At 38.0% G+C, this 60,948-nt stretch overlaps 2 protein-coding genes across 4 annotated transcripts; one reads left to right on the forward strand and one right to left on the reverse strand.

The window, feature by feature from the left end:
• The first annotated feature begins 23,190 nt into the window (after positions 1 to 23,190).
• On the forward strand, positions 23,191 to 47,583 carry LOC125231211 (protein gooseberry-neuro). Of its 3 annotated transcripts, none has more exons than XM_048136588.1 (6): positions 23,191 to 24,009; positions 26,393 to 26,565; positions 33,677 to 33,814; positions 36,406 to 36,514; positions 45,078 to 45,274; positions 46,411 to 47,583. In XM_048136588.1, the coding sequence occupies exons 1-6, from the start codon at positions 23,973 to 23,975 to the stop codon at positions 47,119 to 47,121; spliced, it is 1,365 nt and encodes a 454-aa protein (XP_047992545.1). In that variant the 5' UTR covers positions 23,191 to 23,972; the 3' UTR covers positions 47,122 to 47,583. The 3 variants fall into 3 exon arrangements, with proteins under 3 accessions (XP_047992545.1, XP_047992544.1, XP_047992546.1); XM_048136587.1 differs by having other exon boundaries at positions 23,193 to 24,009; positions 33,674 to 33,814; XM_048136589.1 differs by having other exon boundaries at positions 23,194 to 24,005; positions 33,674 to 33,814.
• A 3,296-nt stretch (positions 47,584 to 50,879) lies between these two features.
• LOC125231016 (ice-structuring glycoprotein-like) lies at positions 50,880 to 55,228 on the reverse strand. Its single transcript, XM_048136353.1, has 2 exons — positions 55,087 to 55,228; positions 50,880 to 54,660 (listed from the first exon to the last, which is right to left on the reverse strand). Exons 1-2 carry the CDS (start codon positions 55,111 to 55,113, stop codon positions 51,016 to 51,018), a joined length of 3,672 nt encoding a protein of 1,223 aa, XP_047992310.1. The 5' UTR covers positions 55,114 to 55,228; the 3' UTR covers positions 50,880 to 51,015.
• Positions 55,229 to 60,948: the final 5,720 nt, after the last annotated feature.

The following is a 60,948-nucleotide window of genomic DNA, read 5'->3' on the forward strand; positions in this document are numbered from 1 at the left end:
TAGCTGAACCGAATGTTTGGCCGAATATTCGTATTCGGCCCATCTGTAATAAATTTATAAGGTTGGTAACTGTCAGGTTTGTATAGGTACTTATATTGAATAGCTGACTGATTCTCAACAATTGGACCATCCGCGGCCCGCCCTGAAGACATGTGTGACGACGGATTAAGGTCCATTATAGCGCCTACTCGTAAGGAAAATGCCGTTCGCTGTGAATTGAATAACTTAATGGGCGGCACACGGAAACAGAACGCGCCAAACTTCGAGAAGAGACACTTGATAATTCGTTTTAAGATGATGATGAAGTTTCTCTAACGTTTTGCAGGCGTCCATAGACGGTGATCAGGCGGACCGTATACTTGTTTGCCACCGACGTAGTATAAAAAAAAATATAAGAGGATTTTGCGAACCACGCTTTTCGGGCATTTTTTTAATGATATAGGCAGCAAGCGAGCAGACGATCTGCCTGATGAGAAGCATTCATCGTCGCCTATAGACATAAGCAATGTCAGGATAGCCACTTATGCGTTTCCGACCTTTGTCATAGTGCAAGGGAAACATTGCATTTATCCTAATATTTGCGTATTACCTAAGTTTTAAGTAAGTATCAAACTAAACTATTACATTCAACATCATAAGTAAGTAAACTGATCTATAAACAAAGACTGAGATGACTCAGGTACTTAAGCTAACCTACTTATTTCTCTATGGAGAAACTGGACACGAAACTTGATTAAACTCATCTAATATCTTTAGGAGAATTCATTAAACCAAAGCACACTCGGAATCTGTAATGAAACCCCGGATATTTGTATTGACCCCTCGACATCGGGACTGCAGGCCTTTCTCTTAGACTGGGTCATATTTACAGATTGCGTCCTCTCACGTAGTACAACAGAATAGTTATTTAGTGAAACGTTCAGTAAATCAAGCTCGAAATATATCAAATTTCGGATTCCAATTCTAGTAAAACTAGGTATTAATTTAAGACTTTCTTTCACTCTTGACACAACCGGTCTAGTCAAGTGGGTAGTGATAGTTACCCTGCCTCCAAATTCTATGATTCTGGGTTCGAATCTCATGTAAGTATTTGTAATATAAACAAAAAGATGATACTTTTTCCTGAGCCATGATTGTTTTCTATTAATATAAGAAAGTATGTATCTATTTTTCATGTTTAATTTGGGGCTAGATCGATCTGCGATATTGATATCTATTATCACGGGTTAATGTAAACTCAATAGGTACCCGTTTGTTCAGTAGGTATTTATCTAATCACATTCATCATCACGTGCATTTTCATCTGCTGCATTATGCCAGTCATTTGTAATCTAATAAACTAGCAGTCTCTTCTAGTCACCGTACCATTCAGTGACGCTCCATATTTAATTTTATCACATTTGACTTGTTTCCACAAACACGCGGTTGAGTTGCGGCGGGGGCGTGTGTCGGCGCGATCACACACTTTTTTACCACTTTTTTCTGTCGGCATCTTCTCGACTCGACTCTTGAACTAATGACTTTAATTAGCGCTCTCGTCTGTTATTAATTTCTTCGGCTGACGTTTAGTCAACGGATTGAGAAAGGTCGCGGACGGTGTTTTGACACCTGTAAATTGTTTGGTACAGTTATGCGTGGCGCGAGAAACGACCTACTTACCTTATTGGACTTTATTATTCGTATTAACCTAGGTGTATCTACAGTATATAAACTAATTTAATTTTAACTTCAGAGCAATTACCTAAACGCCTGGTTGTTCTTATACTTATTTAACTTAGCACAATAGCCAATTTATAGAACTGTAGATTCTTATAGAATTCTTTATATTAATGACTACCTACAGTTTTTTTATTATTATTCGTAGGTACGAGTTGCATTAATCATACGTAGGTACATTATGTACTTTTTCTAAAACATCTTTGATTTTGGCCTTTGAAATCCTTCCGACGTCCGATATCGGATCGGATAATGTGAAAACGCACTGAGAGTTGTTACTCTTTTTACTCTTATTCAGTTAATTAAGACACGTGTATATACATAAGAGTAAAGAGTTTCTAAAGATTTCATAAGAAGACTGGTACAGACTAATGCAACTAGAGTGCACAGTGCACATGTAAGCCGATTTGTGCAAGCCTGTGAAAGTGGTCACTTTCGAGCGGCTCCGTGCGAGGAACAATGGCCGCGCTCGTCGAGATACCTAACTGAAGCACCGTCGACCAGCTCATAAATACTAAGTATGAAGAGAAGAAAATAATACTTTTTAAACTTAGTTTCATTGTGTATCTTTATTATATGTTGATGGATCAGAACTTTTTTGCTGAAAATTTTGCATAGTCTTGGTTTAAAATCAGTTTATCTTTTGAATATTTAGTCCATACTAAAAGTTATACCTAATAAGTACTGCGTAAGCAATTCATGTACCTATACACGTAAATCTACAAAAACAATTATGACAAAAATATACAGGTACCTAACAAATATGTATCACAAGCGGTCCAAGCGGGACAATCTAACTTATGCAAGTGCACCACAAAAATAATTAATTATGGGAATTCAGAATTGCGACCAAAAATACCAACATATGGTCATATTTATCAGATCGAAGTCAGCCAAAAAAATCGGTATTGACTTTTTAAGTCTAAGCGACAACATGATGCGGAATGCGGTACATATAACATTGAAACATTGAAACATTTATTTAAATAACACAGTGAGTTACATTTTAGTCTGGTCCCCACACTAGGCATAGCCTGTCCTGTGGTGGACATAGGACATAACCAGTGTTTACAAGTTAAAAAAAAATGTTACATGAGCTCAATCAGCACACATTCCAAAAATTATCAAACACAATACGCCTCCAAATCTGTCAAATATCACAAAACATCTATCAAATGCCACTTCACCTCAAGTGTTATTCTTGTTCAAGCCCAGTAGGAGCCTTTCCAGCTATAGCCCACGGCACAAGTCCCAAGGTACCACTCGATTTTGTTTTGACACACGCTAAACTATCCGTGCCTTGTATTACTGCCACTGGACATGAACATCCCTTTAACAAAAACTCAATCGAAGAGGGTTGAATGAGTTTTTTGTCGATACATGAATGAAAGTCACAATAACTAAACATGAGTCAGGATTTCACGAATGAATTCTGATGGGATGTAGTGAGCGTAAAAAGGTTACGTTTTTAAGTTTTTAGTTCTTCGAACTTCTTCACAAGGTTCCATTTAAGGTTCTTTACTTACTTGTATCTATTTATAATGGTTTTTTTGTAAAAAAAACGCTAGATTATAAACAACATTTTTAAACTCTTAGATGTCTTCACAAACGCCTTCCCTACATACTCAACAGCCTGCCCACTGACACCAGACAGGAAGCCAACAAAGTTAAATTTGGTAAAAAGCTGCGTAGTTACCTCATAAATTGTGTATAAAAATAGTTTATCATAAGTATTTAATGATATATATTGTTTTATAAGAGAGTAGAGACTGCACGATCCCACAGTCAAACCGTGGAAACTGTTTTGTGGGACACTGTACTTGTATAAGCTGTATACACTTAAGTTAATAAATAAATAATAATAAAAAAAAAAACTAACTTAATTACGTATTCTTGATATAAAGAAACAAGTTGACTGGAATGCTGCACCTCTCAATATTATTAAGATATTAATCACAAGTACTACCTCTTAACTATCCTAATCCCACGAGTGGCAACAGGCTAATTCAAATGCCAGGGGAAAGTTGGACTATTGACGCCTACAGCCTACATTTTGATCAGACAGTTTAGAGCTAAACATTCATTGAAACAAAACTTCAATATTGATAGGGAAACAAAGTTCATAATTTAATATGAAGTTTACAATTTTCCTAATAATAATTCAAGTTCAGATATTAAGTATCAAGGTCTGTGATTGAAAATCCTGTGTAAGTATGTATTTTTCTGGAAGATGTCGGAGGAATATCACACAACATAGCCTTAGATTTGTCATCTTATTTTTTTTCATATTGGGAAACAAACAGGTTACAAAAAATTACAATATTATGAGTTACAAGACTGATGTATGATCCAATAGTGTTGTTAGATATTCTGACATATAAAAAAATCGTATAAGTATCTAAATAGTACCCACTTACGAAAGTTTTTTCGATCTAACCCTTTTCATGAATAAATCTTTCAAGTGAACTTATGAGTATCAAACCCTCGAGAGTCGAGAGCTTGTATGTCCTTAATACAGAAATGATATTTCGGGGGCATTATTCCTTCTTTGAAATCCTTACAATCGAGGACAACAAAGCTCTTTCCGAATATAGACTAGGTAAACTAAGCAAATATTATTAAATGACCTTTAGAGATTTGTTCGGGAAATGTGTCATATGTAAATCTACTCAAAGAGTTGTATTTACATCGCTTACTTCACGTTTTAGCTCTTGTGGATATTTAACCTTAACCTATAGGTGCCAAAGTTTTTTTATGTTTTATTAGTACATTGTGCAACAAGGGGAGGAAGTTGAATATTACTAAAGAGAGTAAAGACTCGAGTTATTAATATTCATACTCCCCGAGTTACACACAATGTTTTTCATCATACTCGCAATGTAAAAAATATGTAAATAGATGTAAAAAAGCGGTACAAGAAATCTCATTATTCCCTTGGGAGAACGATTTTTCTATAACTCACGCTCCGCCTGCGTGCAATAGCACATTTAAAGTGCGGGTGTGATGAAAAATATGTTACTCGAAAGTGTAAACGTCATCGTAACGTAACGTAACATTCATCGTATGGAGAAAGCAAACAGCGCTCCCAGGCGGATACTCACTCGAACCAAAAAAATATATTTCTCCGTGACATTTACGTTATCGGAAAACCTATCCTAAAACTTCAAAAACTCAGGGCTCTAAAGGCTCTTAGAATAATGTTTGCAGTATTGCACATGTCTAGAAAAAAACCGGCCAAGAGCGTGTCGGACCACGCTCAGTGTAGGGTTCCATATTTTCCCGTATTTTTCTCAAAAACTATTCAACCTATCAAGTTCAAAACAATTTTCCTAGAAAGTCTTTATAAAGTTCTACTTTTGTGATTTTTTCATATTTTTTAAACTTTTGGTTCAAAAGTTAGAGGGGGACACACACATTTTTTTAAACTTTTGGAGCGATTATTTCCGAAAATATTGACAATATCAAAATAGTACATTACGATACAAGTGCGAAAAAAGGAACTCGAAACGAGTGGCGATAAATTAAAACACGACCGAAGGGAGTGTTTTAAATCGACACGAGTACGACATGAAAAACGTCGTACGATACACGTGGAAAAAGAAATTCGTAACTTGTGTCGATTTAAAACACTCCCTTCGGTCGTGTTTTAATTTATCGCCACTCGTTTCGAACTTCCTTTTTTACGCACTTGTATCGTAATGTACTAATTTCGGAAACGTGTATTCATTTTTAAATACGTTAAGATTGGAAGGAAAAAAAATCACTCCCCACTTTACGTGTGAGATTATCGGACGGACGGACGGACAGACATAGCGAAACTATAAGGGTTCCTAGTTGACTACGGTACCCTAAAAAGTAGTAATTAAAAGTGGCAGCATCGTCGCGTCGTCTCGTTTATTCACACATATTGATAAGAAAGGGATGACACAACGATGTTGCCACTTTTTAATTCCTACTCTTTTTTGCCAAGATGTACGTGAAGTGACCCTTCGCGCCAATCACTTTCTAGCAAATAACGGTACGAAAAGTAATAAAACCAAGGGCTGTTTAATGTTTATACAACCCAGGGAGTTCTCGGCACCAAACTTAAAAGCCGTGCCACATAAAATGGATCTTTAATGTACAAGCTTTTAAGGAAATTAAATGGAGGACCATTATTGAATTTATATGTTGCAAATACTCCGCCGCCGCACTGTGGTTAGAACTGTTTTAGGAAATGGGGTAATTGGTTATAGGCAAAAGGGTAACAAATATAATAATTATGCGTTAACCATAGATTTCAGAACATCGCTTTTAGTTATTTTACATTGAAAGTTCTGTTATTTAGTTATTGGCTAACCTTCGAAAACAGAATAGTATTTTCAGTATGACCGGACTTCGAAGTTTATTTTTCTCCTGTAGCAATTTAACTTGAAGATATTTTGTTAAATGGTGTTCTTAGTACTGTACAAAAAGCGCTGGTAGCCTATCGGTAAGAGCGTGCAATTTTCGATCCAGAAGTCGCGGGTTCGAACCCCGGCTCATACCAATGAGTTTTTCGGAACTTATGTGCGAAATATCATTTTATATTTGCCAGTCGCTTTTCGGTAAAGGAAAACATCGTGAGGAAACCGGACTAATTCCAATAAGGCCTAGTTACTCTTCGGGTTAGAAGGTCAGATTGCAGTCGATTTCTTAAATCTAGTCCCTATGACAAATCTTGCGATTGGTTGTGAAAGTGGACCCCAGGCTCCCATGAGCCGTGGCAAATGCCGGGCTAACGCAAGGAATCATGATGGATGGTGTTCTTAGTACTTAGTATTTTTCTTTTGAGCTGAATTTTATTTCTCCTCCTTCTCATTCAATTTAATATTATTAGGTAAGTTACCTAGCAAATTTATAGTGAAAAATAATATATTTTGTAAAAAATTGATAATCGTATATCGCGTATCGCTTTGAGTGTTAGACATTATCTTCCTTATAGCTTTTGTACATATAGCTTTTTCATTCAAAAATAAATTAGAATATTTCACAAACAGCTGACTGTCGGAGACTACAATCCCCAAAAGTTGGACGCGAAGCGAATCGAGGCACCGGGATGCGTATAGGTACGTATGAACGCAATACATCGATACAATAGTCTATAATTTGCATGACGGTTTTTTGACGCCATCGTCAGCAGCTGCAGAACCGGCGGGGGACGAAAGTGACAGAGCTGATGAGTTGATATAAAAGTTGACTATACGTGAGTCAGATGAACCACCTAGAGACCAAAATGTTTTTTATGAGAGAACAAGACAGGTCGATCTATTAAATTTTATAAGAATATTCGTACAAGCAGTAATATCAAGTTTTCGGTACCTGAGAGAGATTTGGACACGTCTCCGAGATAAAAATTGGTAGGCTGGTCGATCAACTAGGTTTCCCAAAATGTCCTAGGTTGATTTATGAAACTTTCCTTTTTTGTTAGAAAATGTATAGAAATCTGGTAACAAAAAAGAAGGTTTAGTAATATCAAGTCAGTTGCAATTTTTATCAAAATCGGAGACGTGATCCAAATGTACAAACTTAACGGGAATTGCACATCTACACAATTATTAATATCATTTTATAGCTGATATGAAACACTCGTATTTGAAATGATTAATTCAGGTTGATGAGAATGGAGATAAGTTTATTTGTTACGTTCCAAAATCAAAACTTCGAACATTTGGCAAACTTTGTTTGTCGCTTGTTGGTATTATTATTAAATTATCTCAGAGGTAGCATAGGTAATTTACAAAGGATTATGACAAAGCGTAACTAAATGGCTTTCCTTAATAAATTACTAAACTTTCCTGAGTTCTATCAGGGACTTGTATTATTGCTAATATATCTACTAAACCTTTGTTCTAGTTAAGATAATAATTTACATGTTTGATTGTTTTGATTGTTGTGATTGATTTAAATGACGACCGGTCTGGCGCAATCGGTAGTGACCCTGCCTACTACGCCGCGGTCCCGGGTTCGAATCCCGGTAAGGGCATTTATTTGTGTGATGAGCACAGATATTTGTTCCCGAGTGATGGATGTTTTCTATGTATATAAGTATTTATATATTATATATATCGTTGTCTTAGTACCCACAACACAAGCCTTCTTGAGCTTACCGTGGGCCTCAGTCAATCTGTGTAAGAATGTCCTAAAATATTTATTTATTATATTTATTTATTTATTATTGTTACTTATATATTAAAATGCTGGTATTAGATAGGTACCAGTGGCAGCTGGTGAAAACTTCTGCAAGGCAACACTGAGCAAAAAGAAACCTACCTTAACATTAGGTACTTTACTAGTAATCAATTTTAGGCAAGCCGGTGGGAATCGGCTTGTATGGACGAGCCGCTGCTGATAGGTACTTGTCTAAGTCGATTTTTCCTGATATCAACAATAAGTCGTGTCTTAGCTGCGATTTCATACTTTCGCTTTATATCCCTTCTGGCACCCCTCCCTGTAACTTTTTCACATACGTAAACGTTGGTGATTTAGTATTATTAGCAGTAAATAAAAAGTGGTAGGGGAGCAAAAGAGGTGGAGCGAATAGTATTGTAATACGGGATATGAGTAGGGTATTATCGCCGGCCCTAGTTGCCCCAGCGATGCAGTAATTGATGCCACTTTATATCGTGGACATTCGTTTGGAGACATTTTTGGTGTATAAACTAAAAGCTTTCTATGAACGCTTAAAATTATTATGGTCGGTAAACGTAACACACTTATGTTAATATAAGTAACATAGGGAAAAATGCACGCTGTCGATGGTGGTGAAACTGGTGAATCATTGTTCAAGTGAATATTGTGAAGTGAAGGATCATTAGAACCTATTCAAATCATGGATTACACAACAGGAACTACGTCATCAATGAATAGTATGAGACCAATTTTCGGCGCATACGCCTTTCAAGGTGAGTCGAGTTATTATAGACCATAGACACGAAAGGATCCAGAAAGATGAGAAAAAAGGTTCGATATGGTTAATTACTATGTTCCCAGGTACCAATAAAACAAGCAATAATATGATGGAATCAAAGACCCGAAATCAATATCGGCTATAGCCTCAACAATAAAAAATTGGGCACAGCACACATTTAGTACATTACGTTTATATTCTGTGCGCGGTTCCGTGGGCTTTAGTAGGTTTATGGATAAAGTTATACGGCCGTATTGTGTGGGAAAATCAATGGCTGAATTTGTACGATACTAATAGATACCATTACCAACTTTAATAGTATATAGAGCTAAGAGCGTAGCACACATTTGGTTTTATTTAAAATTTGCAGTCACGGAAGTGTGATGAAGCCCTTATAAAACTAGGGGGATTTATTCATGTATTAAAGAAACCATGGATATATTGGGTATACAGCAGTTTTAGAACTAAATACTATAATTATCTATTAATTCCTCAAATAAATCTTAACACTTTCGCTACCAAGAACCCGACTAGCGTAGCCGATTACATGGGTTTTATAGAGCCCGGTTTCGAAAGTGTTAAGTATCGAGATTACAGGAATTGAGGTTAATAAAGCTTTTATAATTAAACATACCCAAACGAATTATGAATACGCAATAAAGAAATATAATTTGAGATAATGATTATAATATAAGATTGTTCATTTAAAAATTATTAGACCGCGTGTCCAATAAACAAAGCGCGCAATTATGCACGACGTAACCCTAATAAAATCACAATACCCGAGACATCAATACCTAATAGTTTCCTACGACTAACGCCGAACTCTAAAAAACGAAGATACCTCTCAAACGTGCCGCTTATTAACCTCTCATCGGCTCCGACCGTAAAATGTAAACTCGATAAAGCCACCAATTAAAACTAAATATGAGAATCTCGACAGTCAAAGCTCGCGCCGCTACATCTGACACCAGGGAACATTTCACCAAAAAATAAATCGCGTTTTTTGTAAAGAAACCAAGGTCGCATACGCACGATGATTTTCGCCTTTCGTCAAACGCGATTACCTCCTCGCTTTGAAGCTAACTTTAAATCGAACCTTGCGGGTTTGTGATACGGACTGTCCGCTTCGTTTTTTAAGAAAATCATTGCCGAATTGTTAGACGGGGTAGGTGATGATAATAACAATGTTGGATGAAAAGGTTTAGCCAACTAATTTGTTTTTTCTCGGCTACTGTCGATCTCGGTAGCGATGCAAGATTTTTTGTTGGAGATCAATCAGTCAAAATAACAGTGTGATACCGCCTTTGAAGCGATCCGCCGGCCTGTTTTAATCTCGGCTGATACATGATTAGAACAGCCATGATGCAGCAAGCCGGTAACTGATCCGGATTGTACTCGCCTACTACTGATTAACTGGTCCCATCACGAATATTGCAACATTACTATTTAAAAACATTTAACTTGTTTTTTTACTGTTTCGATATTACCAAGAAGCCAATTCTTTTTTGTTGTGTTTGTATACATCCGAGTCGGCAAAGATATTATTAAACTTATTTTGTAACAATCATGCTGGCTTGGCCCCACAATTGCTAAGTCCGTAGATATATTTTAATTTTAATCAACAGTGCAGATTTTATTAAACACGTACCTATCGTTTAAAATTAATAAAACATGCACAGGAGCCGACCGCAGTACAGTCAACGCTGTTTGCTCTGCGGTCGCGGCACACGATTCGAAGACGGACAAAATGATGTCAACGACATTGTAATGACCGTCATTTCGTACCGCTGTCAAAACTGTTTCGACGCAAGTATATCCGCAAGACTAGCCCCGCCTTTATGCATCGACGTTTTTGTGCAATCTCGTTTTCGCACTGATGAATTGAGAACAGGATATTTTTGGAACCTGTAAAATATCACTAATGACTGCATCCGCGAATTAAAAACAAACAACATACATATATTCCCTACTTTTCTTCGAAATACTACCTGATATTAAATATGAAGGTAGCTAAAGTTTGTTTGACATTTATTATAAAACCCAATCAAGTTGACAAAATTGATGCTATTAAAAATTTAATTAATAAATGTTTTCTCGTAATATTTTCCTGTTAAATCAGATGAGAAGTGAATTATCAATTCGGAGAATGACGATTAATGAAGTCATATAAAGATATGATATGATGATTATAATATATGACATAAAAGGAGCCCATAATTAGTTTAAAAATATACATTAAATGAACAAGATCTTTGCTTTACTTTGATTTCGAATCTATATTAAATTGTAATACGTATGTATAAAAAGATCGATAGCATAAGTAGCTCTCGAGATATTTAGAAAAATGACAGACAGACGGAGTAGCGCCATAACGGTTCCTTTGTACCTTTTTGGTACGGAAACCTAACAAATAGAATACTTAGTTTTAAATTGAATCAGATACAAAACTCATCTCATGCCTTCATTAGCTGGAACAATGGTCATCAGAACAGTAGCAGGTGTGATTAATCACCCCGTGTGTGCGCACGCCCACGGACTTCTACTTACGGCCTAAGGAAATTACGCTTGGCTTAGGCATTATGTTTAATTATACATTCTCATATGGTTTAAAATATGCATGTATTGTCGACTTCGTAATTGTAATATTAAATAAGCAAAGTATTCGAAATTACGATCCAAGTATCCTTAGTTTTGTTGCCACAAATAAAATTATTTTGTCAAATATTACACCCTGTACTAGTGAATTCCATCACAACCTTTCCTCACATGGATTTCATAGAAGTAGACTGTGGAATATAGGTTAAATTGAGATGTGGGCGTTGGGCTAGCGTGATATGACAGGTTGTCACTGAAATACCACATTCCCGTTTACTTTCAACCCCTTAATTGCTAAATCAGTGTGGCCCTGAAACTAGAGTAGTTTCATGTTCTCTTCAGAGCTGGTTTATTACTGTAAGATGTCAAACATTCCCTCTTCTGGGAATACAGGCGTGGAGTATGTATAATTTATATTTTTTGGTTTCCCGGCATGGCCGGTGGACTTGGTTGCGTTATCTTTGTCAATCTACAAAGTATCCGAAGCCTGATATCCTGATGGAGAACGATTTTTCTCCTCCGTAACAATTAAGTTTATTTTAAAGGAGCACTACCGTTTATTGTCAAACCACAAGTCATTAGGTATTTATTTATTTATTTATTTAAACTTTATTGCACAAATTTACAAAAAAAGAGTACAAATGGCGGACTTAACGCCTTGAGGCATTCTCTACCAGTCAACCATTGGGCTAAACAGAAAGCTTAGTTTGCTTAGTTATTTATCACATTATAGTTTACGAATATAAGTACTTATAATATAATATCACATAAAAATCACGTGAAAAATATGTGTTAGCAATGCTCAAGAAACCCTCAAATATCAAGTCCAAATCGCCGTAAGCTTTTAAAATTCCTAGCATTTTTATTCGCAAATAAAATGACGTACACTTGAGATTGCCTTCTTTTACTGACAATAATAGTTCAGAAATGTGAGGAATTTTTCATCAGTTTCGTTGCTAGTTAATGGCTGTATTGCTTGCGGGTGATATGTTCGTGGCAAGAAAAAGTGTAAAATTCCTGTCGTGCCGCGGCCGGCGTCTGATTGAGTTATAAGCTATAATGGCGACTGCCTTCGGTTTTTGCACTGTTTTTCACCTGCATGCCGTCTTGGTGAGCTTATTTAATACTTAGCTATGTGATGTTGCTGCGAAAGTGTTGAATCTATGCAGTATGGTTAGCTCCGCTATTTTTGTTTGAGTAGAAACTTTTTATAAACTTAAGTCGATACTGTAGTCAACATATTTTAGTACCTATGTTAATCACACACTTTCCGTGGAAAATCTGTAAAGTTGTTGCCAACAAAGAGTTTCGTTGTTAATAAACTATTTAAGCAAGACTATTGAGATCTTACCAAATACTTAGGTCTATTTCCGGGATAGGAAACCCCCGTTGTGGCCGCTTTTCGCCGGTTTGACAAAGTTTGCAACAGACAGTCCAGATTTATCATTACACATTTAGCCTAGGCAGTACACATTCAGCCAGATGTCATGACTTTATTCACAACACGCATCCCTTTAGGTCATATAAAACAAACTCGTTCCTACCGAGATATCGCATTAGTCTACGAGTGCGAGCTTCGCCTTGATTTTCTTTCTTGCACCTTTACCACGAGTTTCACATTTTAGAACAATCTACATTACTTGATAGCGTCACCGAAAATGTATGGAATTTTGGTTTTATTAACTGTTTTGTCTTCGGTTACCGCGATAGTTACTCATGAAATAAAACTATGGAAACAGATTAAATCGCGTATAATGAATTTAAAATACATCCCGACGTTTCGAACTCTTTACATCGTTCGTGGTCAACGGGTGACTGAGGAAAAATTACAACGTGCAAAAGCTACCCACATACAAGAAATATTAACGAACCATCATGACCACAAATAATATAGATTTCTAAGGCAGGTTCACACACTATTAATAAAGCTAGTTATACAATATTCAAAAAATTTACCATTACTATGTTAAAAAATAATTAACCAATTAATCTACACAAAATTGACAAAGAACAAACTGCAAATGTCCAACACCATACAACACGCTGCAAAGAGTTCGAAACGTCGGGATGTATTTTAAATTCATTATACGCGATTTAATCCGTTTCCATAGTTTTTTTTTATTAATATTATAAATGGGCTTACTTTTGGAGACAGACTAACCAAAGGCCTACGATGGAGTGAGCTCGCCTAGAAGATGCCGGTTCACTCTTGATTTGAAGGTTGCCGGGTTATATGAGCTCAGATATATATAGCCACCGACAAGGAATTCCACTCCTTGTCAGTGCGCATAAGAAAAGAAGAAGCAAATCGCTTCGTGAGAATTCGCGTAATATCTACCAAGTAAGGATGGAAACCGGCCGTGCGTCTAAGAGTCCGATGGTAGAATGGGGACGGTGGAATAAGCTCGTGTAGCTCTTGAACACGCTCCCCGAAATATTTGAAGCATTTAGGGACTTTTCACTTTTTCCTTACAATAAATGTCAATTTTTTCCGTGACGTTACGCTGTCGAGTCTAAAACGTGAACAACTCGTGTTAATGGCTTCATTCAAGAGAATGCGTCTTGTTTATTTTGATTTGTCGCTTGATGTACGATCTGAATGTTATTACATGTGGAGTACATTATTATTGATGGTTGACTTGATTACATTCGAGACATCAATTGTAATAGGTTTCGTTTCTTGCTGTAAAATATGAAATAAACCATCAAGATGACAACTTAATTTGTTAATATTTAAACTCAACGCTATTATTTTTATTCATGAATGTTTATTTTAACATAATTTTATTTACGTAGAGTACTTTTATTTACTTACCTAAAAAAATACTTTCCTTACCTAAGCAAATAAGGTAACGTTAACTTCATACATAGGTATTTAACTGCACGAAAAAATATAACCGGAATTACTCGAGGTAAAAATCCCAGTTTGGTTGTGTCTAAAACTAAAACGTGACAATCTTCATTTACAAAGACTAAACTTAGTTACCAAAAAACAGTTAAAAATAATTTTGATAAAATATTTTATAACTAAATTTTATGAGATAAGTATATCAAACATCAATAACATCATTCAACATTCGGGCTCATTTGCTTTCCGTCAAATCAACCTCATTCAATAATAACCCAGCCAAAGTTCTTAATCAAAGACGCAATTCTGATATAGGTCGGGCGGGAACTCAACTGGAGGGCATTTTCAGGCCAATTCAAACCTTCACCGATATCAGAACGATATCGATATCCGAAAGATGTCAGTCATCGTGCGTCTCGCCCACGTCAATACTGCTACGGGAAAGCACTAACGAAATACACGACATCCGAATGAACTCTTTCAGATGTAATAATGATATATGTAAAAGTTAGAATTAGCCTGTTTGACTAGAGTTTAATTAAAGTATTTGAAAATATTTTAGGATATGTCAGCGAGTATGTTGTAATTATAGAGGATATTCGTCTGCAATATCTAGTATCACCACCCAGACTATCTCGCGCCAATCATGTGCTAATCCTGCTGATTATATAATTTTATGAACAACACGTGTAAATTAACAATGAACTATACATACTCGTATAGGTACATTTTTACATAATTTAAAATAGCACGATATTCACTCACGCACTTTGCACAGGTGTTGCCTTGTCATTTGCGTCAACAAAATGCATACCAAAATTGTAATAATCTTCATACCTACCTCGTTAAAGTATGAATATTTGTAAAAACCAGGGTTCTCTCAAATTCGAACTCATTACGAGCACGTACATAAAAACATACAAAGTCGAGACAGCCGGTCGCCTGCAATCCCCGCTTCCCAATTCTTAAGATCTTAAGGTTACTTTTAGTCGCTTATAAAATGCATAAGAATTGTTCGAGAAAGTCAAATAGGTTGAGTTTATAAAGAGGTAGGGTTGATTTTTGTTTGTGGTGGTTTTTGAACAATCATAATGTAATCGAAGGCGACAGGTACTCGGGCACAAAGTCGGGTAGCCGGCTTTAATCGAGTGCCCCTGGTTTGATAGTTAATTAAAGAAGTGAATAACGCGGCAATGCAAGTCAGCTGCAATCTTCGACAGGTTCTATATGGAGCTGGTACAACCCCTTATTATTAAATCAAATAAAAATAAACATTTAAATTCTTGTCAAACTTAAAGTATATCTAAGTTTAATGTTTCTTGTCGAGTGTAACATTTCTTGTCCTCATGCCCGGTCCCCAGTTGTATTGTATCCTAAAGGAGTCCAACTGTCGAAATTGGCACAGGTACTGGTTTTACAAGAATGAGGGACCTTCTGAAGTTTCGACTCAGAGTAGAAACTAGGCCTTATTGGACTTGTGGTTGCCTCACGATATTTTCCTTTACTTAAATATGAAATACTTCTATTGTAAATATCGAACTATGTTTTCGTAGATGTACGTTCCAAGAATCATATTACGAGTGAGAGGCAAACTCGCATTTTGCTGATTTTTTGTATTTGTGGCCAACTGATGAATGCGTTCTGGATGACTTGTGAAATAGGATTACTATTATTGTTTTTATTTTAAGGTTGGTTTAAATTAATTTGTAGGTAGATTACAAAAAAAGTAAAGAACATTTACTAACGTATGTAAGTAAAATAATATTGTTAAAATTGTATGTCGCCGCTATAGTACTATAAATAATGAAAATGCGTAAGTATTACTCTTAAGCAGATAAGCCATTCTGCACTAGAGGGTTCGATGTAGATCAAACTATTCAAAATATAAACAGGGTGAATTTAATTTTCAATAGATAGGTTTGTACTTATTCTTGTTTCATAAAATCGGATTAGTTTAACTTTTTCGCATAAATTCCTCTCCATCCTTTATAACATAATTATGTATTATTGTATTTCCGATATACTTATTTTCTTCACATGTTTCCAATATATTTATTTAATTTATTTAATTCACAAGAACGGTTACAGTATACCTGTTACAGTTGCTACTAAAAGTAGGACAAACATATTAATAGACTCTAAACTATGATATTGGTATATAAATTACATAGTTTTCTAATGTACTTATATGTATAGTGTTTTATTTATTTAGATACATACACAACGCTTCGTACACGATACACAGTATTCCTTGTTATACAATACTTCTCTTCATATTTTAATACCGCCACCAACATTGACGTTCATATTTAAAAGCTATTTGAATACAAAGATTAAATATGCGACCCTATAAAATTTTATTGGCACATTTAATATGGTTAAGTAACCAACCTGTATATCCGCCCTACTTTATGCGGTGCGCATCAAGATAAGTACTCTACTTTAGTGTTACCTATATTATGTGGCTCACCTATAAAATATATGTAGTATTATTTCTAGTTTTGGAACGATCTTTTGATTTATTATTTTTATGCTAGATTTGACCTGATTCGTAATTAAGAATTTGAATTGGCAATAAATAATGACGATAATACGTTCATTTCTTTTTTAATTCTGTGTTTGTATAGTAAAAGGCGGGCAGGGATTCGCAAATAGGTAATATTTAAAGCGATAAAACTGTTATCGGTCAAGTTATCGCGCGCAACGGACCGCATTCTGCACGCTTCTAATGAACGCCATATGAAACAGCCAATTTATCACAAGCCCTTATCACGAACTGGACTATATTTTTATGATAAAAGCTGGATCTGTAGCTTTAAAGCAACACCGTGATGAAACAGTTAACACTAAAAATATCCGACGACCAACGCCATTCTAAAATTTTCATTTTCTGAACAATTGTTCAGTTTCACTTTAGGTAAAAGTACGTGACTTGTTATTTAGTTGCGTTTCACATACTCATTACCAATTCGGACGAGACGTTATTTCAAAAGGAGTGTGTTTGTCGGCGCCTTGTATCTCCGGCCTGACCATGAATAAATCAATGAAAACAAATAGTATTCGGCTACTAGTATTCCCAAAAGCTTTCTTACAATGATCTGCTATTGTTTCAACTCCGTTTTGTTAAGCGATCTTAAAGTATGTTAATGTATTCATCGTGAAATAATAGGTGGAGCATATTTTCCTGCCAAGATCGAATGTGATGTACATATAGATAGGTCCGCGGCGTAATTTGGTAGACACCGAAACTAATTTATTTAACAAAGGACCAACCGACCGATAGAACACTTTTTATGCGTATACAAAGTCATTACGTGCTGTAGACGTATCCGTGATTGTTCTTGTCCCGATACTCTGATCGCCGCTACAGAGATCTGACCCACGTCGTTGGATTTAGTTTATTCTGTTTGTGATTAAGTTTTTAATGAGAATTATTCAGGTTTATAAATTACTACAAGTTTTTGTGTATACCAGGGATAAGTTACCATTATTTATGTTTTTTTTTTTATGTAGATATTGCTATAATTCATTAATTAATTATTTTCCTTGTCTCCATGCATGTAGAGATAAAACTTTGAGTTGAGTAGGTATACTTACTGTTGCCTTAAATTCAGACACCTACAATTTTATTAAAATTACTCAACTCAATGAATTAATAATGCGGAAGTACATGCGTAGTGAGTACGTATTCATGAATGTTTTTAATTTATATATTAACGTCAACGTAACGTAAACATTACTAATGGATATTATGTATGTATATAGGTAGGTAATTAGCATAACATCTATTTTTAGGCATAATATGAATACGAGTAATATGTTGGAAGTACAAGTATATGTCTAAAATAAACTGCCCAGTGACCTTCTTCTAAACACAGAACGTTTAACCGGAAATTAGAAATTCCAGAGTCTGAGGAGATGACATAAAAACACGCCCAAGTTTTTGTGATAAATACCGTCCCAGCCCAAGCGTGACCTTTGTCATGTCCTTTATCATCAAAACTTTACGACATATATCTTAATTATATTTACGTGTTTCGCGAAAAATATGAAGAACTTTAGTGATCTAAGACAACATGACAAGGCTTACCAAAACGTTTAGTTTTAGGTACTTAATTAGTTCATCTAAATAAAATCACTGAGTATACTCGTACATATTTTGAAGTAGTAACTGCTTTTAACTACTTTTACTTATTTGAAAACTTCATTCACTAGTTATTTTCATAAGACAACTCAAATCTAAGACTTTGTTTACCTCAAATTCGATCAAATTTTAAACTATGTTACAAACGCAAGTCATCCTCCCGCAATTCGGTAGCCGAGTCACTTTTTTTATTGGTTCGAATCTGTGAGAAACAACATTGATGGTAAATGAGATTTAAAATTCGTGGAAAAAAGTGAGGAAATGAGTCGGGAGTGGGAGGGTAACGAGCTTGTCGCTCGAGTGACCTCGGCTTCCGGTCCCGACTCGAACGGCTTCTAACTACTGCAGGTTGGGAAAACGCAGCACATACAGAAAGGACATTCGATAGTGCATCCCGTCTTCTAATGATTACAATTTACTAGTATATAGGGAGATGCATATCGCTGTTTGTGCCGGTTATGCTGTCAACCAATTTGAATACTATGCCACTCTAGAATCATGTCTAATAGATAGCTACTGTTCTGAAAGAATAGAATGTATTATTAAATATTCTATGACTGTTCTCTATCCGCATAAACAATACCGTACTTTACTTGCCATAGAAGTTACTTTGACCAGGTTCTACAGTGATCTAGAATTAAAATTGGTTACTCATTAAATCCGCAAATAAAGAAACAGTAAATATATTTCAAAATGTATTTTAAGAACAAGTTAGGATATAAGAAGTAGACTTTTAAGTTGGGAAGAAATTCAATATGTAGTTAAATTTAAATACGCATATAATAAAAAAGGACCACCACTTACCTATATGTATGCACGATTTATATATGATTAAAATTCAAATGAATATTCTTATTAATAAATTAGACGAGACATAGTATAACTTCTCTCTCTCTAATCGATCAAACTTCGAAGTAACTAAGTTTGTAGCCTAGATAATCTACATACATACTCTACCTACTTTGGCAACTTAATCAATAAAATATGGCTTTAGCTACCACTGAATAGCTGAGATTCAAATAGTACTAGAACCCGCACATAGTTTCTAACTAACGTTATAAAGCCGATATATAATGGCTAGCCAAAAGGAATGTAAGCCAACCCTCTCGCTAGAACTAATTTACTAAAGCTACGAGTATCAAAAACTGACCACATTGAGGCATAAATTAAGAGAGGAAGCTTACAAACAGGATACAAGCTTACAAACAGGATACCCGCTAGAATGTACGCTAAAAAATAAATTGTAAAAACCGGACAGACACTTTTTTACCTCTGATCCCCGCCACATCCCAAGCATAGTGCAGGATAAAATAAAAAATTCGGCGCTAGAAAGAATAACTCCGAGTCTATTACTCGTACAGCATGTCATCGACGGTTCATTAAAATGCGATGACTTAACACAAATACTATGGTGAACTTCATTGATAGCCTCGGACGTAGGCCCAACTGCATAAAAACCACATTCCTCACCTGCCAAACCAACTTCGTTCTTAATAATAGGACTTTAAGTATTCAACTTTTATCGGCTCAAGTGCATCTATTAGATCATTTCGGAATGATGGATCGCTTACAATAGCATTTCATTCCGTGGAATCCATTGATAAGTCCGATGCTACCAGTGTTACAAGAAGTCTATCTCACGACCGTTGAGAAATTCAATTACGCCTGAATTTTCTCAGTGATACGAAAAATGAAAGTTTACTAAATTTAATCTGGAAAAAAGAAGTAAAGTATGATTCGGCTCGTCAATTCGGTATATTAATTAAATACGTAGGTAGGCGTTTGACATTTTATTATTTTCGAATACTCATAAAAAGTTAATGTTGTCATCATATTTTCCTTTCTACAAAAACCTGTTGCCTGAAACAATCAATCCGCTCCAGGCTCCGTTACAGGTAATGAAATTCATTTAAAGTTACTAACTCGATAGTCAATTTCCTGAATTTAATAACGAACTAGATTATTTGCTTTCCCAACCGTGAGAAAATGTTCTCATCCTAACTAGTAGGTACCGAGGGCAAAAAACAGTAAACCGAAAAAGTACTGTTACAAATTATTGTGCCGTGTAAATTGCCAAGTCAATGCAAAATTGAATGCTTTGACGACTCGTTGGGAGGGCGATTCTGTTTGGAATAAATTAATTAAGGTAGATTAAAGACGATTTTCCATCGTCAGCGGGCAACGCCACCGTCCAAATTACGATTTGTGCGCGGCCGCCCGACATTGTCTGGCGCGAAAAACGTTATTCTTAGACTTATTGTTCTTTGAAGCTTTGATATTCTTATTATATTTGCTATTTACTAATTATAGTGTTCTTTTTTTTATTAATAAAATAAAGTAGATAATAGAATAAAAACATGTCTCATTGGGTCGTCAGGTCGGCAATCCGCATACCTACAATATAATTATAAAGTTTTTAAAAAGTAAAAAAATATATAAAAAGTAATCTATTAGTAACGTACTTTGTAAACAGTAGTGGCTGTCATGTCTACCATGATTTTTCACGATAGTAAACGCCGCGGAAAATGTATGCAATTTTTGTTCATATTCATATTCATTTATTGTATGTATCCATGATATAAAACAGATGTTACATGGTCTTAAGACGATACAGGAGGGGTAAATTTTCATACAAACGCTCTCGACTATTTCGTCCCTGGTTTTTGAAGATAGAACAATGATTTTTCAATACAGATTATTATTATTTTTATCTGTGTCGGACCGTTTTGATTTTTTTTGATATTCTTATTTTTAAAGACTAGATCCCATCAAAATTTCCAAAAACGGCCTTATTGATTATGGCTCAAAAAAGGTATGGTATTCAAAATTGGTAACAATTAACCAAAAAAAACTTAACGGTCCGACACAGATTATTTCATTGTTATTCAGATTCTCAAATTTTGTTACGATTGATTAAGTTTTGAAAGAGGAAACAGTCGAGAGCGGAACCTCGATTTTAAAGATTTTTTCGCAATATCTTTTAACTGAGTTTTTCTTAATGGACATTTTTTTTTCGATAAATCTAGTTAATAACACTAGTATATTAAACTAGAACCTTTCTATTTTAGTATTTTCGCTCCTGTAGCGTCTTAAAAAAAGCATAGTGTGTTTCTAGTAAGTAACCGTCTGATCGCTGTTCACTATCTCGATACAATCAATGTCCTGCCTCCGCAACCAAGGAACGTGTACTGATAAGGTTTCTATCATAACTTACAATGTAACTTCTTGTATTACAAATGTATCCTTTCTGCTCTCTCGCATTGCACTGAAACTTTAAAGTGAATAGAAGAGAGTAAAATAACAATTGTACCGAAGCGGTTAGTAAGTACCTAATTAATTAATAGTGAATGTATTACGACGGCACCAAAAATTTACGGATATATGGCCTTGGTAAAATGTTAGTATGCAAAGATATAAAAACAATATGGATCTGAACTTAAAACATTCAGTGCCAGTGCACGTTATCATACACGGTAAGAGCTTAGTCGATAACATATGGAAAAGCATGAATGTATCAGAATACCTACATTGTGTAAAACAAAAGAACATGATTATCTTATCTAAAGCTTCAGTTTTTACGTATATTTAAATTAGAATCAGGCCGATCCGATCATTCACCAAGCAACGTAGGTAACGTATGTGTGGAATGTGACTCCTTCCCTCCAAATTTTTGCAAAAAAAATCTCTATACTGCGTGAGTGCCGGGAACCCGCTTAACGAGTACTTTATTTGTACTCTGTTGTTACACCAAGCTAAATAACGCTGGGAATTGGTATCGTCTACGAGCGTAGCACTGCGAAAGCATTAGTTGGCGTTAAATAAATAGTTTTCCCATCTTCGCTTCGTTTTAATTTAAGTAAATAATTATACCTATTTGATCAACAATTGTATTTACCTACAATTATTACAAACTTCTTTTTTAGTAATAACTGTTGGAAATAGGTAGGATTCAAATTTGCTTTATGGTTAGTTACCGTGGTTATTTTAATAAACAAATATGTCACTAATTATACAAATAAATATACTACAAAGAAGAAGTTACGTGTTTTTTTATTATTACAATAACTTTATGACATAGTTTTATTTGTGTGATGATCACAGATATTTGTTCCTGAGTCATGGATGTTTTCTATGTATATAAGTATGTATTTATCTATTAAGTAAGTATATCGTCGCTTAGCACCCATAGTACAAGCTTTGCTTAGTTTGGGGCTAAGTTGATCTGTGTAAGGTGTCCCCAATATTTATTTATTTATTTATATACTTGGAAAGTTTACTATTCAAGTTTACTATATAGTAAACGTTCAAATTATATTTCCCGAACTATATCTAATAAGATATAAATGTTGTTCGAAAAAGCTCCACTTTTGACATTAACATATCCGATCCACATCGTATCTAGAGAAAATTTTTGACATTAGGTAAAGTTCGAATAAGGCCGACTAAAATTAAAACTGTTAAAATTACTTATTTATAATTCCTATAGTTCCCAAAACTCCAAAGAACTACTCTACAATCATAAATGAAATTCTAAAATACTGTAAACACACAACAAGTATACTGTCAGTAAAGCATCTTAAATTGATCACATTAACTTAACCCTAAATGTTTATGATGTTGGGAAAACCAAGACAAAGCGACCGGCGTTTTTAAAAGTACCAGCTAGAAAGAGACGCAGATGTTTCTGTAGTTGCGCGCGATGAGTGGGCAGACCTCGCCCCTCCAGCGGCGCATGAGTCTGTTTTGGTACAATACTCGGGTGACAAATATTTGACATTGTTTCAGTACCTACTGAAAATTTTATATTTAATTTGGGTATTTTTTTGTAAGGCAAGATTGAATGTAAACTGGAGTTGGAATATTGGAATTACTGCTCATTCTTATTTAAAATAATTATTATGATTTTTGCTAATAAGATTCTTGTAATTATGCTAATTCGTTTATTTATGCTTTTCAATGCCGATAAAAATAATTTAAAAATTGTAGTTCTTCGTAAAAAATATTAAAGGAATGAAAAACCAGCAGACATGACGGCAACGGTGTCCAAATTTCTCAGCACATGGGTTTACTACACACTTGACATTTGTACAAGTGGGAGTGTATCGTGCACTCACTCACACAGCCAAGGCCCTTCTATACCCGAACAGTGTGCACCGAAACACCGACCAGAGCCTCTGAGGCGAAGTTCACGCACACCACCGTGCCACACCCCGTCCGTACGAACACAGCGGCACTCTCAGTCCAACACAACCTCCTCTACTGCACTCACGCGCAGAAAAAAAAAGATAACGCGATCTATCGATCTTTTTTTCAAACCAAAAAAACTCCGTCTGATAGGCTTCATGGCTAATAGTCGAATAAGACAGACGTCTACAAACGAACGCGTCCGCTGACTCGAATACCTACTATTTATTTTGATCACAATATTTATGACAGCGTAATTAATTAAACATGTCGTTTTAATTATGTAAATACAAATGGACGATAATCAATTTGAATTATGTGTTTCGATCTCGTTCGGTTAATTTAATGTAAACAGATATTTATCAATTTGTGACGTTTTTACGGTGCTAATGTTTTCATGGTACGGAGCTTGGGCATTTTTTGTTGAAAGCTAATAGTGTTGCGGTGGGATGTTGATTTGAGCGATGACCCGCGAGTGCCGGCTGTGCTAGTGCCTGCGACGATTAGTGCCTGATTTGCCGCCTATGGAACTGATCTGACTCTGACATACCATTATGGAACGCCACCAAAATGGTATGGATGTGTGGGTAGGTAAGGGTATATTTTAGTGTATATTAATAACTTTAAATAGCATTACTCCTAATTTGTAAAGTATAATAGATAAACTTTTTTCTTGGCTTAAATTATTAGCGTTGACAAGTGACGAATTCAGCTGATGTTAAGCTTTGTCGATTATTTCTTAACAAGTTTTGCTTTATAAGACCCATTAAAGCAACTTTTGCCTGAAATGATGAAGCCGAATAAACTTTGCGTAGCGTTTTAATTATCATTTACTTACTAAAATATAGGTACTTTTGAGTTTCAGTTTATTATATATACCTATTATGACAGCTGGGAAAAAACAATTTATTAATTTTGAGCTTTTGACAGGATTTTTAAATGTTACATTTGTGCTTGACTGAATAAAAGCTGTTAAGTAGGTGGTTATTTGTAAAGAATTTTATGGGTAGAACACACCGTTGATCGGACTTCAATTTTTGAATGAAGTAAGAATTCAATAAAAAGCATGTGTATTACTCTTATCAGGCATACTTAGTGACAGGTGTCCCGTTGACACAACTTTGTACAATAAATAAATAAATATTATAGGACATTCTTACACAGATTGACTGAGGCCCACGGTAAGCTCAAGAAGGCTTGTGTTGTGGGTACTCAGACAACGATATATATAATATATAAATACTTATATACATAGAAAACATCCATGACTCAGGAACAAATATCTGTGCTCATCACACAAATAAATGCCCTTACCGGGATTCGAACCCGGGACCGCGGCGCAGCAGGCAGGGTCACTACCGACTACGCCAGACCGGTCGTCGAATTACAATTGTAACCGGATCAGGCAAAAAGCTAATAAAGGCGTAATAGAGGCGTGTTTCGATATTTGTGAGCACCTTGCCCGCTCTGATGTATCTGATGGTGACTGTACGAGACAATAATAACCTAACCACAAATATATAATCCACTATGACAGGGTTTTTTCAAAATTTAAAAACCCCGACATAGTGGACGGATTTCCATGAAACATGGCTAAGAACACTCACAACTAATTCAGATTTCAAACAAAAAAAAGTAAATCTAAATGGGTTCATCCGTTTGGGAGCTACGATGCTACAGACAGACACACACACACACAGACAGACAGACACGTCAAATTTATAACACCCCGTCGTTTTTGCGTCGGGGGTTAAAAGGAAGCACTGGGCTCCTAATATATTTTAGTTATTTACTTGTACCTACTTTATGTTTGTCTGTGAATTTTATTTTAGAAAGCATACGAGTAGATCAATTTTCTTAGTTGCCTCCTCTAATCTAACCTCCATAATTTAATTATATCTACCTACCTAAGTTTGCCTAAATAGCATTTTTAACCCCCGACGCAAAAACGACGGGGTGTTAAAGTTTGACGTGTCTGTCTGTCTGTTTATGTGTTTGTCTGTCTGTGGCATCGTAGCCCCCGAACAGATGAACAGATTTAGATTCAGTTTTTTTTTGTTTGAAAGCTGAATTAGTCGGGAGTGTTCTTGGCCATGTTTCATGAAAATCGGTCTACTATGTCGGGGATTATAAAAATCTTTGTTAACGTGATTAATATGACCATGAAATGTGTTTTCTCGTTTTATTATACCTAATTAAAATACGTTTAGCCTTCCTTCTTATAAATGATCACTTGTAGACTCATAAAGACTTTGATTAATTTTTTTAATGTTCATGTTGTGATCTTTATGACATTATCACGACTTCTATTCATACCCTAGGTATATTGTTTACCTGTAGGAATACCACTATAGTAATTTAAAAGTAGTAGGAATTTAATTAGTTTGCCGATTAATTTTCTCAGCATCGATTAAGTCATCTTTGTACCTGTATGTATATTCTATTTATGGATATTCAGTCCAATTGAATATCAAGGCGTCATTCTAGTCTAACCGTTTTTAGATGGTAAGTGTTCACTAAGTTCACTAGGTACTTACTCATATTTGTCTGTTACTTTTGGTACAAACGTGAAATTACAAAATTGCTCTTATTAACAACACAAACCGTACCTTTTGTGAAGGGTGAATTCGGTAACGGTGAATTATAAAATACTAAGCTAATTAAATTATTAACACCAATGATTGGTTCTTATTTTATTACGTTCTACGACCCAATTTAAACTCTAATACGTAAAATATTGCTCTATATCTCTGGAACGGATAATCAGTGCAATAAGTGATTTCTTTATTTGAAGTAATCGCAGTTACGACACAGAGAAAGAACGACCAAAATCGTATTTGTAATGTAATATTTGACATTCGTAACTTAAATTTCGAATAGTCTTTAGACTAAACACAATAAACGTTAAGAATTAACTATGTCAATATAAGCATCAAAATGGATTGAACTACAACCACATTTCCAATCTCCACAGGGCAAGGCCGCGTCAACCAGCTCGGAGGCCTCTTCATCAACGGCCGGCCGCTCCCCAACCACATCCGACTGAAGATCGTGGAAATGGCAGCGGCGGGCGTCAGGCCCTGCGTCATATCGCGGCAGCTACGTGTCTCACATGGATGCGTGTCTAAGATCCTCAACAGGTATCAGGTGAGCATCAAGAGTATGTAGATTTCCACTAATCACAGGGCTATGACGAGTCAATGAGCTCCCCAAAACATCAGGTTGAAGATCGTGGAAAAGTGCAGCGGCGGGCGTCAGGCCTGTGTCGTATCGCGCCAGCTACGTGTCTCTCATGGATATGTCTCTAAGATCCTCGACAAGTATCAGGTGAGCATCAGCAGTTTGTAAATTTCCACCAATCACAGGGCTATGACGAATCAAACAGCTCCCCAAATACATCAGGTTAAAGATCGTGGTGATAGTGTAGGGTGTCATATAGCGCCAGCTACAAGTCTCACACGGATGCGTGTCCAAGCTCCTCAATAGATTTAAGGTGAGCATCAGCAGTATGTAAATTTCCACCAATCATTGGGCATGGTCGCTTTAACCAGCTCCCCATTTCCCCAACCACATTTGATTGAAGATCTTGGAAATCGCAGCGGGTCATATCGCGCCAGCTACGTATCTCTTATGGATGTGCCTCTAAGATCCTCAACAGGTATCAGGTGAGCATCAACAGTTTGTAGGCTAGGACGAGTCAAACAGCTCCCCAAATATGTACATCAGGTTGAAGATCGTAGAGATGGTAGTGTAGGGTGTCTCACACGGATGCGTGTCCAAGCTCTTCAATAGGTATTAGATGAGCATCAGCAGTATGTAAATTTCTACCAATCAGTGGGCACGGTCGCTTTAACCAGCTCGTCAGGATCGTGGAGATATGGCAGCGGCGGGCGTGAGGCCCTGCGTCATTTCGCAGCAGCTCCCATGGATGTGTCCCCAAAAGTATCAACAATATGTACATCTGACTGAAGGAAATCCACGTAAATATGATACCTTTGGTCTAAGTACCTCTTCACTAAGTTATGATTGCTCTAGGTCCTAGAGTCTAGGAAGGTATATCAACACTATCAACACATATAAAAACGAAACTGTTTACCTTATTTTAGTGTATGTTAAAAATTACCAATTCCATAAGTTAGAAGGATCATTGAAACAAGTATCTTGCAGCATAATACCTATAACAACACTTATCAAAATTCTTCCACCTGCTCAAATATATAGTAAATGTGGAGCAACGTGTAGGTTAAATTATGAATGCGCTAGAATGTTAAACTGGACTATTCGTTCAATATATCAATCCAATTGTTTAGGATAGACAGTTCGAAATTTCAATGGAATATTTGTAAATAATTTTTACTTTCGATTCGAGTAGTACTGATAATAATAATTTTAATACTATACAACGCGATATTCGCATTGGTTATACCGGTGTCTATAAATAGTTGGGATAATGTTATAAAGCATATTCGGTATGCCACATTTTTTTTCTAATATATATCATCATCATCATAGCTCGGAAAGTCAGACATGTTAAATTATAAGGAAAATAGCTCACCTTGTCCTTCCACTGGTCATCACTCGAACCGACCAACCCTCCATTCAAAGGCCAAAAGTTGTTTGACAAATACCAACTAGGCAACGTGTACCCACTAAACTTTTCTTATACTTACCGCGTGTACTGCTTAACTAACTAGCATATCGTCACTACTTTTAAAAAAACTTGTATCTTCGTCTGTCAATGAAAAGAAAATTGTAGTAAGTATGTATGGAATGCATGCAGACTTACGCAGTAACTTTGAGGAACAGCGTGAGATACGAGATTTTTTAAAAGTAGTGACGATATAAGAAATGCATCTATATATTTGACCTTTCCTAACCATCAACGGCAAAGATCGTAAAATCATCATGTGGGAAGATAACGAGGCACCCTCCTACACAATTCAATTGTTCATAATCGTTGTAAGTGTATTGAAAATGTCGTGCAGGACACGTAGGCCGAATAGGGATTATAAAGTTTAAATTCTGTATTAAAACGAGATCCAGATTATGACAGTCACTTCAGAATACTTCGATTGATTTATTCATAGCATAGATACATAAACTCACGTCTGCAATCCCACAAGGGATAGGCAGAGGATATGAAACTGCTCAAGTTTCAGTGGCACTCTTGGCAATGAAGGGGTTGTGAGAAAACGAAATGAGGAGGAACACTGACATTTTATCCCGCCAAGCGGCGCCTGTGCAAGTGTCTAGGCATGTCACTGTCATTCATATGTGTGAGAGTGAAAAAACATATCATCTTCTCGCTCTCACGTATGGACTAAAAGGGTGGCGCCATCTGTCATAACCTTTGAGTGTGCCTCCTCATTGTGACATTGCAGTGACAGGTTGCCACTGTTGCCAGCCTCTCGCCTACGCCACAATAAAACGCATATCCCACAGTCGACTTCTACGATACCCACGGTACTCTTTATTATACTGTGCCCACGGGAAGAAAGGAATTTTTTAACCCGTCTCCATTCGGGACACTTGTGAATCTTGTGATTGTTGGGCTCGGGTTGATTTATACTGTAAATAAGAGCCAAGAAACCAATTTAAAACCCTATGTCTCTCTCTTATTTTCTAAACTTAGTGTCTCTCATCGAATCATCCGTGTGATTCAGTATCTAAGAGTAACTATTGGTTTTTAATTGTTTTCGCTCTCACGTCGCGCGTTTCGCACGGATAACTCGACTCCTCTAAATATATCCACTCGTAGGTTTAGCTAGACACTTTTTTAAATATCTGTGGTGGGAGTGATTACCTAGGCTTGTTTTCTAGCAAAATTGTTTTCCTTAAATGATTAAGCATTTAGTGTTGCTATTATAGATCTAATGGTATATCCCAAGGATAATTTATATAGGATTTACAATCTTCATACTAAGAATCGTACCTCGATTTTTTAGCGCCACCTATTAAATACTATCATAACTATACTGATGATGCCTACAATTTTTTTGAAATGTGTATTGACGTGATATCATGATATTAAAATACAGAAGCATGTCATTTGTACTTATAAAAAATTAAAACACGCAAAAACATTTGGGGAAAATATGATTTTGGCCACTTCCAGGCTGCGAAACAGCGCCATCTACATAGTTTTAAGCCTAAAAGGCCCATACATTATTTCAGGGGTAATACGCTTCTTTGCATGGGCTTTGTCTGTCCCGTATTATATCGTCCTAGGTATATCCGTATATTTTTTGCAAAATTCATACCAGAATTTTGAATCTCATTTCTACCTTTTTGTTAGGAATTTGAATGTATTATCATATTTTAACGAAAAAGCACAATCACTATCCTGGGTACGTGCTCTATTGTCATGTTAAAGGCAAAATAGAAAAGTGTGCTACTTATTTTCCCTCTATGAAATACAAGTTTTCCTATAGTAGCCATTTTTCTGAAAACCTTTTAGCAATGAGACACGACCGTTATTCATAAGAATATTAAAGCTCCACAAAGCCTTAGTACAAGAAAATTCCTCTTATGTTTTTGGTATGTAGCATTTTAATATTATTATTCCATTTATTTATCTCTTTTCTTAAGCTAGGTTTTTTACAATATGAGTATAAAAGTAAAATAAAATAAAACACTAACAAAACAATATAAAACATATAAACATATTATAAAAAACCTAACCTAGGGTGCCACTATTATTATTATTATGTAATAAAATATATCCTCTGAGTAATATTACAATGTTTGACACAATGTTCGAACTTACTATAAGACATTCTTACTTAACGAGTTTATATTTGCTGACATTGTTGAAAAGGGACAATCTCATGTAATACGCAAGAGCTCTATTTATTATACTGATCTTCCCAAACTTTCGCTAAGTGCATTGTAGGTATGTATAGTTAAACTTCATTTGATCTCATTAGTTAGAAATATGAAATTACTTTATTGTCGAGGGAAAAAATATTCTACCATGTATAAAAAAATGTCTTAATTACTTATTGAATAAGTGAATTGGTAAACATATAGTTATAGTAAAGTTGATCTGATATTAAGTGTATGTTACTTAAGTAGCATTTAAGATTAATAGTTATTTGTTATACAAGAGTGCAAAGTTGTATTTTAACGCCGAGTGTGGAATTGAAAAACGAGCAAGCGAAAGGATTCTATAGTTGAATTCTATGGTTCTAGAATAGAATCCTGAGCTTGCGAGTTTGTCAATACATGAGAAGTAAAATACATTTGCACTCGTGTGTAACACAAAACTTTTCCACTATAGCGAGGAAAATACAACGCAAAAAACGCGTTTATCACTCCTTCCAGTAGTTCCACAGGTGGTAAAACATCTTCATCACTAGATTAAGCCACTTTTATCAACTTTAAAGCAGGAAATTCAAGGTCAAATTACTTTATCCACTAGTGGATATTTTTTACCCGCTGGCATTAAAGGACAAAACACGTCTTTCCGAGCTAGTGAGGGGAAAAAAATAAACTTACGTGGGCAAAATTACCGGCAAGTGATTCACGTGGTAAAAAAACAAATAAATTGATAGCACGAAAATACCTGCTCCTTTAATAAAAATGGAATTTTACCAATTTTTATCCAGTGACTGTTTGACACATGTCAGTTGCTTGTTGGTTGAATTCCTAATAAAATAGGACGTAGGCTGGAATCTGTTACGTTTACAGGTGAAAAATATGAATGTATAAAATCATAGGTACATAATGTAGAGGCTGTATTTTTGTTATTGGGTCAGTAAAGGCATGAGACTGGCAGGTTCTGAAATCGAGATTGCAATATTTGCAATGTTTTAAACTTATTTACTTTTGACTGACCATAAACTTCCATAATTTGTCACCATTTTTAACCGGCACAGTCGACTTTGTTGTCCATTTCTGGAACGAATCTATTCCAGAGTGGTCGAGGAAAATTATTTTCCTAAGTAAATGTAGCTTTGGCTACCTAAAGCCGCAATTTAATTACTAATTATAGGTACATATTTCAAGGCAAGTCCCTATTAAGTAGGTCCTAAATCTTTGCCAAATTTTAAGACTGACTTACTAACTAGCTGATCCAGCTTTGCTTTTCAGTTACACCCAGACAAGCGCTAGCGTCCTAGAACGCTGATTGAATAACGAACCCTGTGTTTACTGAAAACTATGAATACACATCCAATGATATAACTTTTGATCCAATCCTTGTATTTCCACGGCTGGTCAACCATCACACAATCGCCATTGATCCCCGAAGGTTTCACCACCAGCGAGGGAACAAACACTATAATAGCGATTGTTTCGCCCAGGAAGCGTTTAGCCACGCTCCGAGTAGCGACCTTTGATAGTGTTTATTACCACTATTGTGAGGCTTTTGGTAACTACCTCGTTCATTAGTATGTATGTGGACTGTCAATCAATCAATCAATCAATCAATCAATTTATTTTGCAATAATAAGGGTTTGATTACAGATATTATTCAAAGTGAAGGTACTCCTTAATTAGCCATTCTTCATAGCATGCAAAATATTCACAACTATGCACGCAAACTAGCCAGAAAATTACTTTATGTTTCGCGGTAGAAATAGTAATGGCACTGGTATTACATACCTACTTACTTTTATACTAAATGTCTGTTTTAAAGCTCAAAATTTCATTTCTAGGAAACATTCTTAGATACATATTTTTCAAAAATCCAAAATCAGAGGTAACTTTTAACCTGTACCTTTTAAATTATCACAGGGTCGAAGTGTTTACGTAAACGTAGTCTGAAGTTATTTTTAACGATCTTATCCTGCCATTGTTAAGCTAAGATTATTTATACACGGGCTACAAAACTACGCAAAACAAAAATACAAACGAAAGATAATCCCTCCCGCATAATGTTACTTTTCCAATAATATATAAGGCTAACTGAACTGACGTCTCGTGTAAGAGACGGGGTACATAGGCCTCGTGTGAATATGATATTTGTTTGTTTTTTGTACACAGGTTGGTAATCTGCCAACATTAAATAAAAAGTTAGTATGTACAATCTTGAACAAATAAAATATAAAAATTAAAACTAAAGTACCTTAAAAATTTTAAATACAACCAAATTAAAATATATAAACTAATCAAAAAGACCTCCGCGAGCTGTACCGGGTGCAAAGGTGCCCATCAAACTTGCCGCATTGCCACGTTGGATGGCAATGGACAACCTTTGCACCAGGTACGAGCCCGCACGAGCATCGGAGGTCCTCTCTCTCAGCTTATGTCCCAACTCCCGTATAAACGCTATGACCTCTGACCCCCAACACCCCGTTGTCTCGAAGGCGAGGGGTACGAAATAATATTTAGCCTCGAGAGCAGAATATTTTATTCTTTTTAACAAAGCTGCAGATTCTGCAGCAGCGCCGGCTGCCTGCACCATCCGGCTTAGATGTGAGGCGACAAAAGTGCTGACGCACGTGGCGCCCCACAGTAGGCACTTTCCTTTCTGCCAAGGCACCAGGGTTAAGCCATCAGGACGTTTGCCATCAGTGCGACAGAGGTCCGGTGGTACTAGTATGCAAGGAATGTTTGCAGATACCAGGGTCCTCTGAACGATGTCGTTGAGCGCGTGGTGTATGGGAAATCTTCCTGCACAGCGACGGCAACTCAAAGCGTGATGGCCGTTAGCTTCCACCGTGGAGCCGCAGATGCATTTGCGAGGTATACAAACATCGCAGCCCAGGCGGAAAGCCACTGCCACACGCATTGAGTCACTGTCGAGAGTTCCCAGATGAGGAGAAGGCAAAGCTTGCATCCAAACTCCCGCTTCTACCTTAGACATCGACTGGAGTCTTGCCAAGTCTACACCTGAAGCGGCGCTAAAAAGACGGGAAAGTGTGATTCTGGCACCAGCATCATCCCAAGCTCTCTGCACTTGTGGAGCCTCGGGCAAGGACGCAGTTGGGAATCGGTCGGACCATATTGCCAGCGCATCCCTAACGAAGGGGATCGTGACACTGTCTCTATGAGAATGTAACATTCTAGAAACAAGGTGCATGCGCTGAAGCTAGGAAGCTGGCAGGCCTACGTCCCCAGGCCACCAACGCCAATCTATTAGTAAATAATTTGAGTTCGATTAGAATCATTTTCGCGTAGCAGTATGGGATAAAATAGCTGAAATAACTGACGCAATAACAATAAACCTTCACCTGTATAATCCAAATCTCATTCGTATTTTAATATTCTACTTATAGAGTAATAAGACTAACTGAACTTGCGTCTCGTCTAGGAGACGGGGTCCATAAGGCCGGGCGTGATTGGGGGCTCCAAGCCGCGCGTGGCCACGCCTGAGGTGGAGGCGAGGATTGAGGAGCTTAAGCGACAGAACCCAGGGATATTCTCCTGGGAGATCCGGGAGAAGTTGATAAAGGTACGTAAACTGACGTTTCATTTAAATATTTGTGCCATCCCAAAGCAAAACGAACCATATTTGGGAAATAGATACTGATGTAGTGAACTAAAAACAATTGTGATTAAAATTATTGTTGGATGGGGTAATAATTAATAAATAATGTTTCATATATTTCTACTGCGTTTTCTAAATACTACTAAATATTATATACAAATATCCAATATTAAAATTTAATTTAACAGTGTTATGTAATAGCGATTAGCGACCTAAGCGACAATTTTTTTTTGTTGAAAAATCATGCTTAGAGCCTTAATTGCAGAATCAAGCGACACATTATAATATGTATGGCCCTTTGCACTAACACGTTACATAAAAATGAATTGGACGCCAAATTTACTTTTACAAATTATAATAAGCGTATATTCTAAATAGCAAAAACGAATTAAACGCCTAAAATATGGCGTATAATTCGTTTTGGTTTAAAGTTTTAGTGATTTACAAACGCAATATCGATTTAACCGCTCTCATTCATTATTAATTTCACCTCTAAAAATGTGCATGGCATGAAAGAATCAAGCGCCAAAATAGTATTAGTGCAATAAAGAATCAAGCGGAAAAACGTTAATATTGTCAAAACTTTATTAGGTAAGGTGTTATTTTTTTATTAATTCATTTAAATTATGAACATTTTTATAACTTTAAATGGTAATATTAACTTTTTTTGCTTTAAAAATGCGCTTACAGCAACTAATTCAAATTTCAAATCTTTCGAGCTCATTTTCTCGGTTTCAACTAATTGTCGCTTAGCTCACTATTCCATAACACTGTCCATTAATGTACTATCATCACTTGGCTAACAAATATTTACCCTCATGGACCTCATGATAGCCTTTATTGCATTCCAAATTATATATACCTATAAAAAAATTATATCATAATCCAATGGAACATATTTGAATACTTGTATAACTTAAAGCTTCGATCCCTTTGTGCGCTTTTATCCCGCTTAGTTACGTGTTTATTTAGGTATTCCTTTACAGTCCATGATATAATCCTTTAAATTAAAACATCCCTGCTTGCTTAAGCTAGAACAACATTCATCCAGAATAAATTAAGGCAAAGCAAAATTTCCTGCATCTGTAATTAAATTTAAAAACTTGTGTGCTTTGTACGAGTCTCTATTCTGAGGACTGAAATCTCATTTTATGCATTTGGTTCGTTGTCTACGTCCTGCTCTTACAAATACCTACGTTTATCGTGAACAAGCACGAGAGAGTCTTCAGCAATCTAATTCATGTGTGATGTTGACATTGGTAGAATAGATGCCTAAAACTCTCACAGAACATTTGTTTTTATTTCAACGAGGTATTCCGTCTCATAACACAGGAAAATTAAGCGTTACCGAGGTCTAAAGTTAAGTAAAGTTCTTCGAGTAATTAAAATGAAACGTAATATAAGAACAGTTTCAGTTAATTTGTGCGGAGTTTGTTTGACTTAATAAAACAAACAGTCGAACATACTGACATGCTTTACTTTCACAAAATGTTAAATTGTATCTAGAGTAGACTCGTTCATTTTTTTTATTATCGTGAGAATTCATGAATGTAAGTGATTAAAAAATGTGTGTACTGTGTGTGTACAATCATCATTAAAAGTTTTGATTTGATTGTACAAATCTTTCGAAAGGACAATTTTCCAACGATTACAGAAATAAAAGTGCGGCAATTGTTTTTGCTGAGACACAAAAAACAGTCGCGAAATAGTTTAAAATTAGAATAGCACTTTTTTAAACAATCAGTAAGTCCGTGGGCGGTCCGCCGCTGGCCGCTAATTTGGGCAATAGACAAAAACGACAGCGAGATAAGTATTTACATCGCGGGAAAGGTGGCCATTTGGCCATGGCACTTATCTTACCAGTATGAGTAAATTCTTCAGCTGAAGATTCTTCTGAGAGCCCTATGCCCTATGTCCCTAGTGAGGGATAACAGGATCACGTCGTCATCATCATCATCATCATCATCATGAGTAAATTATTAGTACTATACTCGTACGTGCAGATGCTTGTGGACGCAGTTTTCTAATACCCACTTTGCAACGACACAGTGTTTTAAGGGCATGGGATAGAAATAGATGAAAATTGCTCAATATGACCTATTTATTGTATGTATTTAGATTCGCCCCGTAAGTTATTTCAAGTGACAAATGTACAATATACAGGTATACGTACCTACGTAAATTTAGGTTAAAAGCTGTCAATATCAAAACATACTACTTAGCCATGTAAATTAAGAACAGAATATTGTGCCACAGAAATTTGCAGTGCAGAGATAAGTTTTTTTTTTTAATTGAAAGATTCAAAACATATCCAACATTGTTCCAGTTTACTATGATTTGAATTTAATCGAACTGAATTGAATATGTCCTAAATATAAGATATTGGGCCTCGTACGTTAATGAGTTACCAAATTTCGTAAATAAGAAGAGAGTATTTTTTGTCTCGTCACCATGTGGTTAGCAAGCTTACCTCTTAAATCCAAAAAACGACAACCAATTACTAATATTATTTACCAACCAAATTCTCGTCGTAAAAACAAAGCCATGGGTTGCAGGAAGGCGTGTCGGACCCGCCCAGCATCTCGTCCATCTCGCGGCTGCTGCGCGGCGGCGCACGCGACCCGGACGGCAAGAAGGACTACAGCATTGACGGCATTCTTGGAGGTCAGTTTATTTTTCTTTATTTAACCTGTTTCTCTCTATTGGTACAAAAATATTTTTTTGTACCAATAGAGAGAACAGGACGAAATTATGGAGGCGATAAATAAGGAAAGCTGACCTCACCACATCACTATGTGATGTATAATAGCTTAATAGAGGGACAGTCTGTCGCTCTTTCTACTCGGCATGTTTATTCCCATCGGATAGGTCTGTTTTTCCTGGCATTCACCAGTCAAAATTACAGGCACACTATTTCTACCTATACCCTCTGCCAACCCATGATTGGCGCGAGAGTATGTTGCCGCGAGACTACCCGTCCTTATCTACTTATATAAAAACGAAAAACCAGAAAGGGATAAAAAACGAGGGAAGAAACGAGATGGCGCCTTACAAATTTTAAGAACTTTTGGACCACGTTTCTCGTGTTAATAAAATTAGAAAGACGTGTGATTCTCGAGACAATCACGTGCTAGCCCTGCAATCAGTGGACTTCCAAATAAAATGATGTGGTGTTTTCGTATGTTCAGTTTGTTAAAGGAATGTACCTAATTAATGTTCACTTGTTTAAAACATACTAGGTAGTATATTAATTAGGTATTCTCTTACGATGAATATACGCCAAAATGTTGTTAGGAATTTAATATGCATATTTCGTTTCCGGTAATACTATGTAGCGTAAAGGCTGTGAAGTTGCACAAATTTCACTGTAAACTGAAATAAGGGATTTATTTCTATTTCCGAAAATACATCGATTGTAATAAAAGAAAGGATCGGTTCGTTCGTAATTTGTAATATTCATTGTTGTTTTCTGAAAGCATAATAATTATGTACATTACCTTGGTATTTTTTATTCTGTTTTAAAATATAATATTGATAAAATTGTATAAGTACGTATAGGTAAACATACAACATTTCATAAGACTATAAACAGTGATCACTAGGTACAGTAGGTACTCGTAAAAACGGAGTCGAAGCGGTATGTTCACGTTTTTCACTGAAATTAAATGTCAAGAAACCAGTAAGAAACAGAATTTATGAGCAAATGCAGTTCGCTGCAAACAACCCATACAACCATTTCAGTCGCAAAATCTTCAAATCAGTAACTAACTGTCAAATGTGACATAACGCGTGGTAACGGCGTGCAAACAATGCGACCGTATTGATACAATAACAAAATGTAGTCGTCGTGTGCACTCGTTACGGTAACAAAATGTGTACGAATTTGTGGCTGTCAATGTCACTGTCAGAATGACTTTTAACGACACTTTATTAGTCGACGTTTGCACACATAACGGTAACAACATGTGGACGAATTTGTGGCTGTCATTGTCACTGTCAGAACGGTTTCTGACAGTGACATTGACAGAATTTGTACACACATGTGTAGGTCTGATTACCGAACTGCTCCTAAACCACTGTATCCGCAAATGACAATCTGAAATACGAAGGTTTCTCAAACTGTCTTGTGAAGTTGTGGACTGGTTGCTTTGAATCATTTAAATATGAGCGAATTAAATAATAATAAACGACGACGACCATTTAAGCACTCTTCGACATTTTATAGAAATGTGGGAAAGTTAAGAAAAGTGCAGAATGATAATACAAATAGATAAGCACTTTATAGTTACTTAATGTATTAAATATATAATTTTTAATTCTTATTGATAAAAATGAAGTGTAGTGTTGCTTTACACAATAAAAGTAGGAATCAAATGAAATAGAGTATTTACTGTGATATTAATAGAATTTCTGTTGCGCAATGATAGTTTTTTTCAGTACAGATGCTGCTTTTTTTAACGCAGTAGTGCGAGCAAATCAAGCAATGATTCATTTCTTGTCTGGTCGAAACTCTTAGCTTAGATTTAGGTACTGAAAATCGTCGTACGATACACGTGCGAAAAGGACATTCACAACTCGTGTCGATTTAAAACACTCCCTTCGTTCGTGTATTAATTTATTACTACTCGTATCGATTTTCCTCTTTTCCGCACTCGTATCTACAAGTATTTTGTTTGGGTTACAAAAAAAAACACATTATTTACTCTACTACGTTTTATTTATGTCTCTTTAACATTACAAATTTGTAGACACTTATCTATACAAAAATCTTGACAAAAGAAGTACAGATCGCTGAAATGAATGTTGATAGTAATATTAATGAAGACTACTTCAACAAGTGTCAATTGTGAAATGCCGCACAATACTAGTTGCTCTATAGAAGACCATAATAATATGATCCCCGATCCTTTACAACCCAGCAGCTCGGTACGCACGTTACAATTTTTTTTTAATCTTCTTTAGTGAGGGCAACTGAGTACGACGGCATATTTAATTGTTTATAAAGTTTGAGGATACCTGAAAAAAATGAATACAAGAAGCCATTCTGCTTTCGGTCACGCGTGCACGCTGCGACTATTTTGCGACCGTTTGTTGACCGTTTGGTGACCGTTTGGCGACTGTTTTTTACATGGAATATTACCGTCTTAATCCATATTTTAACAACTTTATTGGTTTTCTAGGCATTATTTTTATTATTTCAGTATAGTATATGCACCAGAGCACTAAAACTTCACCAATCAATATACATAACACGCAAACACCGAGTAGTCAATAATATTATTACTGGTTAAACTGAGGTAAATTGATGGCGCGTTGATAAATTTAGACTTATTTTATGAAATCACTCGAGCAATTTAATTGGCCATGGTAATTAGCCCACATTATATTACAAATGCAAACAATATTTATCTTTAACAAATTCTTACGCCATTACATTTTAATGTCAAATGATTTTATTTCTTTTTTACTTTGACGTCTCTGACAGTCGCCATTTGAAAAGAATGAAATGAACGAATGATTTTGGGAAAGTAGTTGCCAAACGGTAACAATGTGTGCACGCGTAGTGCACACTTCTGTCACTTCTGTGACCATTTGTGCCTGTTACCAATCGTCCCCATTTGGGTCGCCGCGACTAAACGTCGACCGTACTGCGACTAAGCATTGAGACCCGAAGACCTGTGTGTACACAAAATAGGAGGATTTGCGTAGGAACGGCGACCGATTATGGTTATATGGGAAGCTGTCGTGCAGTAGCAACCCCGAGGGTTTTTATTTGTATAAGTTTTTAAATATGTTTTCCCATGACCTGTAAATGTTTACCAAAAATATTAGTGTAAACTTAGTTCCGTACAAAACCAATCTTACACCGCAACCGCCCTAAAAGTTGCACAATAACTTCCCATGTAGAAAAACACCATTCTGCACGTTAATAGCTCCAACTTGTCAAAGCTTTCACACGGAGTCAAAAAATCAATTTCCGCACACAAATCTCACATCGTCATTGTTGGCGTTTGAAATATTGGAGTTTGTTCTCGAGGCATCTAAAGGCGTCTCGTTCGGCGCGGGCCGGCCAAGGGGCCGACAAAGCGCGCCGCGCTCGCCCGCAGCGTACTCGATAGTGCTGAAATCGCAACAATCCCGATAACATGTTTTGGTTTGTATTTATTGTTGCTATTCTGCACTCATTTTGTCACCAAGTTTGATCGTCCTTTGAGTCGCCGGTGTACCTGTCGCCTCGGGCTTTCCCTGTCGGCGTTTTATGCGCCGCATCAAAGAGGTCGGCGTATTTAATGTAAGCAACATTGCGGCACTTTTTTGGGTGACATTAATTGTCAGACAATCGCATTGCGCAACCTTTGATCAGTAAGTTCAAAGTCTATAAAAATAGATATAGATTTCTGTAATACACATCATATTAACAATTCCATTGTCTTGTCGTTGTGCCAATAAATCGTACTTATTGTCCTGAAACAGATTTTGTTCCACATTTTGTTTCTTCGATTTTTAATAAACTTCGTATGTCTCCTAGTGGCATTTATTTATGCTCGAAGTGGCGTGACAGTCAATTTGTCTTGCGCATCTGCTGCATCGACGGAGTGCTTGTCAGTTTCCAATATAAATCCAATTATAAATTCTAAATGCCTCTCTAGAAAGAAAATGGTAGCGTGAGGGTGTTTAAACGATTTTCTTTTCGTTTCATTCATTTTCTGTCGCGACGTCGTCATTTCAGAGTCCAAACAAAAAATAATTTGCCAAAATATCTGCGAGCATATAAAAACTCCAAAATGCGTGTCTCCCAACCTGTCTCCCAAAAGTAGGAACCAGTTCTAGATTTTTCGCCCCCATACATAAACTGTATAAGTCCATAGCTAATGTCATTAAAATTGTTTTCGATCCCCTTAAATATAAATAATATTTGTATGTAGGTACAAGAATTTCTATTTTAAATCCATGTCTCGCACAAGTTTCTGTAATATCTGTATTTCAGTGTAAATGATGACAATCTTTCGCTCTCCATTATCTCGCCAAGTCGACGTAATCTAAAGTTTTAAAGATAAAGTGACTTTCACGGGAAACAAAAGAGTTGTAGATAAAATCTCGCATTTGTTTAATAACAGTGGTCGTTAGGGGCTAATGTCGCCGCGGTGGCCGCGACGGGCCATTATCGTGGGACCTCCGTGACGCCTTTACATATGTACCTATTCTCATTTAGACAGGTTACATGACGCCATTTTGTAAGGTACAGCGAGGCAAATCCCGACTGGGGGACACTGATCCATTTCTTCCATGTTTTACAACGTTTGCATTATTACCGGTTATATAATATGGTAGGCGTGTTCAGTGGATACATGTAGAACTCAACGTCATAGTTTAATAATGGAAAAAATAGTTTAGTTACATTGCCCTCAGTCGAGATTTGCCCCGCAGTACCTTATACTTATTTAGACAGGTTACATGACGCCATTTTTTATACTTATTTAGACAGGTTACATGACGCCTTTTTGTATACTCATTTAAACAGGTTACTTCACACATTTTTTGACCAAACCTGTAATCAAGCTGGTGTACAATCGTTGACGCTCCGAAGTGAACCATACGCAATTGTCATACCAGTTCGTAGTAGGTATAGGTAACCAAAAGACAATAAGTATACATATAAAAAACCACTCGTTATTTGTTAGGCTTAAACATTATTTTATTCTGAATAGGTATATTTGTTAGAAAATTAATTGCCACTTGAAACATAAAGACCCTTCTGTTATGGAAAGACAGATATTACAAATTTGAAGGAGATTATATTCCAAATACCCAGTACGTACTCCAGTCATGTAAGTATGCCTAAAAGATAAGAATTATCGCTCATTATCCAAAAATCAAGTACAACTCTACTAAGAACTTCAAAGAATAAGTAGGTAATGGTCCTAACCAGTCGTATAAGACTAACCGCATAGTTACCTACACTGTGACATCTATTCGACTGACATTTATAACGCCGGGTTGTATTCACTAGTTTGTCTCATCCCATCACTCACTGAGCCCTCCCAGAGAGCCTCGAGCTTTTCCGGAAGTAGGGGAGACTAGGGAGAGATGGAACACATTTTACTTTAGATTGTAACTAAATCGGTTGTATAAAAAACTACTCGTAGGTTTATGAACTCCATGTATGTATCACAAAACTAATTTCAATAACAAATTGTCCATCACCGAAACAAAAACAAAATACCTATTGTAGTTGGAAGTACTTAAAAATATTTTCACCACACCAACTGGTAAAGGCTTTCTTTGCTATTCGAAAACAGATAGCAAAATTAAATTTTATCCACAAGGGGGCAAAGTAATTTCATGCAAATTTTAACTCGATGTCTTAATCTGGCTGCTAGATTTTAGCTATAAATAATGAATTTGAATCATGAATGTTGAATAAATTGATAGATTTCATTTATTTTGATGTTTTATAGTCAGTATTTTGTTCATGTTGGTGTGGTGAAAAATTTTGTGTTTCACTCGGTGGCAAAGTTTGTTTAACCTTCGTGCCTTGATACCCTCGCAACGCTCAAGATTCCACTTTTTGGAATCTTTCGCTTGCTTGGGTATCAATACGGGCACGTGCGTTTAAACAACAACTTTGCCCCCTTGTAAAACAAATAACTATTGTTCTCGGTAGCAATCCGTTTTGACTTTCTGAGGTAGGTACCTAACTTAAAACCGAGATAAGTTGATAAGTCATACATACTGTATGGATTATGGAATAAGTTACAAACTAGTGTAAATGAAACACTTTTAGTATATGGACAAGACTAACATTTTAAATATACAATGTTTCTTTTAATTTAATCATCTATTTACCTCGGTCTCCCTCCCCTACGCAACGGATTACAAAGAGGACTGACTGAATAGCCCTCAACGATCATCCAAAAAAGAGTCCTACAAATTATTTTAGTGTCCTTAAAGATCCTTGACTTTTTCAACATGATCTACTTACCTAAACCGATTTAAGTATTAGGTAAGATTGAAAGAGACGTACCTACTTATTTATTTATGTAGGTAGATACTGAGTAAAAATAACTCATACAAACTTCAAACATTCCCTTTTCGCTACGCCGTACGAATAACTAATGGTTACTAATTAAGAAACCACATAAAAATATCAATAAAACCCAAAAACGCCCACCATGCGTTGGCGCGGCGCGAGTGTGGCTGCTAATCCGACCATCTGTTACTCTCCGAACAACCCGCTGAAACAAAGGCCAGCCCGACCCTTTAATGAACCCAGATTATGAAGGTGTTAAACCGCCGCCGCTGCTCTTTCAACTCCCAAATTATGACTTTGAGCCGAGCCGGCGGTCTTCACGGGGTCATATTTCGGCAATCGCTAAAGTTTATCCTGCCCTCTCCCACATCCACGACTCCCATAAACCTCTCGCCTTTCTTTGAACATTAAAATCCCCCATATATTCCTACGCGTTCTTTCTTTTGAACGGAAAAAGTCTTTACGACCGAGATTTAAAGTCGTTAATGGATGTGAAGGATTTCTTGTTTTCGATACGTAGTAGAGTCATTTTAATCTCATACGTTATGATCAGGACTCGGAACAAAAAAGAGTCCAAATAAATCTGTCCCTGTCTCGCGGGCCGGCGAAGAATTTGAGCAATGTAAATCATTATATTACAATGCGTTGTTTTTTATTCGGTGTCGCAGCTTTTGTGGTTAGATATTGCCTCGTGCTTTAATGACTCTTCCGACACCTACGACGTTAATAGTGCATTTCCGTCGCGTTATGATCTACCGTTGATTTATGAAGTTTCAGATATATTGCACCCACGATTATCTTTCCAATAGTATCTTAAACCTATTAGAATATTTTTTTAGGATACAAATATTACAAATGGTTACATATATAAATAAAAAAAGCTTATAAATATGACGTACGTACGTTCGTAGTAGCAAACCTATAACTACATACCTACTTGAATTCAGCTTAGATAAATCTTTGGGTTTTTTAATTTGTGAGACGGTAGGAATCTGTATATAAGTAACCTCCTCACTGACAGAGATTCAATTTGAAGAACTTTTATTCATAACTGAAGGAATTTTTAATATCTATGTATATTCAAAAGTAACATGATTCATAGATTATTAATTTGATAGCATTGAATAATCATAAATATCGTAATAACCATGCATCGTATGACAATTTACAAAGTAGATTTAAAAACATGTTGCAGTAGAAACAACAACACTAAACAACAGAAACAGACCAAGATGAATATTTCAAAGCAAGATTTTGCGGTAGAACAACATAAACAACCTTAGAGCAATCATCGCTAACCCTAAATTCGACCGCGTCGCATTAAAACTCGCGTTTTCGTTTTGCGGCTCGTAAATTCAAATCGCGACACCAAAATATTGAATGGTGCCAAAATGTCACCAAACGCAAAGGCGCCGACAAAGCGGCCGCCGCTCTGGGTGTTCCTTGTGCCACACTGAGCCCCCATTTTTTCCATCTCATTCAATTTTGACTTCTTTCAAAAGGCTATTTAATATAAGCCGCATTCTTTAAAATCAGTTTTTGGGGCAAAGCCGCGTATTGTTGCATGTGTTTTTTAATCTGTTTCCGTAGGATACCGCTACCGATTTATAAAATGAGATCGGCCCGCGAGCTGACGGTTCTTGATTTGGGCGATTTAAAAACTGATGTGGGGTTTCACAAAAAACACTTTATTAATAACTAACGCGTGTTTAAAAAAACAGATGAAGACAAATTGCCGCGAGCTAATTTATTGCCGGGTTTAGATTAGGTCCTTTTAATTTATTGGTCCTATATATTAGGTATGTCTAATACTTACTCAGAGATATAGACACAGGAACTTAAACTGTTTATTACTAAAGTAAACTCTTTCATAACTCCATCATTAAATGTTACATTACATGCAGTTTTTATCTTTTCTTTGCCTAATCAGTCTAAGTACAATACTTAGCTATTTTATATTTGGAGGTCCATTCACATATTTCAAACTATAGACCCGGTAGATGAATTTCAGGACATAACTATATCTCAAATTAGGTTGATACATAGACATGTTTTTAAAAAAAAGTAAATGAAATGTATTAAAAATTACAAAAATATAGAGATTACATAAAATTATTTATTGATAAAATTTGGGCCTATACTTACTTCAATACATATTTATTTTGAGTTAATTAACCCTCCATCGTTTTCCGGCAGGCCGCGGCTCCGACTCATCAGACATCGAGTCCGAGCCAGGACTAACGCTGAAGCGGAAGCAACGGCGCTCTCGTACTACCTTCACCGGCGAACAGCTGGACGCCTTAGAACGAGCCTTTCATCGCACGCAGTACCCAGATGTTTATACAAGAGAGGAGCTGGCTCAGCAAACTGGGCTTACTGAGGCTAGGATACAGGTTCGTAATTTTTTTTACTGGACTAGTCAGACCAGGAGTTTATGTTTAAAGAAGCAACAGCGCTCTCGAACGGCCTTCACCGGCGAACAGCTGGATGCCTTAGAACGAGCGTTTCATCGCACGCAGTACCCAGACGTTTATACAAAGGAGGAGCTAGCTAAGCAGGCTGAGCTCACTGAGGCTAGAATACAGGTTCGTTTCTTTCTTTGACTATAAGTTATTAGACTAATTAGTTCATGTTTAAAAAAGCAACAACAGTATCGAACTACCTTCACCGGCGAACAGCTGGACGCTTCAGAAAGAGCGTTTTATCGCACACAGTACCCAGACGTTTATACAAGAGAGGCTAGAATAAAGGTTCGTTTCTTCCTTTGACTAGTCAGAACAATCTTAAAGAATCAACCTTCACTTAAGCCGCATTTGATGTTTGAGAAAACCCTCGTTAGTATGAAAATGCGCTTTCCAATGCGTATGCGTCTTCATACTAACCAGTGATTTCTCATACATAAAATGCTGCTCGTTGCTGATAGACGACTTAGAACGGGCCTTTCATCGCACGAAATACCCAGACAAAAGTCCCAAAAATATCTAAGAGACGGCCTTTCACATGACAGTTACTTCTCGTAAGTTTTCACATTCAAGAGCCAATTGTTGTAAAGTGTAAGTAAGTAAAAAATACAAAGTTGGAAAGATGCTTTACTTATTTGCCCGCATCATTACTCTGATTGATGTCAAGTTAGGCATGACAAGCACTTAAAAGTTCTAGCTAGCATACCTAGTTCAAAGTAAACAATTTTAAGCGATACCAAATACATACTTTGTTGTCAAAATATGATAATTAATACGCAACCTACGGTTGTAGCCTTGTAGCCACTTACGTGCTCAAATATTTACCCACGCCTACACGTCTCCAGATTATTCCCCGAGTAGATACTTTGCTAATATTTTCCATCCAGGCGTTTTTAAAATTGTTTAAGAGGAAAGTTTGTCCAATATCTTTACATAATTGGATCTATTTTAAATTTAACCATATTTTCCAATTGAAAAAAAAATATTGCATCTAACTCATAACAATTTATCCTACAATTGATGTACATTGAACGGCAAAAAAGTAAGGGTATTTCTTATTTTTTCAGGTATGGTTCTCAAACCGACGAGCACGACTGCGGAAGCACACCGGCTCCAACTCTACTCCAAGTCTGACCGGGTACTCGACGCTGCCCATGCCGCAGATCCCCTGCCCGTACCCCGCCGGCGATATCCCCAGCCTATCACAGCACCACCCCCAGCACCCCGACGCCTGGCATCACCAGAAATACGCCAACTACAACCAACTCATGGCGCAATCCCAACATTTGAACCAAGCATTCCAAAGTGCCGCATTCCCGAGCACCTCCGGCGCTACGTTTAGCCACTTAGTTGGCGGCAGTAATGGATCACCGCATAGCCAAATACTAGATCCCGGCGTGCCCAGAAATGACTACGCGAGATACGACGTCTACAATAAGCCCGTTAACTATTTGCCCAAAGACGATGATGATAAAGTAGCTAGTGATGAAATAATCGAGCCTAGAGAAGATGGCTTCGTGAAACCGACTGAGGAGTATAGCAAAGCGCTGCCGCCTAGTGAGTATAAAGTACCTGCTGACTATTCGAAGGTGCCTGACGTCCCCGCGCCGGCTTCTAACTGGAGTCCGTCTCACAACTCGCTGAACATGAGCCTGGCGGGGCTGTCTGGCGAGTACAAGTACATGAACGAGCCCTACGCCTTCCCCAACATCCCGGACCCTCTCACGCAGCACAACTACTCCAATCCTACCAATGCAGCTAACAAGTATTGGATTTGACAAAGTATTTTAAGTATTTATAAGTCTAGAATGATAATTTTATTTAATTTATATAGTGTACATTTTAAGTTTAGGCATAAACCAATTGTGAGAATTTACCTCTATTGTGCATTCCTAATTTAGTAAATTATCCTAATACCAAACATTTGTAAATAATTAAATAATGAAGTCAATAGTAAAAAATACTAAAATAATTAAATACTGTCTTTTATTTTGCTTGTAAATACCTACTCAGATTGAAATTAGTAGGGAGGAATGGTTATTAGAGAACAGTTGACAAAATATACACTAGACATATAGTAGGTGTTCAAAAACTGAAACTTACTTATATGAAGTAAACTAAAATAGCCTCCTCATTTTAGTTCTTAGTTCGATCTGCAAGCACAATACGTATCGAACCACATATCTACAAAATAGAACTGGTTATGAAAACTCTAAATACCTAAGTATCAACACAAATAAAATAGTACATTACGATACAAGTGCGTAAAAAAGGAAGTTCGTAACGAGTGGCGATAAATTAAAACACGACCGAAGGGAGTGTTTTAAATCGACACAAGTTACGAATTTCCTTTTCGCACGTGTATCGTACGACGTTTTTCAGTACAGATGGCCCTCCGAAGATTCGACCTTACATATAATGAACCACTTCTCGCACTAGTGCGTAAAAAAAACACCATCTGTACTGAAAAATATATAAATTACCTACGCAATTGTTACTATTATCATGAATATCATGACGTTTGCGGAATTTCCTAACTCTGGCACAAGTTTTTAAATATTTACTTAATGATATTCAATGTTTTAATAGACGCACAAACAAGTTATTTGATACACGAATTTGAAAGATAAATTTCATAAACTTGTTTAATAAGACTTAAATGTGTTATTTAATTTTCATGGATGCTAAAGACATTACGATGAGAAATTCAACTACCTACCAAATTATACGTAAGTATTTATACCACATAATTAACTACTCGTAATTATGCCACTGGAAGAATTAATCAACAGTGACATTCATAATTATGCATAAAGCCCAATTTAGACGCATCAACAATGCGTTGCGATATTTGTTCGATCGACTCGACGAATTCATTGCAATCAAGGTACTTACAGTTAGCAATTAATGATCGAATATTGCATTCAAATTCTTTATCCGATAAATGTTCAACTAGTTTTATATGTTATGTACGTAATTTATAACCATAGTGGTTTACAATGTTTTTCTACTCCCGAACTGTTATGCGTCATTTACAGGGTCGGGCACAGATCTTTAAAACCCTACATAAAAGTCTATTCCCCAAAGCCAGCGTCCTCCGGCTTTCCGCGCATGCGCGCAGTATCGAAAAAACTGAAAACGCATTGTTTGTCTCTGTAACCATGGCAACGCATTGTTATAACGATACTGCGCGCGTGCGCCTTCCCAGCTTTGGGCAGCTGAGTCTTTTTTGACCTCCTTTAAGTCCTTTAAATGCCTGTTGCATAAAATACTATTACAATACAATAAACAAGCTAGATATAGAGGTAGATACTTGTAAATTAATGAGCACCTTTCATATTACATTGTGCAACAAGGGGAGGAAGTTGAATAATACTAACGAGAGTAAGTTAAATCGCGACGGCTTGCCGGAGCTTTCATATTACATTTGCAACAAGGGGAAAGACTCGAGTTAGTCATTTTCATACTCCCCGAGTTACACACAATGTTTTTCATCACACTCGCAATGTAAAAAATATGTAAATAGATGTAAAAAAATTAAGTACGGTACAAGAAATTTCATTATTCCCTCGGGAGAACGATTTTTCTATAACTCACGCTCCACCTGCGTGCAATAGCACATTTAAAGTGCGGGTGTGATGAAAAGATGAAAACCACTTTAAAAAAAACGTCAAAAGAATGTAAAATTGATAGTTTTAGTCGGTGAAATACTACACTTTCCGTTATCAAATAGATTTATTTAATTGAAGGTTCAGTTAGAGCATCTTATTATCTTGATTTTTATAAGACTGGATTTTTGAAAACTAACTCACTAAATTAATGATGAATTTTTCTCTAATGCACGTTTAGAAAAACTCACGTATAGAGCTGAATTAGCCGATCTTATTTGTAAAATTTGGACAATTTTGAATACTAAAACAGGTAAATTTATAATTCGTATATCCTGTACTACAATCTTCTCAGACTACATTTTTATTATAAGGCTTTGAAAAGAGTAAACGAGGCTAAGACGAATTCAATTTTTTTTAGAAATTACCTAAAATTAAGTGACAATTTCTTTGAAAATCTACATAACATCGAAGTAATTTTTGTACTTAATTAATCTGCAACGTTTACTTAAATTGCTGTTATGCCTTAGTGATTATAAATTGCTATTAATGATGAATTTGTGGGCACTTGGAGACCTTATACATCTCCAAGATTATGTGTTTAATATTTATCTTACTATAATTTTATTGTATAAATCTATATTTCCTTCCTTTGTAACATACGAGCACAGAATATGGTGTCTTACAGCTATGTTTTATTATTTGAATATTGAATTTAGCCTGGTAGCTTGAACATGTCATGCACACTTAAAAGTCTTTGCTGCGGTGGCGTCGTTGATCGGGTCGCCACCTTCCCGAATAAAGGTTGAGGGAGGCGATGGCTGAGATACGCGTCATACTCGTGAACGGGTGCCGTCTGTGAAGACCGGTCTGTTTAAGCTTACTGGGGCTGTTATAACTTAGTAACTTTAATTCTAATTTTTATTAAATTAGGACACTTTGTTCGGTTGTAGTTTGTTTCCTTTCTTTTAGTGAATATTTTAAATATATGATTTTGACTCTTGGAGACCATATACATCTCTAAGGAGAATTAGATTAAGTATACATTTTATCTTTAGTTGTGACATTTAGAGTCATTTGCACCTCTAAAGTAATTTTAGACTTTTTTTGTATTTGTACTTTTTATATTTACTTAGTGTAGTTCTTGGTTGTAATTCGACATTTAGAGACCTTCTACATCTCTAATTAATTGTATAGAGTTAACTTTAGTTAGAACTTAGAATTAGAATATAATAGTATCAATTGTAATTTCAATTCTATTTTAAATATTTTCTAAATATGTACATGTGACGTGTAAAAGTGCCCCTGTGGCCTATTTGCTGAATAAATTATTTTGATTTTGATTTTTGATTTTGATAATTTATTTTTGGCAATTTTTGAAAACGAGCCTTCATCGGTACAATTATTACCACTTTTGGACATTTTCTTATATTTTGTTAGACCAAGTAGAAAAAGTCCTATAATGTGATATATATTTGTAAACTACTCGCAAAGCCCTTTAATTTGATTTGATACACACGGTATGATAAAGCGCTCGGTTGCGATTTCACTGTTTTTCACACGAAAGCCCTCTTAAAATTGTCTATTGTTTTTTTTTGTGAAAGGGTTGCAGAAATGAAATATGAAATAAAAATTGTATAAATAATTGCATCTAATCTACCATTTTAATTTACAACATTAATTTGAACATATGGTACTTTTTTGAACAAATAAATATGTTTTGATTTTTTTTTTTGTTACAACCGGAGCCAACGATGTAAAGAGCTCAATTTCACTGGAGTGTAAGTTCAACAACTGTCGCGCCCACTTCTACTGGGACGGGAACAACGTCGGCGGCGGTGGTATCTTCGAGAACTGGCACAGCCTCCGGAGCAACCTGGATAGCCTCAGTCACTGGTCCAGAAAGAATGTCTAACAAAGTGACCGGAGATTCAGAAGTGACTACCTCATTCGTGCTTTGCTCGACAGGCGCTCCTGTTACTACATCGACCGGTCCTTCCGTCACTTCCACAGCTGGCTGAGATGTTACGGCTTCAGTTTGGACTTCCACTGGACCTTCGGTAGTTACAATGCCAGCGTTTTCAACAGCAGCGGGTTCAGCCCCGGAACCTTCAGACGGTGAAGCCTCGGTGGCAGCCTCAGGTGCCAAAGTGGTATCAGCGCCAGCAACAATATTTTCAGTGGTAGCAGCGGGCTCAGATGCAGCTGCATCAGAAGTTGCGGCATCAGTTGCTGAAGCGGAGCCGTCAGTGACAGCAGGAACAGCAACGTCAACGGGAGCAGCGGCATCAGCTGGAGCAGCAGCGTCAGCGGGGGCTGCGGCATCAGCAGGAGCAGCGGCGTCAGCGGGGGCAGCAGCGTTAGCGGGGATAGCAGCGTCAGCGGGAGCAGCAGCATCAGCCGGAGCAGCGGCATCAGCAGGGGCAGCAGCGTCAGCGGGGGCAGCAGCGTCAGCGGGAACAGTAGCATCAGCCGGAGCAGCGGCATCAGCAGGGGCAGCAGCGTCAGCGGGGGCAGCAGCGTCAGCGGGAGCAGCAGCATCAGCCGGAGCAGCAGCATCAGCAGGCGCAGCAGCGTCAGTGGGGGCACCAGCGTCAGCGGGGGCAGCAGCGTCAGCGGGGGCAGCAGCGTCAGCGGGAGCAGCGGCATCAGCGGGGGCAGCAGCATCAGCGGGAGCAGCGGCGTCAGCGGGGGCAGCAGCGTCAGCGGGGCAGCAGCGTCGGCAGGGGCAGCCGCGTCAGCGGGAGCAGCAGCACCAGCTGGAGCAGCGGCGTCTGCGGGCGCAGCAGCGTCAGCGGGGGCAGCCGCGTCAGCGGGAGCAGCGGCATCAGCGGGGGCAGCAGCATCAGCGGGAGCAGCGGCGTCAGCGGGCGCAGCAGCGTCAGCGGGGGCAGCAGCATCAGCGGGAGCAGCGGCATCAGCGGGGGCAGAAGCATCAGCGGGAGCAGCGGCGTCAGCGGGGGCAGCCGCGTCAGCGGGAGCAGCAGCACCAGCCGGAGCAGCGGCGTCAGAGGACGCAGCAGCGTCAGCGGGGGCAGCAGCATCAGCCGGAGCAGCGGCATCAGCGGGGGCAGCAGCGTCAGCGGGGGCAACCGCGTCAGCAGGAGCAGCATCAGCCGGAGCAGCGGCATCAGCGGGCGCAGCAGCGTCAGCGGGGGCAGCCGCGTCAGCGGGAGCAGCAGCATCAGCCGGAGCAGACGCATCAGCGGGCGCAGCAACGTCAGCGGAGGCAGCCGCGTCAGCGGGAGCAGCAGCATCAGCCGGAGCAGCGGCATCAGCAGGGGCAGCAGCATCAGCAGGGGCAGCAGCATCAGCCGGAGCAGCGGCATCAGCAGAGGCAGCAGTGTCAGCAGGGGCAGCGGTATCAGCCGGAGCAGCGGGGGCAGCTGCGTCAGCGGGAGCAGCAGCATCAGCCGGTACAGCGGCATCAGCGGGGGCAGCAGCGTCAGCGGGAGCAGCGGCATCAGCCGGACCAGCGGCGTCAGCGGGCGCAGCAGCGTCAGCGGGGGCTGCCGCGTCAGCGGGAGCAACAGCATCAGCCGGAGCAGCAGCGTCAGCAGGGGCAGCAGCATCAGCAGGGGCAGCAGCATCAGCCGGAGCAGCGGCATCAGCGGAGGTAGCAGCGTCAGCAGGGGCAGCGGCATCAGCCGGAGCAGCGGAGGCAGCAGCGTCAGCGGGGACAGCAGCGTCAGCGCCAGTGGGGCCAGCAGGGGCAGCGGCGTTAGCGCTAGCGGGGCCAGCAGGGGCAGAGCCAGCGGGGCCAGCAGCGTCAGCGCCAGCGGGGCCAGCAGGGGCAGCAGCGTCAGCGCCAGCGGGGTCAGCAGGGGCAGAGCCAGCGGGGCCAGCAGGGGCAGCAGCGTCAGAGCCAGCAGGGCCAGCAGCGTCAGCGCCAGCGGGGCCAGCAGGGGCAGAGCCGGCGGGGCCAGCAGGGACAGCAGCGTCAGAGCTAGCAGGGCCAGCAGCGTCAGCGCCAGCGGGGCCAGCAGGGGCAGCAGCGTCAGAGCCAGCAGGGCCAGCAGCGTCAGCGCCAGAGGGGCCAGCAGGGGCAGAGCCAGCGGGGCCAGCAGGGGCAGCAGCGTCAGAACCAGCAGGGCCAGCAGCTTCAGCGCCAGCGGGGCCAGCAGGGGCAGAGCCAGCGGGGCCAGCAGGGGCAGTAGCGTCAGAACCAGCAGGGCCAGCAGCATCAGCGCCAGTGGGGCTAGCAGGTGCAGAGCCAGCGGGTCCAGCAGGGGCAGCAGCGTCAGAGCCAGCAGCGTCAGCGCCAGCGGGGCCAGCAGGGGCAGAGCCAGCGGGTCCAGCAGGGGCAGCAGCGTCAGAGCCAGCGGGGCCAGCAGCGTCAGCGCCAGCGGGGCCAGCAGGGGCAGCTGCGTCAGCACCAGTGGGGCCAGCAGGGGCAGCAGCGTCAGCGCCAGCGGGGCCAGCAGAGGCAGAGCCAGCGGGGCCAGCAGGAGCAGCAGCGTCAGAGCCAGCGGGGCCAGCAGCGTCAACGCCAGCGGGGCCAGCAGGGGCAGGGCCAGCGGGGCCAGCAGGGGCAGGGCCAGCGAGGCCAGCAGGGGCAGAGCCAGCGGGGCCAGCAGGGGCAGAGCCAGCGGGGCCAGCAGGGGCAGAACCTGCGGGACCAGCAGGGGCAGAACCTGCGGGACCAGCAGGGGCAGAGCCAGCGGGGCCAGCAGGGGCAGATCCAGCAGGAACAACAGAAGCAGCAGCTCCTGCACCATTATCAGCGGGGTTGATAGCACCACTAGCACCTACGCCATTTGCAGACGACTCAGCGAGTACCCAGTTCGGTAGAAGATTTGACAACAGCTGAGCAACAGACTGGAGTAAAGTTTTCTTCTCATCGATTTCCTGTTGTGCCGTCGCTGTCCAGGGTGCAGCCACGGTTTGCAATAAAGCCGTCTTGTTTTCCAGTTTTTCAACTTTCTTTTCTAGCTCCGCTCGTACAGCTTGGACGGTTATTGCGTTCAAGTATAACTCCAAATGGTTCCTCCAGGCAGTAAGCGTGGCAACATCTTCGTAGATCTTGGTCTGAACAAAGTTTGTGATAGCTTGGCGCCTCTCGCTCTTAGTGCTGGTTGCATTCAAGCCCAGCTCTTCCGTGAAGAATCTGCTCAGCGCTGCTTTCCTTTCAAGACCGGTGCTGAGTGCAGTTAGACCATACTTTTCGTAAACATAGATCTTCCAGATATCATCGAGGTCGACGTCTTGTTCAGCCGATTCGATGGCTTCCTGGAAGTTCTGTTCTTTTTCAAGAGTTTCCTTTTCTAATTTCTCTAATTGTTTCTGAATCTTTTCTTGACGTTTACGTTCTTCTTCTGCCCGTTTCTTCTCGGCCTTCAGGGCTTTCTCTTCTTCTTTGCGCTTTTCTTTTTCTAAACGTTCTTGCTCTTTGCGTTGACGTTCAGCCTGCTTCTCTTGTAGTTTACGTTCGTGTTCAGCTTGTTTACGCTGTTGTTCAGCTTCTCTTTCTTGCTGTTTACGTTCGTGTTCAACTTGCTTTTCATGTTGTTTTCTCCTTTCCTTTTCAATTTTTTCTAGTCTCTTCAGGTTTTCTTCCTGAATTCTGCTTTCCCTAGAATCCACTTCACTTTCATCTTCTTTAGCCTCTGAGGATGATGAAGAATCATCATCATGTGTGGATAATAGAGACCTTGAAAGTGGATTCGTTTCGTAAGGTAAGTATTTCGCACTTACTGCACAGACGGCTACCTGAAAATACGTGAACAAGAAGAGTTATCATACTGTCATTATTACAAGTGGGTACCTATCAGGACTTTTTTTACAAATACGAGACCCTGATATTATTTGAGCTCCAAGAAACTTCATAGGCTTAGCCAATGTGACGTTCGCTTGTGCTACAACAATAAAAATCTTTGTGTCTCTCTAACACTCTTCCATATTAGTGAAACATTAGCAGTAGTAACTAGGTTTGTTCACTACGGAGTATTAACGACTGGCATGTTGGCTTCGCGGCCGGGTAACAGAGTAAAAGAATAATAAAAATGTTAAAATTACCCTAATAAAGTAATTACACTACAGCAATCAATCTTAGATATAATATTTTATTTTAATAGTTAATAGTACAATGTAAGACAAACTTGCCAAAAAAAAATATAATAATTAAATTTAACTTACGATTAGTAGTAAATATATGATCCTCATCTTGGATGTATTACTTCATGCAATGCGAAATATCGTTCGTTATTAAGTATTAAGTATACTTGTGTCTCATATGAGATCGTTCGTAGGAATTGTTCCGAAATAATAGATGCATGCTTTTATACTTCGTCTAGCAATTAGCGAAGATAAGGAGAGATAAGTCTGGGTAACTAGCCAAGGCGACAATCGCTTACGCTTCGTAAGCAAATTGTAGCTAGCTTTCCCTATCGCTCTCCTGTGGCGCGATAGAGCCAGGCTGCGTTTTGATGGCCACGTAGCGTCAACGGTTGTCACTTCGGCTAGGCAGGTTTGAGATAAGTAGTGTCGAATGAAGCCTTAGTCAAACTAACGTTCTGCGACGCCTGACTCAAAATAAACATGGTAGGTATATGTTTATCGCGCGTAATAATGCAGATGAATGGTAGAAAACTAATTAGATTGTGTAAACAACCGGATATTTGCTTATTTCTATAAAGTGTTATTGCTACAGGAAGTTGTGGGATTAGATTGAAGTTTATAAAAATAATACTCTATGGAGATTTATGAACTTCTTTAGTAAAAATTGAAGGGCGTTTAGAAAAATCGGACTTGAACAGTTGTAAATAACAATTTGACTAAATGTATGAATAATAATTATATAGAAATAAAATATTGTTTGAATATTCACGCAAATGTTTTAAGTGAGCTTTCAAATAGAGTAGGACATAAATATGCTAAATCATATCCAACAAGTGGCGACAGTGTTCGGGTGGTCTAGAAATAAAAACATTAGGCGAGTAAGCTGTAGGTACAAGTGTACACTGTACACCCTTGGTTATTTTTTCTTTAATGTAAGCATGATATCTATTTTAGGGTATCGAACAAGGTTAGTAAAATAAAATAAAATAAAAATACCAATAGTACAAGCTTTGCTTAGTTTGAGCCTAGATTGATCTGTGTAAGGTGTCCCCCAATATATTTTTTATTTATTTATTTATATGTTACCGCAACTATTTAATTTATTTTATTTCTTAAGAAGCAAACAGTCTCATATTGTGACAATTGTTACAGTGTAAAGTAGGTACTAAAAAAAATATTGGTGACTTACAGTTGCCTTAATTCAACTATCCTAACCTAAACATTATCAGTTATAAGTGTTATAACATTCAATATAATTGTTTACTTTCTGAGTGATATTATATATCCCTGTTATATCTAAATATTCAAAAATGATTATTAATTTTCTCATTAGCAATATTTTAAACTAATGATTTATTTACATATTTACTAAAGTAGCGGTGTATTATTTGCGCTACGCTTAATGACGCTTGAGGGATTCCCATTCTGCCGTTGTAAATATTTGCACCGAATAACGTAGAACATACTTATTTAATTCCGATGATCTTCCCATATTCTCTCCGTGTAACGGGGATCCAGTTAAATAACTTATTGCTTGATTAGGAATTCTACAGTTAAGTTTTAGTCTTCTAAACAATTAAAACAAAATCGAGAGACAATAACGTTTCTACTCGTATTGACACTGACAGATCTGATCTATATCTTATCCTAAAATCTACCATTTATGACGCATACAATTTGAATAATGTCACCCATCACATTCATATAAGTAATAACCTTTAATCAAATGCTCAATCGATTATGGTTTTATTTGTAAGTACGATAATTGGATAGCATTTATTTAGCAATTCAGTTATTTCGTTAGTTTCATGCAATGTAAACTAATAATTATTAACATTATACATTTTGTATTTTTATGAAATATTTTTTATTGAAAAATATTTAGTTACCACATACTCGTCGTCTACGAGTCTGTCAGTAGGTCTGTCCTTTCAATTACTAAAATACCCCACTATATAATCTAAGGATAGGTAAGGGAGTTGTTTATCCCATTATGTACATAACTTGCCGCCATTGATTCTCGTCTGAAACCTCCTTTCTTGTATGATTAAGGAAAACCCAGAACCTTATTAAGGACTAGGGTCAAAGCCAAACCCTTTAGCCCTTGAACACAAAAGCAATAAACATATTTTGGCAACGGCAAGGTCACTAGTGTTACGTAAGTAAGTCACGTGTACCCAACCAAACTTATCTCTAAGATTACACTGTTTGCATGTTCTCTTAATTATTCATTAACGGTTAGAGGAAACGGTGCATTAACATACCGCACATTTGTAGTTATTTAAAAGATAACTCTTTGCTATTTGCTTGGCAACAACATTAAATCAGAAATATTTGGTAAGGCGTCGTTGTTGGAATATTTTCGTGGCGATTTGAATTAAATCAATTAAACTGGTCAGCGAGCCACGGAGAACAGAAGGCTTACCGAAAACTACGTTCGATGTTTTCGTTCCCTGTCATATCATAATAATGTAAAAATGAAATAATATGACAGAGAGGCAATAAAGAGTCAAACGTGGTTGCCAAGGCAATAAAGAGTCAAACCACGAAAGCCAAAGTCCAAAAAGTTGCACTCGCGCACCTTACTCGGTGACTATATTTGCCTTAACAGGAATAAAAGAGAAATATGCCCACAATTTACGAACACGTCTTCTAAGGCTTAGAATGCCTAGATACAATAGACAAGCAGATATTTACATTTTCGCAGTAAGATAGGTAAGTATGATGTTGAAGGAAATAAAAGCGGGAGGGTAAAGTTGGTGTTAAAACGGGTACAGATGTAGGGCGAAAAGATTTCCCTTCGTATTGTTACGGAAACGTATTGTTACGGAAACGTACGAACGTGTCATGCTATTTCAGTCAGTCTCAGTACAAGATGTACTGACATTGACTGAACTAGCATGACAAATATGAACAAAAATATGAAGGAAACCCTTTTCGCACTACATCGGTATGGCAAAGTTATACAGTTAATAATTGTCATCCCATGAGAATAGAAATAAATGACCTCACCGAGATTTGAACTGTGTATCGTTTGCCTGGCGGCAAGTTGATGTTTACCTAAAGGGATCCGGTCACTTAGGGCCACTTTCATTTTTAGGCCAAGTTTTATGAACGGCCACTTCCTTTAAGGGCCACTTAGTGACGACGTTCCCCGAAGGGCCACATTTATCTAAAGGCTACTTCTTCTTATGGCCAATTCCTTTAACGGCCTGTTCCTCTTATGGCCACTTCCTCTCATGGCCTTTTCCTATGATGGCTACTTCCTCAAACGGCCTGTTACTCTTATGGCCACTTCCTCTCATGGCCTTTTCCTCTGATGGCCACTTCCTCAAACGGCCTGTTCCTCTTTCGCCCACTTTCTCTAATAGGAACTTATGTATCTGACAACCTTCCTCGTAAACGCATTCTCAACAGGCTTTTTAATGACCACCACCACTAAAAACTCTTTATCATAAAAACAATAAAACGTCCTTCCTGCCTATGGTTATCTGCGTATGGTTGGGTGGGGCAAACAGGCAATAGCAAGGCGAGGAACAGGGCTGGTACCGACTACAAAAATAATTGATTTCTTTACAATTTGGATGTTTAGATTATTGCAATCGGATAAGAAATCTGAATAAGAAATTTGAGGAGTTCCGTTCTGACCATCATCAGCAGTTCCACTGCACCAAATGTCACTGTTCCGTACGTAAATGCATGCTGTTCCTTTAAAAAAAACAAAAATCGCCATATGTATGCCTTTCAGATTTGAGGAGTTCCCTCGATTTCTCCAGGATCCCATCATGGGAACTGGGTCCTGAGAAAAATGGGACCAATCTGTATGCATATACATTCAATCAAAAAAAATTTTTCAAAATCGGTCCAATAACGACAGAGATATCGTAGAACATTTAAAAAAAATTAAAAAAAAAAACATACAGACGAATTGAGAACCGTCCTTCCTTGAGAGATTTGAGGCGGCGGTTAAAAAGTAGCCAATCGGGGAATAGGACAAACTAGTAAATGTTGTAGTGGCCGATCGAGGATTTAGACAAACTGGTCATTTTAACGATGGTCATTCCGGAAATGGGTGGCCCCACAAAGAATTTTCACAGTGGCCATTCGGAGAACTGGACGTAGAAAGAATTCCAACAGTGGTCTATCGGGGAAATGGTCGGACAAGGAAACGGCCGAACCAAGAAATGGCCCATATAGGAATTTGCATGGTGGTCGTTCGGGGAATGGGGCCAACAAAGAATTTTCACAGTGGCCGTTCCAAGAACTGGACGTAGAAAGAATTCCAACAGTGGTCTATCGGGGAAATGGTCGGACAAGGAAACGGCCGAACTAAGAAATGGCCCATATATGAATTTGCATGGTGGTCGTTCGGGGAAGTGGCCGTAGGTGACCGGATCCAACTAAAGCCTCTTTAGCAAGGATTCTCACAACTTTCAAATGCTTAAGAGTCAACGTCACACTTCGTATGCAAAGATACGAAGTTCGCCTCTAGCTTCAACAACAATATTTTCATAATATACCTACCTATCTACTTACTTGTGTAGGTAGTAAGTTTCAAGTAGGTAGCTATTTTTGCTAACTCCGGTCATAGTGGATTATCGCGTCTCAGCGTACCATGGTGGCTCAAAGAATTTGTCAGCAAATATTTAACTGTAATCTTCGCAGTCAGGCGATAATCAAAGTTGAACCATATAATTCTACACAGGCAAAAAGTGTAATTATTTTCTATTTTAGAAGTATTATTTTAAAAGTTTAATTATCTACTTTATTCAGCTACTTAAGTATCAATTTTATAAACTAGTAATCTTATATAATAATATAAGGTTCTTAAGACGCTACAGGAGCGAAAATGCTAAAATAGAAAGGAGATCCCCTTTCAATTTGGGAATCATCACTTCACTATCACTACATAGTATAAAACAAAGTCACTTTTTCTGTCCCTATGTCCCTATGTCCCTTTGTATGCTTAAATCTTTGAAACTACGCAACGGATTTTGATGCGGTTTTTTTTAATAGATAGAGTGATTCAAGAGGAAGGTTTATATGTATAATAACATCCATTAAATAGTGGAGAAGTACTGTTATTTTTGAGGTTTCTAATGTGATGTCGTAAATAATTACATGCGGGTAGATTATATTTATTTGTCTACCCCGAACATTTATATAAATTAATATCGGGTAGTTTTGTGTTGTTTACATCTCCGGTGACATTTTGCTGGGACGTCAGTCTTCCGCGACCACGGCCAGTGCAACCTGGCCGAAACGTTGGGAAAAAAGGTAAAAATAATGTTAATTAATCGCATTCGACCTGTATGTGACTTTAAATATGTGTACAAAGCGCGAGAACTTAGTGTTATCTTGATAAGGGATAGGGATAGCGATAGGGATAGCGATATCACTACATAGTATAAAACAAAGTCGCTTTCTCTGTCCCTATGTCCCTTTGTATGCTTAAATCTTTGAAACTACGCAACGGATTTTGATGCGGTTTTTTTTTTAATAGATAGAGTTATTCAAGAGGAAGGTTTATATGTATAATAACATCCATTAAATAGTGGAGAAGTACTGTTATTTTTGAGGTTTCTAATGTGATGTCGTAAATAATTACATGCGGGTAGATTATATTTATTTGTCTACCCCGAACATTTATATACATTAATATCGGGTAGTTTTGTGTTGTTTACATCTCCGGTGACATTTTGCTGGGACGTCAGTCTTCCGCGACCACGGCCAGTGCAACCTGGCCGAAACGTTGGGAAAAAAGGTAAAAATAATGTTAATTAATCGCTTTCGACCTGTATGTGACTTTAAATATGTGTACAAAGCGCGAGAACTTAGTGTTATCTTGATAAGGGATAGGGATAGCGATAGGGATAGCGATAGGGATAGCGATAGGGATAGCGATAGCCATAGCGTTAGCGATAGCGATAGGGATAGAGA

Source organism: Leguminivora glycinivorella, chromosome 11 (genome assembly GCF_023078275.1).
Source record: "Leguminivora glycinivorella isolate SPB_JAAS2020 chromosome 11, LegGlyc_1.1, whole genome shotgun sequence".
NCBI classification, from domain to species: domain Eukaryota; kingdom Metazoa; phylum Arthropoda; class Insecta; order Lepidoptera; family Tortricidae; genus Leguminivora; species Leguminivora glycinivorella.

Coding starts and splice junctions, on each gene's coding strand:
- LOC125231211 (XM_048136587.1), top strand. CDS start 23,973: ATGGAACGCCACCAAAATGGTATGGATGTGTGGGTAG. Junction 26,566..33,673: donor AGATCCTCAACAGGTATCAG/GTGAGCATCAAG, acceptor CGTCTCGTCTAG/GAGACGGGGTCCATAAGGCC. Junction 36,515..45,077: donor CATTGACGGCATTCTTGGAG/GTCAGTTTATTT, acceptor GTTTTCCGGCAG/GCCGCGGCTCCGACTCATCA.
- LOC125231016 (XM_048136353.1), bottom strand. CDS start 55,113: ATGAGGATCATATATTTACTACTAATC. Junction 54,661..55,086: donor TCATATATTTACTACTAATC/GTAAGTTAAATT, acceptor ACGTATTTTCAG/GTAGCCGTCTGTGCAGTAAG.